At 29.3% G+C, this 72,089-nt stretch overlaps 2 protein-coding genes across 2 annotated transcripts in view; both read right to left on the bottom strand.

Annotated features, from left to right (window-relative positions):
• The window catches only part of LOC112597045, a 1,537-nt gene extending 590 nt beyond the window's left edge, over nt 1–947 (bottom strand). The window contains exons 1-3 of the mRNA XM_025342956.1: nt 800–947; nt 519–677; nt 222–389 (exon numbers count right to left, since the gene is read on the bottom strand). Coding sequence (XP_025198741.1) covers nt 222–389; nt 519–677; nt 800–889 — 417 coding nt within the window. The 5' untranslated portion in view covers nt 890–947. The remainder of the gene's footprint in view (nt 1–221; nt 390–518; nt 678–799) is intronic.
• A 55,039-nt stretch (nt 948–55,986) lies between these two features.
• On the bottom strand, nt 55,987–62,249 carry LOC112594697 (muscle segmentation homeobox-like). Its single transcript, XM_025339648.1, is given in 4 exon segments — nt 55,987–56,560; nt 57,405–57,592; nt 60,887–61,020; nt 61,022–62,249. Coding segments are annotated over 4 exon segments (1,563 nt in total). The 5' UTR covers nt 61,822–62,249; the 3' UTR covers nt 55,987–56,119.
• Between the last annotated feature and the right edge of the window lie 9,840 nt (nt 62,250–72,089).

The raw sequence follows: 72,089 nt of genomic DNA, 5'->3' as shown, positions 1-72,089 counted from the left end.
AAGTTTTGTGCTTGTACTTAATGAATATTTTATCAAAAAAAAAAACTCAAGTTAATGTAAAAATAATAACCACTAAAAAGTAAATCAGCGAGTCTCAACTATTAAGATTATTTTAAATATCAAAAAATTCTATAGAAAATAAAATATTCCTTCTACATAAACTACGATAAGACTAATTTAATATTTATACTATTAATTTTATTTATAGAACACTTCCATACCACAGCAAAAGGGCAAGTCGCATTGTAAGTTCCTGAAGATGCCATTACTGGAGTCCAAGCACGTCCCAAGAACTTTTTTAGTGACGAACAAGCCTTGGGTGTCTTATATACAAAAGCGTTTTCCTTCCAACCACCTATAGAATCTTTTACCGCCAAATTAAATTCCAGCTATAAAAAAAAAAAAATTTATTAATTTGACAAAAATTGGTTTATTCGTTAATTAAACGTTAGTTATAAACTATATGTATAGAATCACAGGATTAAAGTTTGCCCAATAGTTCTAATAACTAAACTTACATCAAGAGTATCATCAAATGGTACATAATTAGTTACGTTTCCTTTTATTTCTGTGGTATTGGCAGACTTTTTGCTTAGGTACAATTCATATTTTATTTTATTATTTGTTTGCACAATATCACAACGCGTTATTGCTAAGAAATTTAATCGGTATTTACCCTGAAGAAAAATATTAAATTTTTTTGATTAGTATTGTACAAAAGTATATTCGTTTCAATAATATGGTCATTGAAATGGAATAAATAAAACAATATTAACGTATTTAAAAATTAGTTACTTACAAATGGTAACTGTGGAAGAGATAAACGTTTACCTGTATCTGAATTAACAACAATTACAAAAACAATAAGATTGATTAAAAAACACTTCATTTTTGGTTTAAAATATTGTTATTATACGAGCATTAATGCAGTTTTCTGTTCTACTGTTATTCAGAGTCAAATCATTTCTGGTCTAATAATATCTAATTATTTATATTTATTATATCAGTAATGATTTGTACGTATATTATTATTAATTATTGACCTTGTTTTCAGTAGGATTGTAGTATTTTTTTAATGTCGATTACAAAATTTAGATATTATCTATTCAGGTAATGTGCAAATTTAATTTTAAATTAAATTTTGTAAAAAGTTACATTTGTTACTAAATATGATGAAAATTCAAGATAATTTATTTTATTTGCACTTAGTAATAACATTAGAATTTTATTCAAGAGTCTGGTAAATTGTATTTGGTTAGACTAAATGTAATTGTAGATAATCTTTTTGGTTATATTATTTAATTATGTAATATTATAGTACTCGTAGTTATCAAAGTTTTCATTTTATGATCTTTAGTTAAATCGTGAGATTTATTTTTTATATCTAATCTCTCATCAGAATTTTGTTCGTTGCTAGCGAATAACTTGTAAACAGATGAATCAATTAAGCTCTTATTGTTTTTAAATGTTCATAATTATCCGAAAAAAGTTTTTACAGGAAGCAAAATTGAAAAATTTGGGAAAAACAAAAAATACTTTTTTCGATGGAATTTTGTATGAATTTGCAACCATATACATGTATAACGTTCCCTGGATTAGCTATAAAAATATAAAAATATATATGACCAAAGTAACGTTTATTATTTTATTTATAATAGATATCTATATATTTATTGTAATTAATAAATTATAAATCTATACTTATGGAGACTAAAAAAATATAAAAAAAGTTTATAGCGTCTAACTTAAAAAATCAATATGTTGTTTATTTTCATACACTTTAAGCAACTTTTATATGTGACATGTGTGTGTGTGTGTAACAAGTGACGACTAAATACAGACTAAATAATCAAAATAAAAAAAATTAATAACCATAATTGATACTGATTAAGTAAGATATAAGAAAATAGTATATGATTTAAAAATAATACAAATCTATGGATATTATCAAATGATACAATCTGACTACAATAAAGTAAAACATGGCATAATTATTTGGAAATTAAGTTACAAGAAAATAGAATAAGGAAAATATAATAGCCTACCAACCTGTTACTTTATTGTTTGGTTCAAATTTCATTTTATTAAATAATTTTTTTAAACTATTACTAATTAGGTGATCATTATTCTTCATCTGCTTGTTATTTACATAAGATATATACAGTGCAATGCGTATAAATTTTAATTACATCAATAAGAATAATGATTCGTTAAAAATATATGCACGAACTTAAGGGAATTTAAAGCGGTAATTTTCTGTTTTTGCATCTTGCCTTGCACAGATAGAATACAAAAATCTACACATATTTTCATTCTAACTTACCGATTAATTTAGTAAAGTAAAAATATTCTAAAAAACAGATTTGAATTCGTCGTAAAGTCTACTTGAGATCGATTTTTCCACATTTTTGATTTTATCTTCCTAAATCCTTAAAGTTGTAATAAAAAATTTTAACTAAAAAAATGGAATATTAAACTTTTAGAGAAGTTAAAAACAAAAATCTCGGAAAATACGATCTTAAGTATATTTGACGAAAATTTTAAATCTGTTTTTATAATTTTATCGCTTTACTAGATCAATTGGTACGTTAGATTGAAAAACACGTTCAATTTTCTTTAGTTCTCATATAATAAACAAAGATAAAGAATTAATGTTTCAAATCCCCTTAAAAAAAAAAATTAATTTAATAATAGTATATTATATAACAAATTACTATCGTACGAATTATAATATCATTTGTAATGACAACGGTTATAATACTTATAACTTAAAAACACCAGGTAACGCAGAATTACCCGATATTATATTATATTATATATTATATATCATATTCATGATCAAGTCCCAGGTGAATGGTGTTTTCAATATGATATGACGATATTTACGGTTTACGCGTATAATAAAACTCGAGAACGCGACTCATAAACACTATTTTTAAATATTTTGAGATTTAGACGGTGAAAAAATCTGTATACAACGTAACACGTGTTTGACGAGCGTTTTGAGTGTCTCAAGTGACATTATGTCTCGGCACACGATGAGTCAAAGGATTTTATCATAATATACGAGTGTACATGTATTATTTGAGGATTTTAATGTGGCGTCGGCTTCACACAAAAGATTGGAGTAAGGACATAAATACAAATAATTTTTTAATAATATATTATGCTACTAAGTAGCAACATCGAAATACGGAATGTGGCAAATAAACTCAACGATATGCAGGCGGACAATAATATTCTTCCGTCTGGTGATGAGTTGTGCTGTGAGCTGCGGAAGTATTATAATTTATAATTATCTCGGCTTATTAACCGTAGTGAAATACGAAAAATAAAAATAAAAATATCTTAGTAAAATATAAAATCACTGTCATACTTCGTGACATGACATCAAGCTTGTTTAGTAAATACCTATATATATATTTATAAATAGAACATAGGTATTATATAGATATCATCACTCTTGTTACATTCCGGTTATAATAAACACGATAATCACGATAATTTTTTTTTGATCATATTATACAAAATAATTATTATTTCAACGTATAATAAATGTGTATTTTATTGTCTACAAAAAAAAAAAATCCATATCACAATAAATTATCATGAATAATTGTAATCATAGAGAAGTTAAGATATTTATCATAAATAAAAAAGAATAATAGTAAATAATATCAGTGCATAAATATTTAATTTTCATAAATTTAAAAAATTTAAAAGATAATTTAGATAAATTATCTTCTACAACAAAACTGAAATCAAGGTCAATAAATAAACATAAAATATAACATACCAAACTATTATACTAAAAATTAAAAAAATATATATTATTATTGAATCAAAAAATAAATTATTATTTCTTAAATTACATGAAACGAGTAATATTCTATACGTTATTCTTCCATAAAGATGTTATAGGTGATTAACATTTAATAATAAGTTGAAAAAATATAATAATATTTAATTTATGAATAACGAATAAGATACTAAATAATTTAAATAAAAGTAACGTCTAATGTTTGAGAATAAAATCAAGTGCCGTTTTCTATATCGGGAAGGTTTATATAGACAATGATGGGTAAGTAATTTTAATGGTATTTCATTAGTTAAACATAATTTAAGATAATATAATATCATACAATTTAATTTTAACCTATGACCAGGCATATAATATATACATATTATATGCCCGTTATTCGAGTATAATTTTGAATTATACTGGTATTATATACTATAATATCAATTACCCGTAAGATATATCTTTGTATTGTCATTATATTTTGTATTGTGTGATAGGGACGGCACAGCGAGACCACAATAAAAATTAACTTATCGGTGTTGTAAAATATAATCAATATCCTTATAAATGTGTTTAATGTAAAATGTTCTATTTAATTAATATTCTTAAATCTAAATATTTTATATTATGATTATATACATATAACGTATAAAGCATATTATACAAACTCGCGGTATAACCAATTTCAAGGACCGAGCAAAAAGTTCATTACATCGAAATTCATTATATCAAAACTCAAAACAAAATTCGTTTAACATGATTTAAAAGAAAATCAAAATTTATATTTTATTAAGTTGTTACAAAAACATACATATTAGATATAATTATTTTATTATATAAATACATACTTACATAAATAATTATTTATTAATAAATATATATTTTATATTTGTTATGTATATATATATATATATATTTATTTATTTCAAAAATTTTTTTTTTTTTTGTATGTAGTCACTTTTGCTTACCTGGTCAATAGTGTTGTTCAAATTTAAAATGTTACAAAACACACTGAGGTCGATATCATATCTCTATTTATCTTTATCTAAGGGTGATCGCAGAGATCTGGTTTGCTTCTTTCGAGGATACAGAGGAATCTTTAAGATATTCTTCTTCGGAATCAGAATTGATTAAAATCTTATCGTCATTATGAGAATCAAAGTCTGAAAGTCTGCCAACTCGTAGTCATTATACACCAACAGGCGTGTTTAATGTTTGATGTGTGTGATATGCAATAGTTTTTATATCATTACAAACCTATAAGCAAACTACTACCTAAAATAACATGGTTGAAGTTAATATAGATTAACTTATCCGTGAACACTTAACATAATAATATACATAATATAGAAAAAGAAATTATATAGATATTGTCATTCGTGTTACTATTCTTGCTACTAATAAACACGGCAGCCGTCCTAACTATACTACGATTTAATGTATTTTCTACGACTACGATATTTATACAACAGCTAACTGATTTTAACGAAATTGAATGTAGTAATAACTAATATGATAGTCGTTAATTCATAAGTGTATGTTATTTTATTGGATGATAGGTAAACCTCATAATTTAATAATTTGACTGCAATTTTCTACGTTATAAGAATTTAAAATTTTTTGAAATACTACGACTATTTAGTCACGCAAAAACATAGTACCTATAAACTTTTGAGCAATATTTACATACGTAGATACATAATTTGCGCTTATATTAAGTTATAAAAATAAACTATGTACCGTGTTTACATAAATTAATTTGTTACATAATATATTTATTATTTATAGAAAAGATATTATATTAAATTAAAAAAAATTATATTAACAGCAATTGTCTACATTCCCTGTGTCTAGGCCCATAATTTTTATCGGATTTTTATCAAACATCCGGTGACCAACGCAACAACGGACTTGGTATGTATATACATATACTATATAGGTACCAATTATATGTTTATTACGACTATTGGAACGGATGTTGATGCGTAAAACGTTAGTAGGTACCTATGCGGAAAACGAATGAAGGAAAATAATAAAAATATGTTTATCATTCGTTTTTTATCCGATTTTTATCGGCACTATACAGGTATTATACATATCGTGTATATTATGTGATATTTAAAAAAAAAATGTTTACGCAATAAATCAATAAATACGCTTGGTATGCAGTATAATAAGTAATAACTATAATATATGGAACAAATGTGATAATCGATTCGTTGATCATACATACACATTACATATGCGTGCAACTTAAAAATGGACGATACGTTTTATCGTACAAAATCTTTACAAATGTGAACGATGTGGACCACTCTGTATAAAATATTATTTTTTTTTCCAGCAAAGCGACCGACTATGTGTGTACCTACGATAAGACGATATAATATTATATATATATATAGACACTATAAATTTGGAAACTGATACCAAGACGTATCAATTATAATTTTTAACAATTTTACTTCACGGTAGACCGTAACTAGTGAGTCTGAATATTTTAATATTATCGAACAGCTGGATTAACACATCAGTAATGCGTTGCATATGACCCACCGATTATATTATGTTATTTATTAACTCTTACTATTTAATATATTATATTACCGTAATTATTTAAACTAAAATTGTTTGTGTAATATAGTTCAAATCAGCAAATAGTAATCATCACAGAGTTTTTTATGTTGGATCTTATAGGTTTTTTATATATTTATATACACCTTTATATGCCGAAAAATTGTCTAAACTGTATCGTAAAAAGATATTTTATGTTCAACTACCTATATCAGCAACCGTCTCAAATACTAACATGTCTCAAACACAATATGTTTGATATTAAATAAAAAATTGTTTTTAATATTTTATACGTACTTTTTTAATGAATAAAAACAATTCTATGTCTACTTCTTGAGTATTACATTAAAATGAAAAGAACAATATAACAAAACTATAAATAAATCAAGTTGATCATTGTATCAAATGTAAATAACGACATAGTAAATTTAAAATAACAAATATTTGAACATTTATAATATAATTGAACATGAATAATGTTAAAAACAATGTTATAACCGTTTTAGTGTAATATACTGCTTAAATAATTTACCATAGAACTGCATCGATGTTTTTAAGTATAAATACTAATGTGAATCATTAAAATAAAAAAAAAATCATCATATTAAACTATATTATCATATTATTTATCATATTAAACTTTTAAAGATAATTAAATATATTATCTTATTTTATTTTATGTGATGAAATATATATGACAGTAAAAATAAGAATTTTACGGATGTAAAGTAATTTATTAATGTTTAATTAGTTAGTTATGGCCGCTTTATCTCTATTATATGAAAAAGCCATAGATTTCATTGTTTTTGGTAAAATAAAAACGAAATCAATATGTTCCATAAAATTGGAAATATTGAAAAGAACTCTAGTATCCATAGCAGTTGCAATATAAAATCTCTAGAAATAAAAACCATATTTTTTGTTCTTTAAATTAAAAAAAAAATCTTCTTACATTATGCATAGTATTAAAATAACAATAAGAGAAAACTTTATAAATATTAGTATAACTTTAATAAAAAATATATTTTCAATACAATGTATAAAGGTATTTTTACCATGAAAACATTTAAGACAAGAAAATAGTGATAGCCAATAGATAAATCAAATACCTTAAAAATCCATCACTCAGGCTCATATTTATATGTACAATATACATATGATTTTTATCTTGATTAATGAAAGGTATTAGTGTTAGAATTAAGTATATTAACTATTATACAATAAGACATGTGCATCAAAGTTAACAACTCGACTATCTATTTTAATAGTTATACCATTTTTCAATTTATATAAAACACCCATACACCATATTATTATGTTTATGGAACATGTGGCATTGTGAATTCCTATACCATTCATTATTGGAGTCTAAATCATCCCCGAGGAATTATTGATTGTAATGCACGCTTTTGATGACTTATGAGTAAAAACGTTCTCTTTTCAATCTCCAACAGAATTTTTTACTACCATATTGAATTCCAACTAAAAAAAAAAACAATTTATTTTATTTTAAATTGATGTAAATCTAAATAATAATCGAACAATAAATTTACTTGGTGTATATACGTATGTATAGTTATATTATTTTAGACTGAACATGGGAGTGTTTCCTAGTAAACCTTATTATTTTGTAATTGTTTTGAAATCAAATAAAAGTAAATGCTTGTTTTTCCGCATCTAATAAAAATGAAAAATGAAATATAATATGAAGATTAAGCACTTGAAGAATGAATATTATTCACAAACAATTTAAATTGATCTACCTAATTATCACATTATATATTAAAGTGAGATCAATCAATAATAATTTACATATAAATTAGCAAATTACGAACTAAAAAATGTTAGTTACTATATTTAATAAAAATTATTTGACTCTGAATAACAGTAAAACAATGTTGATGGTTTTCATGTCATAATTAATAGATATAATATACAAGACCAAAGATAAAGTGTTTAATAATCAATTATGTTGTTCTTGTAACTGTTGTTAATTTAGATACAAGTAAAACCTTGTTTTTAACACGATTATCTACCGGTTGTAAGTACCTACTTAATTTTATATTTTATAGTATGTTAGTTGTCATATATATTCTATTGGCAACCATTGAATTTTGCAAAATAATGTTCTCAATAATTGTATTATTGAATATTGTACTAAATCGTATCTAGAAGCTTAGCGTAGATACTGCTTTGATTGTGTTTTATTAGTGCCCGAAGAAGTCTTTGTGTCGACGACTACGGATATGAAGGATATCAGCTCTGTATTATTTTCAGGCTCGGATGTCACTGGAAATTAAAATATATGCGTGTAATACAAGGATAGATAATTCAAACATGATTAATATCGATTAACCACTTAAATCTAAAAATCAATTATTTAATATTAATAAGATATTAGAATGAAATAAAATAATTTTAGATTCGGGAATAATATCACTAAGCAAGCATATAAAGTAATGAATGTTAATGATAGCTTGCATACTCGTATATCTAAAAATTATATCATGTATAAAAAAAAAAAAAAAAAAAAAACAATAAAATATGTATAATGGATTATCTGTCCGATTTATCTACTGTAACAGTACTAAAACCAAGGCCAATAAATAATAATATATATACAAATTATAAAAGATCAGGTAAGTATCATTGCACCAAAAATGACGTAATTCTGAAAAGCAGTAGAGCAGTACACTGTGTTATAGATTGTTTAATTAAAATATTTTAGACCAAAAATTACAAAAATGTACAAGTGTTTAATAATCAGTTTTATCGTTTCTTTAATTATTGTAAATTCAGATAAAAATAAACATTTGTTTTTACCACATTTACCGTGTGTAAGTACCTATCTAATTAAATGTTTCTAAATCTATTATCTTATTTTTTCTATTAGCGACCATCAAATTGTTAAAAAGAAAATGATTTAAATAGGTACTATGTTATAATACTCATAAAAACGATTTTGTATTTTTCTTCAGGGTAAATACCAAATAATGAAATTTTATTTGATTTGTTTCTAAGTAAGAAGTCTACTAATACCACAGAAATCAAAGAAAGTACAACAATTTGCATTCAATTTGATGATTCTCTTAATATAAGTATATTACTATTTTAACTTCTGAGTGAAGCGATAAAAATACATTTTTCTAGGATACGTGTTTTATTTTGTATAAATTTATAAATACTTGAAAAACTATTTTGATTTTCAATTTTGAGATTTATTTAAAAAATTTAATTTAGATTTTAGATTATATTTTAAATAAATCAAAATTAAAGATTCACAGTATTTTTCAAAATATATGAGAAAAAAAATAAGGAAAACCGTGACTTTTTAAGAAAACTAGTATTCAAAAAAATAGATTTGGTTTTATTAGTGTAACTCAAAAAAGAATAACTGTAATCACTCACCAAAAATTATCAACTAATATTTGTGTTAACATTCCCTACATATAATAAAATTTAAATAATATTTTTACTTTTTTTGAGCTATTTATAAATATTTAAAATTTTCAATATTTTAGTTTTTTTTTTTTTTTATACAAATGCTAATGGATTTGCTATTCATTGGATAAAAATGCTTGAAAATTTAATACAAGGTTTCTAATAATTTTTTTCTTCCTATAATATATAAAATTTAATTTTTATAACATATATTATAAGATAATATAGAGGCAGTGTAGTGAAAATATGCAATGGCCTGACAATGTTTATAAGTTTATGACGTGCGCAGTCATCGATTCGAACTTCAGCACCATGGTCTTAGAAGATAAAATACAATGACTATCATCTTCCTAACTATTAAGCGGTATTCACTTGGTGAAATAGTTTTAGTTCATATTTAACACACATGCGCTACAAGTTATATTCATTTGAGGTAATTTAATTATTTAAATCATGATCATTCGGATTCGGCTTGTGATAGCTCGAGTGCAGTATAATAAGTGATTAAAAGCATTTAAATAACGTTAACATTTGAAAACATCAATATTTAAAACAATAAAACATGCCACTTATTAATAATTCAATAGTTCCTTATTATATCTATAATATATATATATATATATATACAGTAGAGCCTTGATAGTCCGGACCCCCAATAATCCAGTGAATGCAGTAATTTGAACGACATAAGTAAATACATTTGTATTTTGTTCGGAATTAAAAGTATTATGCAGAAAAAAATTACTGATTACTATACTTAAGTTCTATGATTATACACATTTTTTTTTTTTCAAATTCATTATTTTAAAGTTATTTATTATTTTTATAATTTAAAATACAATAAATATATAGATGGTGGAATTATAAATAAAAATCTTAGTTTTCATTTTGAAAATCCTCTGGTAATCCAGACGATTCTGGTCTGAATTTGTCCGGACTATCAAGACTCTACTGTACACACACACACACACACACACACACATATTTATATTCCCGCACTGGGTGTTTAGTCTAATGTAGCCTAAGAACACCCTTGTGCTTTTCAAATTTATTTGTTGGTTTGATAATCATTTCATAAAAATATAGCTCCCGGATGATTGACCACTCAGGATCATAGTGGTTAAAAACCTTATCACACATACACGTGTTTGCTATCAACCGTAACAATCGTAAAATACAACTTACCGTACCAACCTTACCCCTACCATAGTTCATAACCCCTACAAACAGCTAATGGACCTAGTTGCCAGGCTTAAGTTCAATAACAAAAAAAAAATCAAAGTGATTTTGTGTACGTGTGAATGCATGTGTGCTGACAACTATTAACGATGAAATCACAATACTGAGTGCAGCAAATGAAGGGAACGCTGACACTAGGTGAAAAAGCGTTATGCATTGACACCACCTTCACACGAAATAACAAACACGCGTTTACTTAAAATACATTAAATCACTGGAAATTTTGACCACCTTATAAGGAAAAATAATAAATATAAAATATGAACAAATGCAGTATGTGAAACGAAATTTACCAGACGACGAAGACTCACAAACACAAACTTACAACCTTGACTATAGGTACGCGAAGTATCAAAAAACGTTGCTGATTTGGCAGACGAAATAAGAGTGGCGTATAGAAACAGAAACTAAAAGACAACTCGAGGTTCAACTGTACCTTAAATTAACGGACAATACTTGAACATCTATTTTAACCCCATTTATAGGAAATAATTTTGTTTAAAATATTTCAATAATAGATACAATAAACAAATAATTATCATATAATTTCAATACATAAAATTAGTAAAGTTATCATTAAAAAATTTGACAAAATTGGAAGTAATCTATCTTAATTTAATTGGACCAGTCCAATATTATGAAATTGTTGTTTCATCTTCTTTCTTCTTATAAAATGATGAATACAAAATGTACATAAATGTACATCATTTTATAATCTAACATATTTTATTTTTTTGTAAATATCAAGTTGATTAGTTAACTTTAACTAGTTAAATATAAAAAAAAAAATAATAATGAGAATAAAATTCAAATTATTTATAAATATAATTAAATTTAAAATTTAAAAAATGTTTAACGTAGGTATTTAATTTGTTTTATAGCTGACTTAACAATCAAAGCACATTACGAAAATAAAACAAAAATGTTGTTATACTTTTGTATAATATTTTGCAAATTATTATTCGAGGTAACAAATTTAAATCTAATCTTAAAAATACGCAGAATTTTAATATAGGTATACAAAATAATTTTTAATAGGAAATATTAAAATAATTTATTTTAATAAATTCTTTTAAGATACATGTTAGGTGTTTGCAAAAAATTGTAATCTAATGTCATTTGAATTTAAGATTATGTTATTTTTTAATGTGTAACAAAACATTTACATTTATTTTATTTTATCCAAAACCAAATTTTCTTTAAAATTATCAATCAACGATAATCCTTTTACAGACCATTGTTTTTTTTCTATCTAAATCACTATGTGTAAATATCACCATTTTTCCGTGTCATGTCAGATAATTTGAGTATGATGTATGTGATGTTAGTAATTTCTTTTTCAATTAATAAAAAATATTTAAACTTCTAGAAAAAAAATTTGCAACATTGTGTAGTGCATCCTGGAGTATATGAAAATGATGCTTACATTTGTTACAAAAAAGCACAATCATCTGATCTTAAACCTATTGGCCATTTTTTATATAGCTGTATGAGAACCAAATCGAATATTAATATGATGTTAAGCAACATTTATCTAGAACCAATTCGTACACTTTATTTTAACCCATAAACCAATTCCATATTTCTTTAGTAAGTATTTGTAATACTAACTACTAACTAAATACAGAAGTTTTAATTCCTGATCTTGACAAACTAAAAATACTATAACATCTCTAAAAAACCTTGCTTTAAAGATCTATATTTCATTAATTAATTATTTAAAATAAAAATTCTTAATTTAAAATTCATATTCAAACATTAACACATACAAAATGTAGTCATATTTTTTACTACAAAACATAAAGAACGGTGTCACACATATTGAATAGTTTTCCGATGAGATATTTACTTACATATTTTTTTATATACGCATAAATAATAACAATCAGGGATAATAAACTGGTCTCGCGATGTCGCAACACAAAAGAACTGATATACGATTTTCTGAATGACTCGGATGACGAAGTGATGTATCTCTCTATACGTACCTACCCATTTGTATATTATACGGAGAATGGGGGCGTATGTATATTATATATTATTGCCTTTATACAGTTCAAAATTGTCAGCGGGTTATTATTATTATTTTTTTTTTCTTCATAATATTCAATATAATAAACGATTGGAATGCGCGTTACCCTAAATTCAGGTAGGTACAACCCCATTTGTCAAAATCGAATAGCGTGTATTGCATATATATATATATATATATATATATTATATTTAAACCACGCAAATCATATACGTAAGCATGCACTACCATGGTATAGACGACCTAACGAAAATTCTTAAAAATTGTAACAAACCTTCATAAAGAAACACGTTTTTGATATTGTATTATTATTTGCTACACTTATATATATATATATTATATTATATTATATACACATATATATATTTCACCAGTCGTATATTATTATTTCGTGTTTATGTAGCGCGGCAACAATATTGATTTGACCACTGCACGGCGTGTGTCCGTTTGCCATACTCAAAGAAACCTATATAAATAACTCACCCCTATAACCTGCATGCACACGACAATGATAATTACAAAGTATGTATGGCAGGTATATATATGCGTTACTATAATACTATTATATATATATATATAAATATATAATATATTAGATTTATGTGCTCGTGCGGGTGTTCTCGTATATCGGAGAGAAGATCACCTCCTAATATTGTCTGTCATATTATGTACTAAAACCTATAGAATATAAACACAAACATAATGTGAATCACGAGTAACGAACATATTATGTGTATGAGCGATGTGCAAAGAGGTTGTGTGATGGAAAGAGTGGAGAGAATTTTAAAGGTAGGTTTAATTCCAGAAATCCGGGAGGATGGTTCAGCTGTGTATACATAAAAATACTATGAATAACAAAAAAATACCAAGGTAAAAAAGGTAGATAAGTGAGTACTGCTCTATTATAAATTAGGTGTCGTGTGGGTCACTAATATAAATGTGTTAAAATTGAATTCAATGATATCTTTGTATATAAAAAATGATTTTGAGCGGAAATGGTCCGTCAATTGTTATCACTTTGTGATGATATTTTTTTCATATAACTATTAAAGTTATTTATAATACATTTAGCATTATAGTAGGCTAAAATAATTTGTTTCGAGAATACAGTCGGATTTGATTATTATGATGCCATTTACAACGATATTCCGGGTAAAACGACTCCATGCAATGTATTTGGTTGGTTTAATATCTTATGTGTTGTTACATTTTATAATCCGGATATAACGAAGTTCGGTTACAACGATCAGATTAACTTGGTCCCTTGAAGATTGTTATAAGAAAATTTGACTGTATTGTATTATTATTTACGGTTATATTAATTGTTTTAATATTATATCAACTTATATAACTCAAAATGTAATAATATCTTTTATAAATACCATAAAACAATAAAAATAGACTTATGGTATTTATATAAATAGATAATATTTTAAAATAATTCGAAAATGTTATTGTATATAGTAAAATACATAATAATATGAAATATATAAAAGTTTAAGTTTCTATGAATAATGCTTTAAATTATAATAATAAAATAACTAACTTAATATTATTTATTTTATCGTTTAAATAAGTATTTTTGTCCAAATTAAAACTTAAAATATGTATAAAAATGTTTTCTTTGTACAATTTTTAGATTTTATAGTTTCAGATTTCAGTATGAACTATTTATGAAAAATCTTGTATTAAATTCTCAAAATTTAAATATAAAAAGAGAAGTTATATATTTTTTACTACAAAAAATTTTGTAATTTGACGAATTTTGTCAAAATTCTAATTTCAAATGCATATAAAAAGAAATGTTCAAATACATTTTAATATTTTTATACAGGTATAAGAATAACTTTTGTGGAATCTTATATTGAATTTTAAAGAATTTTGACCCAATAAAAAATTTTTAATCAACATTTAAAGAAAAATAAAAAAATTTAGAAAATTTTACTGTAGAATGAAAATAATAACATAAATATTTATTGTGTAGTTTTTTTTTAATTTTTGAAACACAATAAAACATCAAAAACCGTTTAAGGAGAAATAATTATTTCAGGGTGAATATCGAATACCGTAAACATTTGAACTTGAAAGTTGAAATATTCATAGAAAATTTATTTGACTTTCCAATAAATTTTTTTTTGTATTTAAATTGAAAAACTGATAAAAAACTTACATTACATTTTTAAACTTAAAAAAAAAAAAACTGTAATTTTAACTACAAGATAATTTTATAATTTTATACATTTTGTCAAAATTCTATCTTTAAATACTTATAAAAAGATATCATAAAAATAAATTTTTGATAATTTAAATTGAAAAATTAACAGCATAATATGAGAATTGGTATTTAATTACCAATCATTTAGACCCATCAAATAATTTTTATTCAACATTAATTTAAAAAAAAAAAAAATTGAAAGTTTCTTTCAATTTAAAACTATCAGCTTTCAGCTTAAAACTATCTGAAATATTTTCTAATTTTATTAAAAAAAAAACAGATAATAATATAAATTTTGAAGAGAATTTCAAATGTATACTGTTATTTGTTTTTGAGTTAAATCAAAAAACAAAATCAATTTTGTCAAAAATAGAATTTGCGTGAAAATTCCCGTGTTTCTTTAATTTTTTGTTTTATTATTACCGATTATAAAAATAAGTATTAGATTTTTTTAAGTTTGACCTATCTAAAGAACAAACTAAATCCAATTTTAACCACCTTCATTTTTGAAGGTCCAATCATCTTATCTGTAGACTAAACTAATCGAGTACTCATACAAAAGAAAAAAAAATTCATGATAAAATCAATATACTTCTTGCTCCGCTCAAAATCCAAAATAATAAAATGTATACAGTTTGTTTATAAATGACAGCATTTAAAAATAATAATATTATTTCAGATTACACGAAACTTTATTTTTTTTAACTGATTATAATCAGTTCTATATAATTTGTGATAATATTCTCTCTGTAATATAGATTAAACAGATACCTATACAATTATCATTTTGAGAGATGCATTATATTAAAAAGATGAAAAGATGAGATACCTAAGTTGTTTGTAAGTTATATTTAAATAAATAAATGTATACATAAACATAAGTACCTATGTATTATTCGTGGAAATTTAAAATATTCATAATAATACGATTAGTAACATATTATTTGTTCGGTAGGTAATTAATAAAACACAATTATTATTTTAAAAGTACAATAATATAGAATACTAATCAAGGCTTGAGAAAAATATTTTTTGATAATAATTAAAACTATAGAATAGATATTTTTGATGAAGAATCAGAATATAGGTATGCTCCATTTGTTATTCTCCACTACTTGCCATACTGTTAGTTGAATATCTGTTATTAGTATATTATATTTTTTACTAATTGAGAATAAATTACTGTATAAAAAAAGTAAAGATTGTAAATAGGTGACTTATATCTTTCAAAATGTATGATTATTTTAAAACACAACAAAAATGTTACATTTTTTAAAAAACACGATAGTCTGAGACGCTTTTATTTTTTTAGTTTTTATAATCCCTTCAGTGATTTTTTAACCATTGTGCATAAGTAGATAATGTTAAAAATATTCTGCTGCTTTTTAACATATATTTATAAACAATTCGTACTCACAGGTATACATTTAGGGAGGAGGGGGTTCACCATTGCTCAGGCTGGACAAATTTTAAAGGTATTATTTATTCACTTTTTAATTATTTTTCATTGAAACCGCTTTATAGTATTTAGTAAGCGCATAATTACTGTTTTCTCCAAGAAGATAAATTTCACGCGTGTGAACATCAGTCCCAGTGGAGTGAGCCCGGTGGGAAAAGGGTAGAGTAATCTGAACGACGGTAGAGTAGTATAAAATAGTATTTATTGCACTATACCAAGGTTCAAACCAACGATTGCGCTTGTCATGGCCGTCTGTGTGACTATTGTACCCACCATTCAAAGGTATTATGAGTGAAAATATTTATGATATTATTTAATTTGTACAACAATTTCATACCAAGCGTGGAAACAGGACAGGTAAAGTTACATATTCGTAGACTATATCCATTATTGGAGTCCGAAAAAACTCCCGACAACGTTTTAAATGATGAACAAGCTTTGGATTTCTGAAATTAAAAATCGTCATACTTTAAATCATCAATAGAATTGTGTACCGTTATATTAAAATTAAATTATGGAGAAAATCATTTTTTATTTTGACTAAAATCGGTTCGACTGACACATCAGAATTTAATAATTTCAGTAACCGACATGTTAGTCAAATTATGTTTGTGAACTGTATACAATTTCAAATTCGTGCAATAATTAATTGTATATTATATTAAGTATAATTTAATTATAATAATTAGTTATGACTAAAATTACATTAAGAGAAAATAAACGATTTAATAATAAAAGTACCTATACTTAATAAAAAATATCGCCCAATTGGACAAAATTGGTTGGTTTTTCTTTCTTTCTATGGGGTAGAATTTATTGTTGTGTACAAATTGAACTGAATTTGGCTATCGACAATATAGAAACAATAGGCATCATCATTCCTAAGAAATTTAGTCAGTATTCACTTCAAAGAAATATATAAAATTGTTTTGATCAATATCATATTATGAATAATATTCTATTGTTATAATGTGACAGTTGCTATATATAGTCATATTGACTTACATAATTAGGTACTAACAATCAGCAATTGTGAAAAATAAAATAAAAATCTACTCTTGTATCTGAATTAACAATAATTATTACAAAGACAATAATATTGATTAGCAATTACTTCATCTTTGGTTTAAAATATTATAAATACACAAGTACCAGCTATCAACATAGCATATAATATGTTTTTTACGTGTATGTGTGGCAAAGTTTTTAACCACTATGATCCCGGATGGGTGACCCATCCGGGAGCTAGTAGCTGTAGCCGTTACTTACTCTTAATCGCATTCCGCGACTGGTAGCAGCCAACGCGCCACGCCAAGCCACATAAATTGTTTTATTATTATATTCAGGGTTAAATGTTTTGTTTTTTTTTATTGTATTATACGAGTATAATTACTCTTGTTTATTTTTATTTATTTATCTTGTTTTCAGTATTGCTGCAGTATATTATAGTTATCAGATATAAGGTAATAAATATTTCACATTATTGTGATGATTACGAATACAAATTTTCAATTTTGTATACAATCATATTTATTTTTAAATACTATTAAAATTTATGACAATTATTCAAGTGCATGTTTACTAATATCTTTATTAAATAAATAAATAAATAAATAAATAATTGAATATTAAAAAATATTACTACTAAATTTCGTGGTTTATGGTCATGCCTAATTACCTAAGCACCTAAAGGTCAAATATTTTAATTTTCTGTTTTAGTTCAACCAATAATCGTTACGTTTAATTTCAAAAGTCTGACTAACTTTCAACCTCAACCTTCTCTCAGAACCATATCGTAACTACTATTGATTGTTGTGTTTAAATTTAAACTTTTTTTTAGATAATTTATATTTAAGAGTACGATTAAAATATTATATATTTGAAATTTGTGCTACGTATGCTGAGCAATGTACATAGATTTTTATTAGTCAGACGATATAGATTATTATATAGTGACTAACGCCTGTACTGAAAAAATTAAATTAATATTTAATAAAGTAATAGAAAACTTGTACGATACATCTTTGTGATAATAACTGTAGATATTATACGTATAAATATAACAAAAACCTAATGGCTGTGCAAAATTGTAAAATTGTTAACCTTTAATAAATAGTAATGTTCAAGGGTTGCTGATATTATAAGAACAATGCACCTACGTTCTAACTTATACTATTATTATTTTATTAAAAAAAAGTGCTATTTTCAGTGTTCATTATTTTTCAATGACCCAAATATTAATTAGGTATAATACATAGTATATAGGTACTCGTATTATACAATCTTCCCCTGTGTAATATATGTATATAATAGCTGAACCAAAAACAATATTAATTTTTATCACATAAATACATAATATAACCGTCGAATTCAAAAATAAATTAACTCTTTATATTATATTAACGATAGTACATATAATTCCGTATAATATTTTATTAAGCTTCGAATAAGAAGTTTAATAATCATGCTTATCGCCTGATTCGTTTACTGTAATTTATCGTGAGAAACTTCCGCGTTAAATATTCAAGTAGATTTTTCCTCTGGTGGAACTGCACTTGTTAGATGATCGATAGACCACGTAATTTCTATACCTATATTGTAGAAGATAGTATTATAGCGTCAACAAATGTATTATTTCGTACGTTGCATGTAATCTTACAATCACATATCCTAATCAAAAATACTAACTTGTAGGAAGTATACACTTACAATGCGTTAAATAATAATTATAAATTTTGTATGATTATAATATATTATTTGTCAATTCAGAAATTCACATAGGTATATCATGAAATTCTTATAAATAAGTTTCGATAAGGCTGTCTTAAATTTCATTTGTTTTGTACATAAATTATAGGAAAATCCGATCAAGCATAATATCATAATTCAAGGTCGTATTTATTTTAATCTCACTTGTCCATGAAGGACTACTTTCATTCAAATTTTTATCATTCTTACGTTCAGCCATGTTTCAATACTCAAGTAAGATAAATTCTACGTTTTACGAAATAAATAAGTTATGAAAAAAACTACATACATAATATTTTCATTCACTATGACTTAAATTTTTTAGTAATTTACCACGCTTATCTTCTCAAAGTAGAAAATGTTCAAAAAAAAAAAAAAGTAACATAAAAACTTTTAAGAATAATTAAAAATTTAAACCGTCGAAATAAAGCAAAAAAAAGTGTTAGGTGTTACTATTAATTATACGTATAAATTTCTAAAAGTCTAAAACTACCATGAGTATATCGTATATTTTTATTTATGAAGGATAAAACTAAGTGTTAAATATTTTCAAATTTTATAAAAATACTAATAAAATATATACGAGCTTTCCTTTCGATGACAATTTATCTACGTCTACTAAGTATAAATACTTTAAATTTGCGTCTTTTCAAAACTATTATGTCGAACAATAATTTTTTTAGCATAATATTATCGTTAGTGTATTTTTTTCAACGTGTTATCTAGATGTAATATTTAACTTTTTTTCATTAAAAAATAGAAATATTTCTATAAAGTAAATTATTGTTATTTTTACTGCACTAACTACATTTGACCCAATCTCAATTTATTGATTTGAGTATATACCATAAATCTATAAGTACAACATAAAAAAATAAAAATATCATTATTTTATCGACTGATTACTTACGAAACAACTCTAGTAAGTATATTATGCGTTTTATAAACTTATATATATATATATATAATACACTTAGATACTATACAATATTGTATAATAAAGGCGGTTTACGATGTATATAACGTTATAATATTATAAAATCGTATCGAACGGACGGGTGTATATCAAGCGAATAAACGGCAATAACAACACGACGCGAGCTGTGTACCTATAAGTTTATTATATATAATAATAATAGTAGTATGATATACCTATACCTATACGATAATAACACACGGTACCTATATAATAATGGTATAATAATTGTGTGGATTCGGTGCAGCCGGGTGTTGTGTCCTGCGCCGTCGTGTGGCGGTCGGTGGGAGGGTTGTGCGCCGTGCTGGAGTGGCGCGATGTTATAATGTCGCGTTTTCGAGTGAGAAAAACGTATGTGTAACACTCGCATTGTTATTATGATAATAACACGCGAGAGACTCACTTTTGAACCGTATAATGACATTATGTGTACATTATATGAGGTTGTATTATAGGCACCTTTACGCCGAAAATCGGAATGACTCGACAGCAGTCTTTCTCCGCCCGGCAACAGCAGCAGCTTCAACGGTGGCGGCGACGGCAGACGTTATTTTCTTTATATACCTACATCATAATATATAATATGTGACAATAATAATAATATTCATTTTCGTATACACAATATATTTATAAATATATATATATAATAGGCGTATTATATACGGAATATATATGTATATTAGTAAGGTATTCTCCCGAGACGGATTCGGTGCGGCCTGCCCGCGGGACTTCACGATTCCGCGATAATATCGATCACTGGCCGCCGCTGTATATAAAATAATATGCCTATAATATAATGTATAAAGTAATCTGAATGTCGATGGACCGGAACGATACCCGCCCCAGACACAATGTACGCTCCTCCGAATCGATCTACCGCTCGTATTTCGTTTTATATACACACATATATATATATATATATATATATATATACATACAATAATCGTCGATTAAACTGTATTATATCTGCATTATATTATTGTTATTATTGTCGTTATTGTTACTGTTATTATAGTCGATGGCCATCATTGTATCGGCCAAGTCCGCGCACGTCGCACGAAGAAGTCATTTTTTTTACTCTTCATCTACGGCCGTGCAATCCGCGCGCTTATAGCTTCTGCGACTCGTCTTGGGTGCACGTCCCGAACGTGGTTTTAGTGTATTATTGCTGTCACGTGATCGTATGGTATTTCTGTTGAGAATATTTCCTAATTGTCGTTTTTATATTTAAATAGCTCTAGAAATATTATATACCGTTAAAACAAAAATAATTTTCTCTGTATGTAATATATTTGTGTATAATTTCGGCTTTTTTTGAGCTATTCATAGGCATTTGAACTTTTCAATCGTTTTAAGTTTTATTTGTTTTTTTTTCAGACATAACTGATCCAGAAAAATGCAGGAAAAAGAAATAGAAAACTATCGATCAGTTGAAATTATTGTTAGTATAGGTAGCCAAGTGATGCATGGGTATCTATTTAGTTATGAATCATGATCAAAGCTATGAAAATATATTTAAAAGAAAATCTGAAAACAAAATGAAATAGTCGCGTGATCGAACTTAGAGATTTTATGTGAAAGAAAATAAACAATTAGTTACTTCAAAAATAAATATTGGTAGACATTTTGTTAATACTGTATTGCATAACAGTTCGTAAAGCATTATCTATTTTTAAAGATAATTAAATTAAAAGTAAAACACAAAAAAATATTTTTAAATTATTTTATTTGTTATTAAAAAAAATTATAGTAAATTAAATTATTTAATAATTATTTAATAAGTAAAATACAACAAATAATTTTGTATTACAAGTAAATCTTATCAAATTCTTAAACAAAGTAATATTTGCTATAAAAAAAAAAAAACCAAATTTCATAAAAATTAAATTCTGGTTAATAATATATTAAAATTGGAATGAAAAAATTTGCGTATGTGTGTGTGTGTGTGTGTGTGTGTGTGTGTGTGTGTGTGTGTGTGTGTGCACTGTGCACGTAATAGGTACGTTATGGTAAGGTTCAGTTCGATATTGGAATTGGGCCACAACCAGTACGCTATTATACATTGTTGGAAAAGGACGAATTCCAGAGATTCAAGAAAACTGCAGGGTTAAGGTTATCGTATTATACACTTTGCATTCAGTATCTAATCCCTGTGAACTCTACAATAGGCTAATGGCATATACTGTAACATATAGGCCTATCAATAACACGTTGGAGGATAATAGTAACGAACAAAGTCAATATATACTCACCATTATTTTCTTCAACACAATAATAATCATTGATTTATTCAACTAATGATTTACTCAATAAAGAAATTCAGTCAAATCTATATAATAATGGTTTTTACAGCAATATATTAGGTACTACTGCAGCATATTGACTTGTGTTGTCCGAACAAAATGACCTATGAATACAAAATAATATATATGTAATATAATATTATAATGTTTCACTAAAGATTATCATTTTACCCATTTGTATCTACTTTCAAAACAATCGAAATAGCAACAAATATATGCTCTAGTCTTACTGACATTTTAATGTTGATCTGGTTTATGTGCCTGATAATTTGAACGCACATTGCACAAATATTATAATCATATGGAAGGTAGAAATATTGAGATGTGTATAACCTTTTTGGAATAACCTCATTCAATATTATCCGGTCTGAATTCATTACTAATTCATTTTTTCAGGTCTAATAAAATATGATACATAAAAATAAAATAAAATAAATTTATTAACTGGGTATCGTTTTATTGTAAATTTTATTATTAAGTCACTAAGGATACGTTAAGTATGAATTCAATGATATGCATATAAATATCATTTTAAATGGTTTTTAGCGGAAATAGTAGGTATATGTCAGCCTATATCACCAAGTTTATTTAATTTTTATTTTCAAGTTACGAATTTAGTTTTGGCAGGTAATTTTTTTTTAACAAAATAATATCAAAATTTGAACGAGTTTTTTTCGAAATATTTAACTTTGTGTAGATAATAAGGATAATAGGATCATGATATTGCATTTTGAAAGACATGGGTGCGATAATACAGACTTAACATTTTGATAATTAATATTAATATACATATTTAAATTTTTAATTATTTGTGAAACTGTTCTAAGCATAATAAATACCAGATTCCGAAAATCAGAATGTGAATTATTATAGGAAAATATATAAATGAACATTATTCTTTGTAAATTATTATCCTGTATTTTATTGATTTGTATGATCATAAAATTAAAGGTATAGAATTTAATGTATTCATTAAGATATGAACTGTGGATTAAAGCATTTTTTTAATACTACTCTACAATGAATGTTTTTTATCGGAATTATATATTATTTATACATAACGGTTATATTTTTTGTTCACACTTAGTATACACAATATATGTATAACGTTTTTTGCTCGTTATTAGTACCTAATATATTATCTTGTATAGTCTACAAAAAAAAAAAAATAAATAAATAAATAAATAAATACACAAATAAAAAAAAATACCCTAGAATACAAGGAAATCTATAAATCAATATGTTTATGGTGTGTTAAACTCTTGAATAAACAACTATATAGTAGTTGGAATTTACACAATATGAAAAAACCACTATTTGACAAGCCAACTACTTTTACATTTGAATCATAATACAGAGTGATTCACCAAGCATGTAAATCCCTATATTTTCCTGAAGAAATTAATTTATACAAATATTAATTTTTAAAATTAAAAAAAAAAAAAAAAAATGATCGACTTTTAAAAATGTACACGAAAAAAGTGATATTTATTTTATAAAAGTAAGTAGTGTTTCATAGCAAATGCTAGTTGAATCACCCTGTATCAATATTATTTCGTTAATTTTTCAAAAATATACGATAGCTATTGTAATCAGTATTGTATACATAATGACTCAGTTGGAGACTTATTAACAGAACAATGTCTTTAGCAACAGATAAACATTTTTAATTTAAATTTGAGTGCATTAAAATATTTGTCTAAATAAACTCATTGTATGATTATGAGAATCGACACGAAATCTTTTAAGAAAAAACATTATATTTATTCCTATTTTAGATTTCACACAAAAACTAGAAACTATCGATGATTGATTTTTCCTCTCTTTTTGTATTCCAGAACACTGTTGAGCCTCGTGGTTGATCACTATTTTATCGATCTATATGCGGTTAACGATGGTTTAAAATTTAAGTTTTCTTTTTTTATTTATATATCGTCTTTTTTCAGAGAAAAAAATCGTAGAACTGAAAAAATGGTGTCGTTATACTTTTTGTTTTGTTACGTTGCAGTTTTTCGTTTGTTCGTTTTGCGTTCGAAAGCGTCTCTATATAATATAAATCGATTTTATGTCAATTATTCGACCTGCACCAATTTAATCTGATCCCGCCGAATTCGGATGTGCGCGGACACGAAAAAACGTTATATAGAATTAATGTGCGTTACGATAAGAATAAAAAAAACTCTCCCAATACAGGGCAGGCGCTGATTTAAAAAAAAAATAAATAAAAGGATTTATCGCGAGTTGAAAAAAGAGCATTTTATAAAATGATTTTGTCAATTCGCCGAACCGAACACGATTTATGCACACACATTTCGTTCCGGTTTAATAAATATATACGAGAACACAACAGTACCTATATATTTATTTAGATCACATTATTACACTGTATATACCATACATGCAAATATAATAATATTTTATGTGACCACATTTAAAGGTCTGATAGATGTGATTTATTTTTTTATTAGTAGAATTTAAAAAAATAATAATTGAAAAATGTCAGCGTATCGATATTTTCTAAACATATAGTAAAAAGATTCTATTGAGAGCATTTGTTATATTTGTAATGTTACATGTCTATAACATATTAATTAATTTTTATGTTTAAAAATATTGCTGCTGTTTTTAAATATTTCAGATCCGCTTCTTAAAAGTAAAAAGTAGAAACGATAATATTATTTATGCTCTCTCGTCGGTATTACTTGATATTAAAAAACTAGTATTAATATTATTTATTACAGAAAATATAAATTTATAGTACACATTATACTACTTGCTATAAAATTAAAAAATAACATTTTTAAACGAATAGATCTAAAATGTTATACTTAAATTTGAAAATAGGTATAAATACCAAATTTTAAATGTTAAAAAATGGGGTTGATGGGGGTTAAACATGTTAGTTAATCATCTAGTATGTTATAAAGTTCACCAAGAGTGCGATAGGTGAAAATAAAATTAAGTATAATGTACAGAAAATCAAAATATAAGTAAAAATACACTATAGTAAAATAATATACTTCGGTTTAAGACTGATGGTTTATTGTTGGATTAAAAAATCAAATGAGCTTAGATTATTACGTTTAATAAATATTTCATTTAGCAGTGTGTAATCAATATGGGTAAGATTAAGAAAAACTTGGGGCACAAGTGTAAGAAATATAAGGGACAAGGATTGAAACAAGACATAACATAATATAATGTATATTTAATCAACAGAGGGACGGTTCTTCGTGGAAGACTGTTGTGAACCGCGACACGATGCTCGTCTTTTCTTCCCAACGTCTGTTTGATGTACACAATACACATTAAATTTATATGTATCTACATATAATATAATGAACTGCCACCGTAGAGTTGACGTTCGCCAAACATCTGTTTGACTGTCTAATATATATTTTAAATTCTTGTGCAGGTAGGCAGGTACCTACGTATATCTGAATGATGCGTCCTCTCGCGATGACTGCAATACCTACGTGCATGCACATGTACACGTTATTATGATGATATACAATGATACACCCGAAATATGGTTTACACGAACGGCAATAATGATCTTAGTGTATATTTCAATATATTATTATTATGTTGTGCGGTAGTCGGCAATATATTGTGCGGTCGGCCCCCCGTGCCGAGAGACGGACGGGAATCGCGGATTTTGACAGCCGGGTTATGATCGAACGATGGACGACGGTGACGGAGGTGCTCTTTTCGCGCACGGCACGCACAGTGTCACACGAAATCGCATACATTATTATTATAATATCAGTTGAGGTACATAGGTACTATACTCTTACATTATACGAGTATATATACCCATTGTGTGTGAACAAATACAGCGCGAGACAACGACCACTAAAATTATTATAATACTCTCGTGTATACAGCTTCCAGTGTGATTTCGTACACATAATATTGTTATGTATCGAGGGAGAACCGCATATGAGCACTGACAGGGTGCGAGTCAATCAGATATAATATATATATATATATGAGATCGACAAAATCCGATTATCAATGGCGTCCTACCCATCACCTTAGAAATGTAATAAACATTTTACAGTAATCCAAAGATAGTGATATTTTTAAAAATAATTTTGACTCTTCCCCTCACAAAATGTTTTCCTGCGTTCGTCTCCACTATACACCGTAATATAATATACAGTGTGTTAACGCTAACCGAGAACACTCAATAAATTTGCGTAGAGTCCTGAGATTTGAATTCTGTGTTTTGGTCGGTTATTATAACATAAAAATACACATTTTTATGGTCTTTGAATATTTTTAACTTAATTAGATATGCGCAAGTGCAGTAAATTTTTTTTTTTTAAATGGTAACTACCTATTTTAACCACCAATTATTTTTTGCCTAATTTTTTAATGCATTTTGGTAGTTAAACTAACTTTTTAAATTCAAAATTGACCAAGTTATAGCAATTTAACCAAAAAACTACAAAATACACATGATTTACAGTTTTTTTGATTTGTAACTCTAAAAATAATTATTCCGGGATTGTTAAGGTTTGACATTTTCATCCCTAATTATTAAGTTGATAGTCGCACATAATTATAATCTTAATTGCTTTATAATTTTCACAGTAATTTGTGTATAAGTTATAACTTGAAGCAGAAAAAACGTCCCAGTAACGGTTATTTTGTTTATTAATAACACCATTATTTGTGAACTTAGATTCATCTGTCCATAATATCGAGTTTAAAATTAATAAATTTTCGTCTAAACCGGTCATCGACTACGCAACAAAAGTAAATCACCAATCTGTATCACTCTAAAGTAAATTCTGAACTAAATCTTGAAAAGATAAAATAACAGCAGCATGCAATCAACTGACCGATGAACAAATTACAGCTACAATAAATAAAGAATTTATACGACGCGCTGAATAATGTTTTGTTTACGGAGAACAACAATTTGAAAAATGTATACGTTCAATTAATTAGTTACTAAATAAATTTATAACTTAAATAAGAATTGAATTGAATTTGCGTTTAGTAGATCCAATTTTTTGTTGTTAGCTTTTGTAATAATTTAACCTCTTATTAAATGTCAAGTTACAATATTATTATTTCATGAGTTTTTATCAATATTTTCATTTTATAGCAATATTTGTAATATTATAAATTTGTAAATTTTTCTGAAGTAAAAACATTTTAAAATTATAATATTTTACATTATTATAACTTACTTAAAAATTAAATTATGAGTATTTATTACCATTTCATAAAATATTCTTTCCTTTAAGTTTAGTAATAACCACAACACAAAATTAGTTCTGTTGAGTGCAAATTTACTTGTTATATATATTTACAAGATGGAGCCAACACATCCGGGTTAGGTAATGCACTTGTTCTGTCTATGATATTCCATAAACCATCCTATAAGTAAAATCTAATCTATAATAAACTGATGTAATAAGTGTACCTAATAATTATTAAGTAATATTAATCATTAAAAATAAACTATGCTATTTATTAACTTAATATAATTTATATAGTTTTAAAATTATAATTATGTATTACATATATAATTAAATCAAAAAAGAAACTAATATTATTTTCACCGGATCTCTGCCCCTATACCTTATCCCCTCTACCAGCAAAGGTAAAGAACACGTATATATAGCCACATAAATATATTGTTGAACGGAGTCGGTAGCGAGGAAAAATATGACTTTTGATACGCGTTGTATTCTCAGTTGTATTATGCAGCGACGTGCGGCGTGAGCGACATCGATGTACAGAATAAGAACCTCATATAAATATGAATTATATTATGTGATATATCATATAAGTTGGTCTTCACCATACGAATGTATATATATTGTAGAACGCAGAGCATATTTACAATATAATATACAATAATAATATCGTCTCGATCCCTTTGCTCGATGACGTGTAACCATGTGTATATTTTATACCCGGGTTCAGTGTGTGTGTATTTCAGCGCTATATAAATCTATCACGCGCGGATGCGAATATAAACGACTTCTCTGCGTCGGCGGCGTCGTATTATATAGTATATTATTATAAATATTAAATTGTGTGTTTGCGGTGCAATGGGAAGAAAAAAGAGAACTGCATGCGTAAAAATCCGCGTGGGTAAAATGCATATGATTACCCTTTATACTTGTATGTTAGTGTGGGGGTGTGGGTGTGTGTATGCAATATTGTCAATCACGTGCATTTCGTATTCTATAAACCGTCGTCGACGACGACTACGACGACAACGTTCGTACATTGTGTGTACTGCATTAGATTTAACGATGCACTAAATTATGTGCACTCGAATGCGTTCTGTATACAATATACGTACATATTATGTACCGCTAATGTAGATTGTGTTTACTTATATGTTATGATATAATTTTACATACATAGGTATTACTATAATTGAATGCTCGCATGTATCGGTCCTCCACATACTTACAGGCGTATTAAATGCGAATAAAACTTTCTAGAAAAAAAAATCCTCAGAATTTAATAATATTATAATATTAGTAATGCCTAGACAGCGTTTTCACGTATTAGTGGTATAATAGTAAATATTTTATAATGTTTACGATATTATTAATAATTCACAATATATATATAAGTAGGTACCTACTTATGATGTGATGAATATATTATCAAATATCATATTTAAATATTATAGGTATAAGTTTATTAAATATTAAATTAAAATACAAAAGTATATTTAATGTTATCAACTTTTATTTTATTATTATTGAAAGAAAAGAAAATTAATAACAATAAAAATAAAATTTGACATATAAAAATTATTGATTGATTTACCCCCTTCACCAAAACTTGTGATGGGGTAAATAAGTTATAACTTATAACTTACGACAGAATTAAATGAAAATTCAAAAAAAAAATAATATTAATTCCTATACAATGTGATTTTTCTTAAATAACTGAAATTCACAATTTTTCATTAGGTAAGTATTTAAGCATAAATTTCTTATAACATATTAAATAACATAGTTTTTTTTTAATTATTAAAAGTTTTTTCAAGATGTAATGACATAGAAACAAACAATAGAATCAAATTTTTTCGGAGGACTTTTGTCCTGATTAGTGATTACTATTAAATGTATATACAAGTCAGAGATTGGTCAAATGATTGACCGACTACAATCTTAAATAGTGATACCTGAAAACTGTCGCGTTCATTATTAGACTTGTCGATAATAATTTTTCTTATGGCAACCTTTTCGAAACACATTCAATAATACGAATATATAATATCTATATAATTACCCGCAGTTTATGTTTAAAATTGAATTTCCTATTTCGTTATTTGTTTGTATACATGTATAAATGCATAACCCTCATTTTGTACCGACCTGCTGACGTGTATTAATCGATTTGCAGAGAAAGAAATATACATTCATTCTTAGAAGGTCATTAACAAAATAAATTCAACCAAAACTGATATATTATAGCTCGACGCTTTAATTTTAATAACAAACACGTCAGTTTATAAGCGCCACCGTCGTCACCGATTTAAAAATAATAATAATAAAGTAGAATGACAATAACATTGGTATGCTACGGGAACGCGATGGCCGTCGTCGTTCTGAATACATTTTCCTGTACAGTATTTCCGATAACATAATATACACGCGCACACAATATAATATGACGTGTCTATACAAACGAAGAAATCCGACGTGAAATGGGGCACATGAATAATTGAAACAGGTCTGTCGCAAACGGAGTTATAAAAATATGTACACAGTACAAGATACAGGTAAGCACATCATGTACCATAGTAGTACGTACTTTACGCACGTTTTCTATTTTCCGAAGCGTATAATAGCATTGTCATGTGTGCACGTATAATTAATGTGTATTTAATAATAGAGCGGAGAAACGTCCGCGTTTGTGCAATGTTGTATTGCCGGATATAGGTAGGTAAACGCTTACCTATATATAATATATATACTTATGATAGTATTATACTCATATTTTGTAAACGCATCGAGTGACGATAATATTCTTGCATGTGGTGTGAAGATTGTTAAAGTATCATACTAGTTAAAGTTATTATTTATTAGTACCTAACGAAGAAAAGTCATGAAATATTCAAAATAACGTTTATTCTACTCATCTACTTATTACTATCGTAACCTAAACCAAACATGGACATTGAAGAATTGAAACTATAATAACATTATTATATTGATTTAATCGAATTCAAAATATTGGAACGATTTATTTACATATCTATAAAGCAGTGTTTATAACTTAGTTGGACTCGCGATACGTTAAAACTATTTTTTGATAACCATGTTTAAAAAAATAAAATAAACTAATTGATATAAATACTGTTATCAATTATTGTGTGTTAAAAGTTTTAACTTAAAACAGACTAATTTTTAATTATTCATTAATTATTTTATTTAAGTACTTCAAAAAAATTTAATTAAATACATGTTTACTATATATAAATAATTATAAGTAGGAAAATTGGTAAGTATATATTCCAAATTTTGATGCTTATACGATCCAAAATGATTGGGTCGTGACTTTGACTCATGTTTCTACTAGTCAAAGACTACTGCTAATTAGATAGTGACCAAATAAAGTTGAAAAAATTAAAACTATAACATTTTTAAATATATTTATGAGTAAATCTAATCTTTCCCCAGGAGGGTACTATAAAAATTATCACGGGTTAGGCGAACCCGAGTTCCCTGAGTCCTAAACTAGCCTTCATTGGTAGGCTTAGCCTGATTTATCAGGGCTAACATCCTAGCCTCGAAAAAATACACTGGGTTATGAATCTAACAACCAAGCCTCGGGATAGTTACTCTGAAAAAACCTATGGAAAATGTAACAAGAACAAAAAAAAATTAAGGATTGGAACATGGAATATACGAACTCTATTTAAACCAGGCGCTTTGAAGATAGTAATCGATGAGATAAAAAGATATAACTGATAATTGTAACTTTGCAAAAACTAAGATGGCCTGGCAACGGTAATTTCGGGTCACGGAGTCACACTATTTTCTACAGTGGCTTGGAAGATGGAAGACACGAATGAGGAGTAGGATTCTTAATTGATAACTGAATTTTAACAAACATTAATATGTTCACCGCAATTAATGATCGATTGTGCTATATACGCATAAAATGACAAATCGGGGACATCATACTGATGAATTGTTACGCTTCAACGAAGGATAAAAATGATGATATAAAAAAAAGCTTACTATGAAGAACTAAAAATTATTTATGATACATTATCTAAGAAATCTGTAAAAATAACCATTGGAGATTTCAAAGCACAAGTCGGTCGAGAACCTATATATAGACCAACTATTGGACAGGAAAGTATATATGAGATATCTAACAACAATAAAATATGAATCATAAACTTTGCTGCATCAAAGGGTCTTATAATAAGTAGCACATACTTTCTGAGGAAGAACATACACAAACATACGTATATATCACCAAATACAAGAACTAAAAGTCAAATTGACCATGTCGTGATGAATAAAAAACACAATTTCTACATAAACAATTTATGAAGTTATAGGAGAGCAGATGGGGATACTGACCACTACTCGGTAGATATTGAATTCCACACAAAACTATCAGTAAATTGGAGATCAAAACAGGAAAATAAAATCACTAAGACAGTACGTATCGATGTGGAAAAAACAAAGAACCCAAAAGAACAACAAATTTATCAGTCGAAAATAGCCAATAGTCTTAGAGAAAACAAATCTAAAGTGGATGATATAGAGAAAAACTGGACAAAGATAAAAGATACAGTGTCAGAAGCATCGAAAACACTACAGGAAAATGACACAAAATACTGAAACCATTGGTTTGACAAGACATGTCAAGAGGCTATCAAGATCCGTAAACGATACAAAGTACAAATGATGCAGGATGCTACTCAAGTAAACATACAAATATATAAAGAAGCAAGAAAAATATCAAATAGTACAATAAGACGACAAAAAAGATTAATAGAGAAAAGAACGGTAAACAATATCGAAAAATATAAAAATAACCCCAGACTTTTTTTCAAACAAATAAAATCCATAAAGGAAGGTTACAAAATTACATTATAAATGATCATGATGCTAACTTAATAACGGAAACACAGTCTGTACTAAAGTTATTCCAGGAATATTTCAAACGAATATTAAATGACAAATACATGGTGGAAACAAGTAATAAACACCAACAAACAACATACAACACGATAGAACCAGATTTCAAAGAACCTGATCAGAATGAAGTTCAAGACATAATTAATTCATTAAAGAATAACATATCACTAGGAAGAATAAGGAAGCTTATTTACGAGGTTTTATTTCTAATACTGAAACCTGCGATCGACTAATCATAGTCATTTACAGTAAAATTAGTACCTATATAATTTTGTATTCACATTAATTTTATTGATTTTGTGAACACAGCAAGCAGGAAAATTCACAGTCCATTACCAATATGTAATTATTCTATAGAAATTGTATATTACATTGTGTTTTGCATTGAAACAATAATATAATAACTAAATAACATACATTTTTTTGAATACTTTTACAATAAAAATTAATTGTGTTAATAACTTACAATATTGATTAAAAGAGTCCTATATTATAACTCTATGTATAAGGGGAGGGAGTAAGACAACTTTTGAAAACAACTAATGTATATAGTAGAAAATCGCATAATTCTAAGCATAAGTATACACTACTTATGCATATTATATCGAAATTTATTACTATACAATAAAATAATATATTATTATTTATGTGTTTTACACGCATTACACCGGAGAACCATTAATATACATTAATAATTATAATTTATATAACAAATAACAAATAATATATCGTAATATTATTATCTCTCATATTCTGGTGCAATTTTGCAAGGTGAGCGGGTGAATAATGTGATATATATATATATATCGAAAGAGAGAGAGAGAGAGAAAGAGAAATCTCAGATAAAACGACGAAATATAACAACGCCCTCTCTCGTGGTCCAAAAACTACCCCTATCCGCTCGCACCTCCGCCACCGACGTGTTTGTCATAAATTATCGGCTAATAACATTTGGGTGGGTCATATCGGATGCTGGTCACAAACACACACTCCGGTCATTGGTCCGTTCATTAGGAACGCAATTAAATACACGCCACGTAAATTATATAGCGTAATAGCTACCGTCTCACGCGCGCGCGTGTGGTCATTATTACCGTTTTATCAGCTCCGCGGCAAATACACCCCCGACGACGACCGGAATGCCCCATCGCCCTTATATATACATATATATTATAGCCTTTCCTCCTTTTCGATTCCTCACCTCGCCCTCGCCCGTTGCCGATATTATATCATGCTTTTGGCCCGAATCGTTATTGTCCACACATAATCGCACGCGATAGGAGAAGAGCTGCAGCGCGTTGGTCGCCACCACACCGCGTCCGTCCTATTTAACAATTAAGTCGACATTTAGACGTAAGTAATATATATATATATATAAATCGACTAACGGAGGATATTATGTACGTGTTAAGAACGGGGGCGTGGAGACCGTTTAATAAAATAGATTACATCTCTATATATATCGAACTGGCTGGCGGGAAGGGATTGTATTCCCGAGCTCCCACAGATTCCACCACCCAAAGTTTATATACATATATAAGGTCAAGCCGGAGGTCGGAAACTGCGGCTGATACGCGACGATTTCTAGCTATAATAATACAACGTTCACTTTCGCTCTTTACGCCCCGTTTCGCGTTGCGTGTTGCCATATGCGTATAAATGTACAAATAACATCAATATATTACCATATCATGTACGTATCGTTTTTATATTATATATTACGCGTAGTCTAACGATAATATAGTAAGTCTCCACTATAAACGCACTAGGAAAAAGTATCACATAAGTAGGCGATTTTTCGTTGAAAACATCTCTCGCGGACAAACCGGGTCGATCGTCGGTGTGCATATAGTATTATGTTTATGTACCTATATATAGATATGATAGTCTTAGATCAATATTTCATGCGATCGCGCCCGTTCGCCATGACCATCATAATATGTTATATCATAATAATATTAGATGTTATAGATGTTTTTGCTATAATATACACGCCGTCGTACCTATATAAATATACAATATTATATGTATAATATTGCCCGAAACGACGACTAGATGTTATAGAAACGCGTGTAATGTCAATAACCAAGTAGCTATATATACAGATAAACGTACGATTTGCTGTCCGAGGTATGTACATACTATTATTATCATTGTACAGATTCCAAAAACATTTTTATATCTTTATATATAAGTACGTATACGCGATCTGTGTTGTACGGTCTTCGTCATAGCTATATTATATATACAACATATTATTATTGCACAGGTAATACACGTAGACGTCGTGTCTGGATAAATCGTTAATGTTGAGTACACTATTTTTTTTCTTGTATTTATTTAGGTAATAAAGTCCGAATAGAGTACTTATAATGAAAACGACTTCATATACAGTCTTGCACACGTATGAAAAAAATTACAAACCACTGACATGTGGGTAAAAATTACGATCGATTTGTTTTTATCGGTTCGTTTGTCGGTTTCCGCTGTCCATCCGACACAATCAAGTATAACGACGACTAGCAGTATATAGGAGATACTAGTAGATATTATATAGTTCACACACATACACACATACACACACGCGCGCGCGTTAACGATAATTATTACGTGTTTTTATTCCGGCTATATGGGCACATAGAACTCCGTTTTTTATTCATTATTATTATTTATTGCGTTTAAGTATAATAAACATATAATATAAACTTTGTAGAGTCCGACATTGTTGTGTGTCGTATAACCGATATATCTTTGTGGAAAAACTAAATGGAAATAAGAAAACCGTCCTTCGATGGTTACAATAGCAATAAACTAATAACATGAAAACATTTAGAACTGAAACCACCCAAAATGCAGCGAAAATTGACCTGATTAGACTTAAACATCACGTGTTTATTTGTGTAAATGATAACATTTAATTAGATAGTACGTAAAAACAAAAAAATATTTAATGATATTAAAATAGATAAAAATACTTAATAAAATCAAGTTATGGTGATCATATTTTGAAAATGAATAAATTGTCAGTTACGTGACGGATAGGATAATGAATAAATAAAGGCATTAAAAAAGACCAAAAGCCTCTTCGCTTAGACTATACATAATGTATCGAGATAACACGCCTCGGCCATTTCATTAAATAACTGCTATTATTGATATTTTTAAATTTGAAGTCAACAACTATACATACAAAACACTATTCTGAAAAATAGAAGCCAATGTTAGCCTTTTAACGCTTATTAAAAACTTTAACTTAACCATTGTTGGTTTCCTATGATTATTTATTATGTTTGAACTTTGAATAACGACATAAAAATGACATAGAAAACTGGCTTTGCCATTTTCCCACTACTTTTTGTTGACTTCTTCCAATTTATGTAGAAAGTAAAAGAAATGTCTTTTTACTTAACTTCCGATAGGTACACAAACTACAAATTTAAAAAAAATTAAGTACCAGAAATCAACCTCCATGTTGATTGATGCATTGATCACAAATCATGGTTAGGGGAATATTACTCTGCTCTTTCAAAACTTGATGACACGTATATAAAAATCGTCAAATAAAAATACACAACTAATACCTATGTATGGTTTCCAACTTTGCAGTGCAGTATTATATTATCTATATAATATCTTATAAATTTCTACGAGGCCGCGGTTTCACCATAGGCATATTATAATTTATAAACTTATAACTATTAAGAATATGACACAATATATTTTGTTTTAAACCTATAAAGGTTATTAGATTATTAAAATTGTAGACTCCTTTGCGCCGGCAAATTAATTGAATTATCGTGAATTCGATCTCAAATATGCTCTACAAAATTCGCGTCGTGAAAAACGACAAGATGAAACTGGTACCACGAGCTTATTGGAGGAACCACAACTGTCATTTGCGACCTCTCGAGAACAACGGCCGTTTTCGGTATTATTTATGTAAAAGATAATATATATAAATAGACGTATGACTTGTGTGTATACCTCTTATGCTCGTATTTTGCTCATCGTTTAAAATTGCAGGTTTTTTTGGTATTTTATATTTTACACGTGGTGGTTTTTACATATGTTTATTCCGTGTGTTATTTTTCGAGTAAAATAACGTCACAAAAATGCATCGTACTGTTGTTGTAATAATGATGACGAACGATATGCAATTTATAGTCAACGATCGTTTTATATATTAATATATTATAAATAGTACACAATCGAGTTGCTAAAAGAACATAAATTTAAAATTACAACTGGAGACGTATAATGGAAATAACTATCGTTTAGGATATACATTTTGAACGGAAAATAAATAAATAGGTCGTATTTAAATTTAATACCTTTAACGATACTCACGTCCCGATTGGTATATATATTATCTTTGCCATTCGTTATAAGATTTGTCAGTTTTACTCAGCACCATATCGGATTCAAAACTTTTAAATCTTTATTTACCTATCTACCTACCGCGTCGATGGAGATAACAAAAATAAAATATAAATACCGCATTTTTTCCTATACTAAACGACACTCTGCAGTTGAATGAATAAAAAATATGGTATTGCAGACGATGCAATACATGTCATGAACTGAAAATAAAAATGAAATAAAAACTGTCAGAAAACGAATTATTGCCAAATGTTTTTTTCCCAGTGCAATGACAATAAAATTTTAGTATAAAACGAAAAAGAACATAGTTTCTTTATATTTTTAATATCAATAAAAGATATGAAACGAGGCTTATCATATCATTATTATATAACGTGTTATATAAATAGGTGTACAATATAGATAATTATTTCGGTTCGAACAAATAAATAATAAAATATTGCAAATCAATTGACCTGCTAAAATAATTTGACTATAAAGCAATATTCTCCATACGACTCACTTTTAAGAATACCGTTCATCAAATGATATATTTTTTTCTCATTTAAAATAATTAGTCTCAATTTCTTGGACATAGGTGTCAATATTGTGTTTATTAAGAATTTATATTATTTGCAAGTTTCATTGGAAATTTAAAATTTACATTTTAAGTAATATGAATTGACTCATTTGAAAAAATTGTTTGATTTTTTTTTACTGTTTCTTCTTTATATGTAAATACCTTCTGAAGGTATTCTGGTACAAGGAGATTCATTTGGTTGTCTGAGTATATTTTCTAAAATCTGTTAGAATATATTTAACGGTTAATGTGCATTGAATATTTCACATAATATAATGAAACCAACTTCTTAATTTTCCATCAAATTTGTGGGTTTGCTAAAGTGTGTCCAATTCTGATCTGTTTGATTATTGTTAATTATTTTCGGTAAAATTATAGATTTTGTGTGACTATATTTTTTATAAATATGTATTAGATTTAATTTCTTCAAATAAAACTATTGTACTAATGACATGTTATAATAAATTATTTGTTAGGTACTAAATTGTGATACATTAATTGAATAATCAATTTATTTTTGTATTGTTTGTAGGCTAAAATATTATACTTTGGTCACAATATTACTAAGTATACAGCTGATTTACTTTTCAAAAGTGTTAAGGGAACTTTCTACAGCATGTAAAGTTAAGTCTTAATTCGTTTCTATATAACTTAATAGTAAATAAACATTCATATTTTATTGACAAAAATCATAAAACTGCTTAATTTTTGTAATGAAAAAAATAAACATTTAACTGGCGATACCATATCGGTCTCTATAATGTATTTACACTGGAGTCCTCCATGTCCCGTTATACCACAACAGTTAGGTGTGTTAGAACACTGAAACAAGACCCCGCTGGCTCATCCGTTTATTATATTATAAAACATTAATAAATTATTATACTGCAGTACCCGAAGACCCGTTATCTGCTATTTAACCGTATACTACGCGTGTCCTTAAGGGTTTCGCGACGGTAATATCATCACTATTATATTGATATAACTGTTGTTCGCGTAAAAATATATATCTGATAGATCCTTCTGTGTTTGCGACTTGCTAGTGTGACGTAAACCCGATACCGATGTATAGTTGCGGTATAACAATATAATGTGCTGCTTGCGGAGGAGAGAGCCGATTTGATGGTTTCTATTGTACTATATTATACCTACAGTAATTTTTAGAAAGTCGGGTACATGTAATGATAATAATGTACGCACTTGATATATTATGATTATTATTATTGTTATTATTATTACGAACGGGGTCCACTCGGATTTATGTTCATCTAAACGGCCCTAAATATAGCGGCTACCCGTCGCGCGCACATTACTACACTTCGTGTGTACCTAACCCGGGTGGGTATTATCGCACGAAACGCTATTTTTCCCACAGTCTCGGAGAAATTTTCGGTGAAAGGTCCTTCCCCGAAAATAATATTGCACACATTTACACGCGTCTCGTCGAATTCCGTAACGCGGACTCGCCGACACAATGGCGGCTCGGCCGATACATGCGATTTTCTTGACCCATACGAGTATACCCCATTATATTACGTAATACATGACGTAACCTTTTGACATGTGTACCCGTCTGTCGCCTACCTAACTATTATTGTATACCGCCGCTACAAATATGGTTGATGTCCGTACTCCTTTTCTTTCTCCGGATTAATTTCTTCTTTGCGCGCGTTTTGACGGTTTTCTTCTCGTATATTATTTACAGTCCTCTTTTATCCCCCCCGAGTCTGGGACGCAAGTGTGTAACGGTAGTTTTGGCGACACGCTGCTTGTATATGTGATGACAATAATAATAATATATTATCATATCCGTATTATACACAATATGACGTTTAGTGTTCGGTGCGCGTATCATATATATATATATATATGCGTCATATGTGTAGGAGGCAGTCATGACACGATAATACAAAATATAATATTGATACGACCGCATCCGCACGAGAGAAACGAGCACTCACCATAGGGAGTAAATAATAAATATATATATATATCATATTAAATTTATATACACATGATATTATTATGTGTCGTAGGTATACCGCACGACGACGGACGGGAATCGATTTCCGTAAACAGCAAAATATTATATATACTTTGATACACTGCCGCAACGCGGTTATTATACGGCCGCACACGTTCTCCGTTATATATACAGGGCGGTGTTATTTCGTAGTCGATCAATAACTTTTATCATGTTTAACGGTTTTGAAATCCCATGTGTTAGTATGATATAACAGCGGCGAAGATCAAGAATAAATGATTTATACATTAAGATCTACTCGCGACTACGTAGAAAATCGTCCTAAATCGCAAACCTAACTCATCGCTCTTCTCGGACGCGCTGTAACTATCATCATATTGCAAGATTCTTCTGAATTGACAGTATTTACAATTAAATTGAATGGCAACATTAAAAGGCTGAGTAAAGCGCTTTGAAAACTAGTTTTTATCTGCGTAATGTTGCTAAATATTATATTATTATGATTCTTTATAAATCATTGGTTTGGTGTTCCTGTAATAAACACTAAAGGGCTGCGTGGGCAGTTTGTCCTGCTTGCAAGAATCTTTGATATTTACAAAACTCTGTACTTGAACACGTTAAAAATAGACTTACAAATTCTTCCAAATGATTTGCTAAAATTTGATATAATTCTTGAATGAAATCGAATAATCAACTCCTGCATGAACGTTGTAACTAAGTCACGACATTGAGAAGTAATAAAAAAAATCAAATACACTTTTATATCGTATAGGTATAAATACATATTATAATTTAACTTACAGAAATGTACGGTGTTATTTTGAAAAGTTTGTCGTGAATTGGATTATCTGTGAGCAACCAGAAAGTTATATCCACAAATAAACATTGAAACAAAGTTTTCTAAATAAACTGTGACTCGTAAAGAAAGATATCATGAATAATTTACCAAGTTGCATAATTCATATATTATTTATTTAACTAAATTTAATCTAATTTATCCAAGTTTCACTAATGAAGATTTTCTTGAAATGTTATGAACATAATTTATGGTAACCCGCGGTGTATAACATAGTTTTGTCGTTAAATTATACTTGATTAGAAATAATAAATAGCTTTAATTGTTCCAGTAAAATGTGATAATAACTATGTTAATAATGAACAAATAACAAAACTACAATATAACGTCATTATGTGACTAAATATTACGTTAAATGAACATTACAAATAATACCATTATCATAAAACCATAGGAGTCCAAACAGATTTAATTCGTCTTTTAAAAAAATAAATAAATTTTATCTTTTTTATGACGACAGTGTGCTCGTTGCACTAATGCGTACAAGGTAGATATTATTTTAATTCATAATAATATTATTTATATGCTGATTGCTTTTTACAACTTACGAAATATGGTAGTTTTTTGACTTTAAGCACATGACTATATTAAGTGACGAAACCCATATTGTTTTATAGTATTATAAAATATGTCTACCTACTACTTACACGTAAAACTATAACCATTTAATATTTTGATATGAAATTGATGTAAGTAACATGTGAGATTTAATATTATGTGCACTAGTTCATTCATTGTATTATATATTATTATCTTTTAATATTAGTATAGAATATAATGATGTACATTGTACATGTAAAAATATATTCATAATATATTATATAATACGATATTATTATTATTGTTATTTTATTAATTGTATGACACAGGCTTTTACGTAACAACCATATAAATTTAAAAAATTCAATGGCAATATGTAACATCATACTTAGTAGTACGTAAATTAAATTAAATAATAAATTTTTTTTGACCTATAAGAAATCGATAAAATCTATTCATAATCATAAAAAACTTGAGTATAAAATTGTTTAAATAGAGGTAAACTATACATTACTGATGAGCGATAAAAGGGTCATAGTTTTAATACGACATTACTGCTAAATAGTTATAACTAAAATAACTAAAAAATAATTTTTAATTAAAAATGCTGTCACTATTCCCAATCACAATTATAAACTCTATAATATAGATGCATATATTATACTATACATTTTGTATTTACTGAGAAATATGGTTAAGCAAATATAATATTATTCACCTTAGGTCTAACTTTAAAAAAGTTTTAAGTGATAAGAACATTTACATCTAACATGAATTATAGGTCTCAATACAGGGGCTAAATTGGAGGGGGATAGGAGTATTCGTTTGCCAACCGTAAATTTAAAAGCAGCCCAATGGGCCGATGCCTAATTGCTGTCGTTTAACCATTACTGTAAAAAGATACATATAAATATAGCTATTTTTATAATATTTTTAAAATTTTGTATACTAAGAATGAGAAATTAATGTCACAGTGATAAATTGGTTATTTATTTATTATTTATTAATAATTATAATAATTTCATGCATTTATATATATATGTATACACATACCGGTCTAACGAAAATCGGTTTTTTTGTGTATCCCCACACGATAGTTTATCATCGAGACCTGTTTACTGTGTCGGCAAATCTCGGGGAGATCTGCAAAATATCATGGCCCGTGTTCTCTTGCTGGACAAAGTATAGACGTATGGAGACGTGCATTTAAGTTGGTGTGTCTTATGTGAAAGAAAAATGACATTATATTATCGCATGTATAATAACAATAACAATAATAATATCAGTTGTATTAAAAAATATTAGTAATCATTAATATTCATATATTTATTTTGATCAGAAAAATAATTAAATTTAAATCAGTTTTGTGGTTCTGTACAGTAAATATGATTTCAAAAATGAAAACAAGAAGATATTTGCTAATAATTTAAAAATATTTTTTGTTATTTAATCACAAGTTAAGAGATTTTTAAATAAACAAAATTTAAAATATCATCAGGTGCTTTATACTTGTAAATTATGTAGTTAGTAAATAAAAACTTGTTCGTTGTAAAGAATAGAGAAAAATAATCTAAATTATAAAATATGCAATATGGAAAGAGTTATTTTGATAAAAGCATGATGAAAAAAATGACACCACTGGACTTAGTTTATCTCTACATAAATCCGGTCCTTCGTAGAAGATGGATCATACGGGAACATGACTTTGGGGCATTTTGACAACTCTACTAGAAATAAGCTATTTTATTATTCGTAAGATTCCTAGGTCTGGTTAAGTTAGTTGAGTTATAGGATTTTTTAGACGTTTTCGTATGCATAATATATTGATACATGTGTGATCCCACAGTCTATTTGCTAGGTACATTATATTAAAAGACGAATATACATTATGTATTTGGGCAGTTGTAACGACACAAATTTACATTACATGATAGATAGGTATATATACACAGAAATATATATATATATATATATATAATATAATATATATATTTACCTGGAAAGTAACTGTCGTACAATCGCATTTATTATACTTATTTTTCTTCATTCCTGTCGAATTCAAAAAACGTAGGTAAATCCTCAAAATTCGCACGGTAAAATAATAATATAATATCGTAAACGTGTGTATACCTACGTCGTGTGACCGTTTTTCGAGACCATATACGAAGGTGGTAAATACCTACCTATACATAATATTCCGGCACTCGAATTCTACGAACGCGTCTTTATAATAATGTTCGTTTCTGACGTTCTCGCCATATTATTATCACGATGATCTATATAAAATTATTATATGTTTTATTATACTATACATACGCGACTCGCGTCTTTTGATCGCACGGTCGATCGATCAATCAACTTCTGTCGTATATTTCAATATTGCTCTCTGACATCATCGGGACTATATTTATATATAATACCGATGCCGCATCTTGTCTGCAACATCACTATATACAGATGTATATACATCATTCGTCGCATTGACGTTTAATAATTCTGCACCGGCACAGCGCAGTCAATCAAAATCTATACACATACTACATACACCTCTATTATTAAACGAAACGAGAATATTATTATTATTATATTATTATATTGTACAGAGGCAAAAATATATGTTTTTGCAGTCTACGACGGGATGCACTACATTATGGTCTTGTTGGTATGTGCTACTGTGTGTTAGATGTTTTTATTTTTCATCAATCGCGTGCTCTACAACGAAACACTATATTTTTTCCCCGTCCCGGCCATCACCTCACATCTGAAAATTTCCCCTTCATTTTCGGTCAAAACCAATCACCCAAACAATGTATTTTAAGCCTAGTTTCACGCGAGTAAACAATAACAATATATATTATAATGTAATACATATAGTTATGCACTATATAATAAACTATTTATACATACGACTATACGAGTATATATATTTATATGAATTAAATATTATTTTTATCAAACTCTTTGATCGTTTTTTTCATCAAGTGAACAAGTTTTAAATTCTCAAATGTATACATAACATACCTACGCATAAACAACAGTAGCTATTAAATATCATATATTATGAATTATTTATGAATTATGATATATTAAATATCATATAAAAATATTCGATTAGCTCTAAATAATAGCATTTATAATATTATATTATTAATATGTTAAATTATAATAATAATATATCGCAGTATTCGATAAAGAAATTCAGTTGAATCAAACCAATCAGTAAAATAACTAAAACATTTTAACATCACTGCCATGCGTTTATGATTGACACATTAGTTCATATTAAAAAAAAAACATACTTATATAAATATAACAACATATAATTTACCGTTGATTTCTTACTGCCAAAAATAGACTTTATCTTAATTCTCAAGCTGTTGGCAAAATGTAGCTTACATGTAATTTTCAAAGATTACATGTTAATACCTATCATAACATAAAAATGTGTTTATCATAATATGCAATAAGCAGCTAACCACTAAAACATAGTAAACAAAATACATGTTTTTAAAAAATCGAATTGATATTGTGTATATGAATACAAATTAAAAATATAATATAATAAACCTAACTATTCTCTCTATTTGTATATGTAGCCGCAGAGAACCAAATTAATAATTTTATTACTGCTCAACGGGCAACGATAATAAAAACAGATACACCCTTTTACTTTGAAAATAGTACTAATTGGCTTGGGCTCAGCCGGGATAATGTTCAAAATTAAATCTTCTTAAATTGTATTTTTATTTTTATTCTGACATTTTTCAATATTGGTATACTGTTAATTATTTATTATATTTTAGTTTTTAAACTGATTATTCCCATTTAAATTGATGCAACAATTTGGTACATGTGATGTATGGAAATAATTGAAAGTAGGATTATGTACATATATATGTATATCTATTTTTATATTGTCTGATGAAATTTCAAAATGGCCTACTTGAAACTTCGCCCCCCCCCCCCCACAAAAAAAATAAACCGAAATTACGCCCCTGTATATAATACGAAATATTTTGAATTTTTGAAATGTATCATTTGTTTCAAACACGGAAAAAAAAGATTAATTTTATAGCACAATAAAGTTTTCCACGAGTGACTTTGTCACGTTGAAAAATATAACTTGTCATTTTATGTTACAACGCGTGGTAATAAAAAGTAATTCGTTAAGTTATACATTTAATAAGCATAGTGTTAAAAGTAAAGTTATAAATGAAAAAATAACTTTTTAATTAGTTAATTCCCTCGTGACGGAATTTATACCTGTCGCAAAAATGACAAAATAATAATCACGCACACATTAATTCCGTAGAATATTTTTAGAAAATGTTATGATTATTGTAAGCATATTATCATTGTATAACATTACATTAAAGGACACCACAAAAATTGTGGTATTAAAAAAAAAATATTTGCTTTCTTTATATTGAAATATATTAATTAATATTTCAAACTCAACTTAAATTCCGTTTAAATCACAACAATTATTCGTAAAGTTTATTGCATACAAAACAAAAAAAAAAACAATCTCCTGCTTGAATATCATAGTGTATCGATAGCACCATCTCAATTTTTGGGTAAATAACTAATCAGAAAAATTGAAAATTAATCATGATTATAAATTATAATATATTGGAAGCTGTATTGATATAATATTCTGTAGTAAGATTAAACGGATATGACATAACGCATTTATAAAATTTTGAGTGTCACATCAAAAACCGGCAAGCCCTATAAATAAAAATTTACATTTTCATCTATTTTTAGAATTTTAATAGATATATTTCAAGTTATAAATGACTATTTAGTCATTGTATGTCAATATAATATTAAAAAATGTTATTTAACTAACCTTAATATATACATTTATATATATATATATATATATATGTAGAGAGAGTTTTGTTGATGTTCGTCGTACTTAATATGTGTATATTCGACATTTCATAAATTTCTTAAAGTAAGCCTCTATATATAGTTTATCTGACTGACTCTATCCAAAATTATATTGTTACATGGCATACAAATATATAGTATTACAATATTTATAAACAGAAGTTTAGAGCTCCTGTTTTTAAAGAAAGCTACATATTATAGTCCATCATACGAAAAACATGGATTTTTCTAAATTTAATCAGACAACGCGAAGTGACTGTTTTTAAACTTTTTATATTGTCATCGCAAAAGCAAAATATACAGAAAACTACAAAAGTCGTTTCAATGTGAAAAGCAAATCAGTGGGAATCATTGACATGCGCCTAATCAGCACGTGTTCTCCTTTCTTTATCTGCGCTAATAATAACTTTTAAATCATACGCTTTTGCATTTTCTATCGATGATTTTAAATCTCAAGCCTAACAGTCATTATTGTTCAATAATGCTCGTAATCCAGCGCAATAATTTTCCGATCTGTTTCTACACTAAATACGCGTCGACGATCTCTTCATCCATATTGCCTACAAAATAAATTTGTAAAAACCGTTGATTTCTTCGAGTATTAGAAAAAGAGAACCAATCTGATGATACATATTTATGTCCTTAAACTATATGAATGTTATTTAAAAGCACAAATTATATTTTCAAATGTACCGTTTAGATAGTGCTTGGAATCCCAATCAGATTCAGTCAAGTTTAAAGTATTTCCGGTGGGTCAATCAAAGGGGGGGGGGAATTTATTTTTCTATTGAAGTAACACATTTTTAGTGTTTCTTTTTGAAACTTCAAAGCGTCACGATGAAAATATATTGATATTATCGATGGACCAATGACAACATCACCATGTATTTTGTAATTATAATTTTTATCGTAATTGATGAATTCTATGTTTTTTTTTTTTTTAATAGATATATAAAAAAAAATTTTTTAGGAAGGAGAAAAGATTTTAAAGACTATAAACTTTTCCAGGACAACATTTGGTAAAAAACTGTGTAAAAATCGGTCATCTTATAGTTTTTGAGTCCATTAATCTGCAGGGACCAACATCTATTTATTTACATTTAATTTGACATATTGAGCTCTTGAGAAGTGAAAAAAAATCTGTGGTGATACATATATAGGTATATATGTCGCTGCGTGCTATATTTTATACCATTTATATAACGTTTATAATATACGTATAAAGCGATGTGTTTTTTTTTTTTTTTTATATAGATATGGTGATCATAATCGGCGCACTTAGCCCGCGCTCCTTTTATTTTTATATAATATTATGTTCGCTTGATTGATTGTTTTTAATATAGTTCGTATAAATTTATGTGTGTGTGTTGTACGTAAGTCATTTCGCAACAAACGTATGTGTCGTAATAATAATAATAACATTCGACAAGGCGGAATAAACTGTTTGGCGCATACACATATGTATTTATATAGTGTATATACACATATATGCATACACGTCGTCTATAATAATAATAATAATAATAATAATAATAATAATATACGTGTCGACGGGGCGCAAAAAACGGTTTTATAATAATACGATAATATAATATATATATGTATATATATACACACTGCAGCTCACTGAGTACAGTTATCGTATAAACATATATATATATATATGCACACGCACACGCACATACACTCACATGTATAATATGCAGTGTGTCGAACCACCGATGATGGTGGTTGAGAGAGTCGAGTCAGAGGGTGAGACTGCGCCGCAGATCCAAGACGGGATTTTATACGTATTTATATATACATACATATATGGGCGATAGGAGAGGACGATGGGCTGGAGGGTGAACAATAACGGTATATATGTACAATAATAATAATAATAATATCATCACATACACATACACACACACATATAAATATAATATTACACAGTATATACGCACCCTTTTGCGGCGTACCATGGCGATGGCGGCGTGTATACGAGAAAGGCGTGGGGTCGCCTAGCCGGCGAAGGATCGATGTGATTTTTACGACGTACCGCCCGTTGTCGACGTTTGTCGTGTCGACTTAACTACCGTTCTCGAGCGTATCTGTATGTGTGTGTGTGTGTGTGTGTGTATGCGCTAGTGATTTTTGTTTGATTAAATATAAACTTTACACGGGCGTTGCACCCTCGCGTGAGGGCGCGAAATCACGTCACTTTTCAGCGTTGTTATACAATATATATATCTACTATATATATATATATAGATGCTTGATAACATGTTGTTTGTGGTCAAACGCCCTCCGTGTACATAACGAATGCGTGTATAAACACTGTGCCGTTTATAAAACAATAACCATCTAATGATACAATTATAATTTCCAAATTTATAAGCATAAATATCTATATATATGTAATAGGTTCGTATTTAGATACATAATACTAATATATATTATCAAACAATATAATTTCACACTATATGATTTAAATTAAATGGTTTTGTGTATACCTGATTACGTCTTCATATCCGTATTTACAGTAAGTACCTATTTATGTATTACCTATACGAACGCATGAACAGAATATCTAAGCGATTGTTATTATTATAAAATATAAAGAAATAATAAAGGATCCCAGTATCCACAGCATCCATGCACTTTAGTCTTTTTTACCTACCTATATCTATAAAAAAATTGCTAATTTTGAAGCGATCTCTGTGATGGTACGTCATCTGTGGTGATGGTGACAGTATTGTAAACATATCATCAGCACCGGATTTAGGGGAGGGGGAGAAATACGAGACACGTGCCCCGGTTGCTAGTCATAAAGGGGCGCAAATTTCTAATTATATAATAAGTAAAAAAAAAAAAGAAAATGATTATTGATATTAAAGGGCACCAATTTCATATTTTATCCAAGTTAAAAAAAAATATTTGATTCGAAACTGCATACCATAATTAATAGACAAAAATGTGTTAACGGTGATGACTCACCTATCACGTAAAACATCTTAATGACTTGTCAGAATTATAAATTATCCCGTTCATTACAATTCAAGTCGCTACATGAATCAATAGCAAACCCTCATTTTTTATATCAACAATTAATTCTAATTTTTGAAATTTTTATGTATTCACATACAAATTATATAGTATAGGACCTATACTAATAGAAACTGATACTTACAGACATTTTCAATTAATTTTATTCTCCATAGGTACTATTTTAAGAGTGTCTTACGCCACCAACGGTGATACAAATATATTTTTTTTCCAATTGAGCCAAACCAACGATTTTTTAATGTAAATTGACAAACCGGTACAAGTAATACAATACCATATTTACTATTATCGATTAAAAAAAGAGTATATTATTTTAATTATTATTTGAGTGGCATATTGTCAATAAAATACATATTACATTTATAAAATAGAAAAGTGAAATATCTGTTTATTTTTAAACATCTCATAGCTAAGTACAGTACAACGATACGCTGTGATAAAAAGTTTTAATTTCCTGTTCGTTCAACGGTTTCTGCGTATTTACGGAAATTTAGGTGTATCAAAATTTAAGTATTACATTGTGTATACCTATCTATAATACACGTTTTAAACTCTTAGTTTATTAAATCCATTAACATTGTATACCAGCTGTATATGCATAGTTATAAAACATATATTTATAAATTATAATAAAGTATTATAAGATACGCTCATAAAATTTCGTCTGTAAAACTGTACTCGTATACATACTTGTGTAAATATATTATGTCCAATGTCATTATTTCAACTCGATTTAACGAACGCCTACGCGTTTACGCAATTAATGCTGCTGTCTAACTTTTTACAATGATAATATAATATAAAAAAAAAAAATCGCTTAATCACATCTAACCATATTATTACAATATATTAACTGTTTTGTTTATTTTTCTATTAATGAGATATTAAGGTGTTCATTTTATGTACGTACGTTATTTTAATTGAGATGTACGTATATAATATACATTGTGGTAGATTTTGTGACGAATATATAGGTACTTTGTATATGCCTCTCTCTCTCTCTCTATATATATATATATATAAACATGTGTACATAATTTTATCGTTTGTCAATTCTGTTCTTGACTTATTTTTTTTCTCAAGAAATTACATCCATGGACTTAAAGCGATCGCGTTACGTGAACAATCACGAATTGCAGGTTATGTAAAATATATTATATTGATTTTTACCGGCATTGTTGTACATATACCTATAAAACGTATACAGGTAGTTAAGTACAGCTGCATGCTATAAAGAAACTTAGAATTTTTTATCTCTTTAATGTAAAATTTACACGAACTCATAAATAGTTATTTCGGAGTCCCGCACACTTGTCTGCCGACTTGTTTATTAAAATATAATAAATAGTAAATACTATATATATATACTTAAATATTAAAGAAAAATGACTGCGTGTTTATACATTATGATGTTTACAGTTATACAGAGTTACAACAGGCTTATTAAATAATATTATAAATTAGGTATATCTTTACCTATACTTACTAAATTAATGTGGTTTAATCAAAGTTTTCATAATTGGGTATAAACAGATCAAATTATAAAAAAATAGTAAACACTATACATGTATAAATAAATACCTAAATATTAAAGAGAGATGACTGAGTGTTTACGCATAATTTATATAGTTTTATATACAAAAGGCATACTAAATATTATAGATTAGGTGTATCTTTACCTATATTTTGTATGTCGACATACATAATAATCATTATGTATAATAAATTAACGCGGTTTAATCAAGTATTTTCATAATTGGGTATATACACCGACGATTTGCAATCGATTGGATATAATATGTTGTAAATTATAGGTACATACATAATAATGATATAATGTTCAAGATACACGTATCGAGTGGCTTTTTAGCATTCTCCATATCAAAGCTGCAATAAAAGTAGATAAACGAAATAAAACTACAATGGTATAATAATTATTTCTAGTAAATAGGTCAACCACGATAAAAATTTCAAACATTTAATTTGACGCAACAAAACTCAAAACAGGTTTCGTCTGGTTTTATGTCCGGACACGCGTATATAACCGATGCTCGTATAACGTGTATTACCAAATTATATATTTTTTCACTCGTTGCACTCAACGCACGACTATATAGGTGTAAACAGTTTTATAGATTTGCGAATGTCACGTCAGCTTGTAACATATTATTCAATGTACCTATACATTTATATTAAAATAACTATGTAGTACAATGCGAATATTTCATACGTATTATATACACCTAACCTATGTTTGCATTGCTTGTATTATACAGCTGCGTATCTGCAGACGGCTGTTGACTCAGAAGTCGGAAGGAATAACAACAAAAAAAATTCAACTTATATCGACTTAAACATATTGTTTTTATTAAGTGAATCGTGTGGCACAGTATATTTCGTTTCAGTTTTTTTTTTTTTTTTAAATGTGCAGCGAAGCCGCACAGTAATTTATACCTTTGCTCGTAACGCTTAAAATTAGGCATGATATGTTGAGTATATATAAAAACATATCATGTGGTGTATAAGGCGACTTGAATTTAAACTGTACCTAACCTAAATAATAATACGTATTACGCTATGTACCTACATAACTTGCAATCGTATTAATATTAAATTGCAATCATAATGTCGTAATTTAGGTATGATACTTAATATTATTCGTAGATAATATATACAAATATATCATACAATACGCGGGTTTATTATACGTATATTTTATAATATTGTGCACAATATAATATATGATATCACAGTACAGGCGCATCGCTAGAGTTGAACAGAGTTACTATCATTATTATGATTTAATTATGACTATTATTATATTATGATACAGAGTACCTATCGTTTCGAATATCTTACCAAAATCCTTTTCAGCTTCTCAAAAACCATTTAGCACATAACATATTATATCAGTATAATATGCGGCGTACTCGTAATACTACATAATATACCTACACATTGTAATAGAGGTGCTATCGACTATCGTGTTCAATTCGTACGATATATAATATATAATAACGCTGAAACGTAATTATACCACGCGTACATTATGAAGACGGCAGCCGTAGTCGTTCAACCCGATAATCGTAATTCAAAGTATAAATATAATAATATGTACGTATTATATTTCATACAGTCAGTTGCACGCGTTATTCATTATTATTCTCGATTTCGTTTATTATTGCTAATACAAATCGTATTACGATGTCAAATCTAACGCTATGTCGCAGCACAGTAAGTATATGATGCTAAAAATAATCGTCTGTATAGTATGTAGGTACCGCAAAATTATAATACACAAATACCAGACATTATATTATGCGTATATAAAATATAATGAGCGTCAAATAACCATAAACTTTTAGACGAATTAGACGCACTATATATATATATATATATATTAATATAATAATATTATGGTCTTCCGATACACCGGTGGAGTGTATACCGTGTGCAGGCCCGCCCCACACGACACTCGTATAATACACACACACACGCGCGCGCGTTTACGTCGTTTGCATTTGCGTCCTTCCGTCCTTTTTTGCCCGCGACGTGTGCGACGTCCAGCCACCCGTCGTTTTTTCCGCTGCCGTGTTACCCGTCACGTCGCGCTCAAAAAAAAAAAAACCCTTAACCCCCCCCCCCCCCCCCACCGCTTCAAAAGCGCAGTGCCCGCTCGCAGCAGGCCGACGACTGCAACGTTATGTCGGTGTAATAATATATTGTTTTTCGGGCTTTACCGTCTCGCCCCGCGGGCGGGTGCGGTGTGAAAATTAAAACGCAATATCGCGACAACAATAACAATATTATCTCCGTGCGACGATTACGCGCGTGTTGAGCGGGCGCACGCGCGCTGTCGCTCTCTTCGGGAGACCGAATGGCGCGGACCCGTCGGCGGCGCGGTTCGCGGGCGCGGGGGGGCGCCTGGGGTGAACGACGGCGCGCGGCGGACGGGTATACGACGATATTGACGCACGGCCGATCGCGGCGCAGAAGAATGGGCGGCCCGCCGTAATTGGTCCCCCGCGACCGCGGCCATATTGAACGTAGCGCGCGGACGTCCCCCCGCCGCGCGGTGACGACGACGCCGGCCGAGAACGCCACCGCCGACATTCAAGACCGCTCGTCGGCCACCGAACGCCACCGCCGCCGCCGCCGCCGGACGACGACCCGTAACCCCCCCGTGGGTACAGCTGGACGTCCGGACGGGCGAGATGTTTATTTTTATTCCCGCGGCCACGACGTATATAATATATATTTTATTCTTTGATAATTAGGTATATTATTATTTTTGTATTCCCGTCGTCCCGCGCACGGTCGATATTCAGTCTCTCTCCGAAACGATTAGTTTCACTCCAGCCCCCCCCCCCCCCCCCCCCCCCCCCCCCCCCCCCCCGCCTGGTTTTTTTTGTTTTTTTTTTTTTTTTGTTTTTTTTTTTTTTTTTTTGTTTTCAATATCCAGATAAACCGACGTTACATAAATAGATTAGCTGCAGGCCTGCAAACAAACCACAAGTTTCAAAGTCTGCAGGCGCAGAGTAGTCATTTCAAGTTTGTCGTTTTTACGATAAATACGGCACGTGTACAATAATAATATAATACGCAATCGTACAACTCTTATTTGTTTAACCTTGCCAGCAGCAGTTGAAGTATGAAATAACGCTTGTGTAGTATATAGTCTCCCCCGGATCCGGTCACTCGACGTCTCCACTCAAAGCATCCATACACTCTGCAGATGACCGACTTCAAACGACTAAATGGTAATACTTAAAACTAATAACGATTAATTAAGAAAATTCTTTAGGGCCCCTTCATTTTTAAACGTCGATTTAGGTACTTACTGACTTGTAGATTTCGAAAAAATATTTGCGAAAATCATGTGCTGATTAAAATGCAGTTGTATAGATTTGTCCATTTTGCTTTTTTCGTTGCGGCGATGACAATATAGAAATAATAACATCATTAACATTACCTATACGTACTACAGTAGGTACATTATATTGTGATCACATGTTTGCTTTATACCTATATGGCTACATAACGTGAAGACGTGTACACCAATATTAATCGGTTGCAGTATAAGATATGTGAACAGTAAACATGATGTCTGCGAAGTAACGAACCCGACCACGATATTATATGATGTAGTATAGATGTATTATGTATGCATTCGTCTACTAAACTACATTGGTTAATCGATCATCCTTTGAATGAGTTGTTTACTTTAAAAATAACTTTCCAATAATATTTATTAATAATATATGCGTACCTACGTCTGCACTCTGCCGTCATCGAAAACTAAAACTCTCCAGCATTATAAATAAATCATAGATTTATAATAAACTGTCCATATGAATACACGAGTAACTAGTATATATGGTACTATTACTGCAGTAATCAGTAATTAATAACTATATTATACGATAGGTAATATAAAACCACAATACTTGTTTCATTTCAAAACCAATCGATTTCAATACAATAGGTAGATTATCTACCTCTATATAGCAAATTTCAATCTTGACGACGAAGAGGATATTATTGACCTATATTTATGTGCATCAACTCGTATATATAATTAATTAATATTGTTGTTATATATATAATATTAATTGATAAGCGTATATAATATATACACATATGTATAGCTATGTATAGGAAATAAGAATTAATAAGGTTATACATGAGGTATATAAAATATCATACCACCGTATAAAATTTATGAATAATAATGAACGAAATGTTATATAATGTACTTGTGTCAACAACGAGTTTTATTAATGATTTTTTTTCATTTTATCTCAATATTATTGCTATTTATAATAATATTCGAGTTTATATTATATTATGTACATAAAAAAAAACATTCATATAAGGGGTATATATAAATAGGATTGGCACTTGTACACAAATTTTACCCTATCTTAAAAATTAGTCTACTGTCATATATAGATACATACATATTGTAAATATGTTTAGTTTACAAACGGCTTTATTTACATATATGAATATACACGCGATCTGCAATACCATTTATTATACTTATAAATATATATTTTTATATATATTTACGTTATGCGAAAAATATAAGAATTTGTTCGACAAATAAAATTAATAATATGCGTAAAGCACGGTTTCCATCGGACAAAATATACATTGCAATTTATAAATGTCCGACGATACAGAAAAAAAGTCTTATCACAATAAACAACACGTAAATAATAATAATAATAATAATAATAATATTATAAATACCTACATTTAAACATAATATTATAGCCGACAAAAAAAATATAACGATCTCTCGGCACATCGCGACAGTGAACTCGCCGCGTCGATTCGGATCTGGGCGTATATATAAATATATAATATGTAGCATAAATATATACCGGATATCTATATATTTATATATACCAACAGCGGGGTGGAGTGTGGATGGCGTTACGTTTTGTATGTATGCATATAGAGGAACTCGTTAAGACAATATTGATTCACAATAAACAATAATATCATGATATATCATTAATATCGCGAGATTCGATGGTATAGTATCGTTAATATATAGTGCGGTGGCTGTACCTATATAGTCGGTTATCAAAAATTAAACGTTCTTCCGCCCTCTGACGACGGTTCATTATTATTTTTTTTTTCTTTTGCGGGTGACTAGTTTCCGTGTACAACGATAGTAGTAATAGTAATAGTAGTAGTAGTAGTAATAGTACATATTATAATAATTATAATAATAATATAATATTAATAATAATTGTAAAAGAGAATGTTATTTTATACATAATAACAAATATCATTATAATATCATATTGTAGGTATATAATAATAAAATAGAACGAAATAGATACGCGGCGCGTATAGTCTTTAAATACCGTTTTGCCGTGCGCGAGGTTAGGTTACCTAACCACTAGACGCTCGTGGTGGACCCTGGGCCCCCGCCGCCCATCGACGGGGTGGGCGACACGGGGGTGACGGACCGCCTACCGGCGGGCGACATCGACGAGCGCGCGGGCGGCGTATGAGTTTGCTGTACCTGTCCGCCGGCGGGCTGGTGAGTGGGCGGCGGGCCCTGTTGCTGTTGCTGTTGCTGCTGCTGCTGCTGCTGCTGCTGCTGCAGGCCTTGGGCGATGAGGTGGGCCATGGTGGGCCGGTGCGACAGGAGCGATTGCAGTTGATGCGGGTGACCGAACAGCTCGGACGGGTGCTGGAAGTAGTGCGGCAGGTGTGGGTTGCCGTACAGCGGGTGGTGCGGCCTGGCCGCGGCCACAGCGGCCATCTTCAACTTTTCGATCTCGGCCTCTTGCAGCCGTTTGGCTTTGGCTCTCCGGTTTTGGAACCATATTTTCACCTGTTAATTCGTACATACGTCGCAGAGATTAGTAATGCGAAAAACAACAATGTAATCATATCAATATTAGACTTGGCCAGTTTATACCGATAACTGCATAGTTTTAAAACTATGTTAGGGTTAGTTAACTGATATACGATAATAAATTATGGTAAAGTGTTAAATTTAGTTTTAAAAAAAGTTAGACATCTTATCGAGATTTTAGTTTTGTCTTATAAATGTATTATGTTTTTTTTCTTTGTTATATAATTACACATTTGTCTCGTATTATTATTTTTAAATACTAATCATTTCCCTTACAAGCATTCCTTAAATGAGGTGAGTAAACTCAAATAAAAAAAAAAAAATAAATAACACCTCATGTACTTTTATTTTAGCTTGTGAAATAAATAAATATACAATAACGATGATGCAACTCTTTTATCGTGGGTAAAAGTAGTTATTTTATTTTTACTATCTATTCAATAGTGCCAGAATTTACTAGTCAAATAATATATGCACATTTTACCGCCCACCAAAAGATACCAGACCTGTGGGGAGAGGCTATTCCAACAAAACTAATTGCAAACGGATCTTAAACAAACAATTATAAAACTTTATACTTAACGTTTCTTAACGTTCTTTACAAATTTTGTGAAGATGAACACAATATTTCGACAGGCATTTTGTTATTCAGAACATTGTGATGTGCTCAATAAGGTGCATATACCTTAGAGCTAGTATACTCCACGCCACTAATTAAATTATATAGTCATACATGCGATGCATAAAAAAACCCGAAACCCATAACTTATCGCTAAAGTCGCATGTACATAAATAAATAAATACAAAACGATTGCGTTACCTGTGTTTCAGTCAAGTGTAACGAATTGGAAAACTCGGCTCGTTCGGCGATGCTTAAGTACTGCTTTTCCCGGAATTTTTTCTCCAGGTTCAACAATTGTTGCGTAGTGAACGGCGTTCGGGGTTTCCTGTTGGGTTTGTGCTTCCGCAGGTTACACTTGAGTTTGGGCGGTTCGCCGTTGTTGGAATCTGAAAGAGAAAACGGAAATGAGCACACTCGATAAACAGTACACACATAGATAACGATATTATAATATATTGTGAACGAATAGTAATAATAATGATTAATAATTACACGATAAAAGCCAAAAGGTTTAATAGACGTAATTTATGATAATAATAATAATTAATACGATATCGTTTCGCAGGCGGAACACCACACACTCATAAAAAAAACTTAGGATACGAGCTCATAGAGCACGCGCACGAGCGCGTATATGTGTATCGTCCGTCTATAAATACGCTGTGTGTCTGAATTTATATATATATACATAATAGAAATCGACGATTAACGACGATAAACGGTGACAGCGGGCGCGCTCGCGTGTGTGTGTTTAAAAATTTGTGGCAAATAATTTAAACGCGTGAAAACCGAGGCCAAAAAATGTAAAACCTACAGACTTATATGCGCGACGGCGGCGATATCGACTATACAGTAATATATTGTTCGCGTTTAGGCCAGTTTTTTTTTCTTAGTTTCCTCTTTCTTGGCACGACCCTCGCGCGTTTGTCCGCGTCTGCGTTTGTCATCGTTACATGATGTCGTTGTGTGTGTGTGTGCACTCCGCGCTGCCGGGTCGGGCCTCGCGCCGATTAACACATTTTACGTTCGTTTTAACGTGCATTTGTCTCGGTCGCCCGAGAGAGCAATTAGACGCCGCTAAAAATAATAATAAAACGGCCGCCGAGAGGAACTATGTAATATACCGGCAGCGCATATTATGGTGAACGGAATAAAAAAAAATCGCCCAATTAGAGAGAGATACGACGGCGGAATGCCGCAGACGGCGACGGCGGCGTTATAGGTTATACCGCTGCAGCCGGCTAGACCGAGATCGAAAAAAAAAAGAAGTGCGCTGCCAAACAATAGCTGATTTGTATATAACCGTGGCAATTATTATTATTGTAATCATACGATTGTACACTATAACATGCAGGCACCTACCGTGTTGCAGCGTCCATTGTCGGGCGTGTAACAATATAGCGCATTAATATATTGTCGTCGGAGCGCGATAATCGTTATGATAAAAATACGTAGAAGTGTCCTACAGTAGGTAGGTACCCGTGTATACCAAGTATATACCTATCGTAAACGGTTTAAGTGATGAAATAATAATTTGAGCGCTCCAGTTCAGGCCGGCGGCGACGTATCAAAACTTATAATATGTTGTTTTTTTTTCCATTTATAATCGCCGCGGTCTCTAATCATATTATTAAATAAACGATATGCACATCATAAACATAACGTTTTTTATTCATTGTTTGTTCCCTGAGCAGACAAATTGACAACAGAACGATCTACGAGATATCAATAATTAGTGTTATATACGGTGATAAGCACCTAAATATTATATTATATTTGTCCGATACGAACGTGTAATCACTGCGGAGATAATGTTGGCATGAACGTTGTTGGTACACTATTTGTTAGCGGTTTTGATTATTTAGGTAGCTATGCATATATAATATACTATATAGGCATTAGTTATTTTCGAGCAAACTATTACTATGCTATCTTTACCTTTGTTGCATTTACGTTTTATAATTAAACATTTAATTGATACATCGGATAGTGTAATATTATGATATAATAGTTGTTCGTTAATCATAATTTATAATAATCCTATATTTATCTAAATACGAACCTATGCTTAAATATTGGATGTAAAATATTAAGTAGGTAACCAAAGTATCAATATTAACATTCAACTTAAACGAATTAAAAAAAAAAGAAATACTTTTATTATAGTTTATATACTGCAAATATATTCTGTAATACGGCTTGTGATTATATGTTTATTGAGAAACTTAAAATGTGTTTCGAAACCGGTACATCAATAATTGTTTATTCAGTCTTTATAGACATTATTTCGTGTATAAGGTATGTAAAGTTCACCTTAGTTTATCATAAAAAATATTAATTATATATATTATACATAATAAACAATAATAGTAATAAGTTAGCTACAAATATTGACTTAAAATGTTATAACGACGGTATGTAAGACGAAAAGCGGTGTGCTTATAAAAAACGCATATCATAAAAATGAAAAATGACAAATTCTATACTATATTATTATTATAAAAAGCCAGAAATGAGATAAACGCATCAAATATTATACTTCGAACGATGAGTTTCCTAAATTATAAGGTCATATTATAATTAAGTTGAGCAACTACACCTATTTCAATTCATTAAATACTTTTTACAGTTGTTAATAATATGAATAGGCACTTCGGCGATATTAAATTAAGCGAACAATTTAATGAAAATCTAAAACTGTATAGGTATGTATATTGGTAGATACACACAATAATAAAAGTTTTTTAAATAATTAATTGTATAAGTTTATATTTGTACGGATAATGTATATACAGGTAATTATTAATAATGGAAATAATAAAGAAATTATTAATGTCGGAATAAATCGATACGTTCTCTCGTATATGAAATTATGGAACAATGCAAATTCGCATTTATAATAAAACGAGTGTTATTATTGTTTGAATATTAACGACTAACGAGCAATTTTAACATATTAGTGCAAATGCAAATCATATAATCATATACAAAACATATAGGTAGATCACATGGTGATATAGAGTAAATTAAAAATATACAAAACAGCTCTAAATTAATAACAAATTAACGAGATTAGAGGGACAATATAAGAACTATAAAAATTAAAACTCATACCTATAGAATTAGCGTACCTAATGTATAGAATTCGCCATAAATTATTATGACATTTTGACTCTTAATCGAATTATTGATATAGCACTTAGAACGATAATAGGCACAGTTGGAGTGCCGAACATCGACCGTTGAACTTTTGGTCCCCGAAAACATTATGATAATAAAACGATAATATACGATAATGAACTGCCGATAGCAGCGAATTATTATAATTCATAACAATATCATCCCGAGTCGCATCATCAATTAATATTCGGCTAATTGCCAGCAGCTATTGGTTTCGTATTATGGAACGGTACAAAAACAGAGAAGTCTTCTGTGTGGAAATCATGTAGAGGGATAAAAATAAATGCCGACAATTACCTGACTGTTATGCCAACAATAGACGTTCTAAAAACAGTGTTGTCAAGCATACGTCGCGGGGGGAAAAAAAAAAGGTTTTTGACACCGATTTAATAAACACACGCGGGGGCCCGCCACCGTAGGTACCACAGTCGAACTTTTAATTATTATAATACATTAGGACGATTAGAGAGCTATACAAAGTGTTGACTTGAAAAACTTACCAGGCGATCCGGAGTTGAGACCGGTGGAACCGAAGCCGGGAAACGCACCGGCGTAATGCGGGTGCCAGGCCCCGGGGGCGGCGGGGTGCTGCATGCCGGCGGCCGAGTAGGCGGCTGCCGCGGCGGCACGAGCACGTGAACGGTGTAGGCCGGACGGGCGCGACGGGATGGTGATGGTGTCCACCACCGCCGGGGACGGACGCACCACCGCCGGACATCATGAACGCGGCGCGGGCGGCCATGGAGCCGCCGGGTTGCTGGAACAGGTGGGCGCCGTGGTGCTGGTGGTGCGACAGCGGCGGAGACGCGGACGCGTGAAGCGGCATCGGCGACCGACCGCGGTCCGGCGTGCTGGACGAACACCGCCGGCCGGCCGCGACGCCACCGTCGGTCGTCTCCACGTCCACGCTGTTCCGGTCGTCCTCGTCGTCGTCGGGCGTGTCCATGTCGTCGTCGTAAACGGAACCGGGCGTTGGCGACCGGACGGGCCTGGTGTCGGCCAACAGAGCGGCCACGCTGAACTTGATATGGCCGGACGGCCGGGCGGCCGCGACGACGGACGATCGCGGGCTGCTGGCCGTGTCGTCGTTATTGTTGTTGTTGTTGTTGTTGTGCAATTGATTGTGGTGGCTGTGGTGGTGATGGTGGTGATGGTGGTGGCCCACGCCGGTCGGCGGAACGCCGCCCATCATCATCGCCGTCGTCATGTTGGTGGCCGCGGCCGCGACAGTCATCATGCGCGACGGTTTGCCGTTTTGCTGCACGTCGTCGGCGCCGTTGCTGTCAGCTCCGACGGCCGAGCGTTGCTGTTGCTGCTGCTGCTGTTGCTGTTGCTGTTGTGGGCCACCGTTGTTGACGGACGGCGTCGGCGGCGGCGGCAACAGATGGTTGAGCGCTAACACTGTCATATTTGCTGCTCCGGTCGGTTCTAGCATGTGTGTCCGCACGAACCGTTTGTAAAGCGCATTCAACGCGCGCGGCTTACCACCGGCAGACCGCAGCGGACGACGCGCGCGAATTCATAAAACGAATATTTTCGATATCGATCTGCGGCGATAAACGGCGACCGTGGTAATATTGAAATTATCGTTTCTATCGAATAAAACGATAAAGCGAAAAATTAAAAAATATCAAACCGAAAAATAAAAAAATTAAAATGTGATCGATTATTATATTGCAAGCGTTAAAGCGCACACGCGATCGGTTACGGCACCGGCGTTAATGATATTCGCGGTGGTGTGCACACTGCGATCGGCGAAACGGCGAACGACAGTAATATATTTTATTGCAACAATAATATTATCATCACGTAATGCGCGGCGGAACACGGACAGTAGCGATGTCGTCGGTCGACTGAACGTCCAAACGTTTAGCGCGGCGGCTAGCTGCGACCTCGCGACGGCGGCGGCCGCGACCAGAGCGCGCCCGGTAGTGGCCGCCGGTACCGCCCACCGCGCGGGTCACGCCCATGCCGGCCCCCGGGACACCGACGACGGTGCTGCTGCCGCTGAGTGGCGGCGGCGGCAGTGGGTGGTTCAGTTTGAGTTGGGGCGAGGGGGTACGCCGTTTCGTCAATACGACGACGTCGCATCCGTCGTCGTCATCGCACGCCGCCGCCACTGACATTAAATTATTTATTGTTTTTGCCGTCCGTTCGCTACCCCTCGACAGATCGTTAACCGCCTGCAGTGGCGTATTATATCATAATATATTATAATATTATAGAAGTGGACCCCTTACGTAAATACTCGCGATAAGTGTTCCTGACCACTGCGACATTGGTGCGTTTACGAATTTATCTAACATCCCTTCTCTGTGCATATATCATAACTATTATTATACCTATAAAGAGAGAGAGAGAATGAGTGAGAGACAAGACGAAAACGCGCGACTAACTTTGTAAGGTAGGCAGGTATACGATTTCTGTACAAAATTGCCCCGTACATTATATGTAACCTGATTATAAAACATAAAATGACTATAAAATGTGAGTATAGTGTTCTGCGACAAATGACTTTCTATACACACGCCTTTATGGGTTTTTAAAAATTAGCGTTTTACTTTGATAATTACCTATATATCTACGGGTGTACCCATTATCGAATGCTCTGACAATTAAAAATAAATTAAACGTTCGTTCAAATATTTATACTAAAACAAGTTGATATATTATTATACCAATCTCTACGAAATGACCTCGATTATATTATTGTTGTTATATTATTGTTTAAGTTATAATATTATTATGGGGCTGCACGTTGGATTATAATTATTTGTTTAACAATAAAAATATTTTCAACAAATCGTCAATAAAAATTATTGATATACCACTTATTACTATATAATATACTCTAAATGACTACATAATATAGGTATATGTAAATATTTAATAATATTTAAACATTAAATGTATTATACATAGTGTAGAATTGTCAATTTTATTTGTGCCTATCACTAAAATAAATCATATAAAAAACAAATAGGTTTATCTAAATTGAATACGTCGATGTATATAGGTGTATAAGTATTAATAGGTGTGTACCTACACGTTTAATATATAATGGATATTATGAAATGAACAATAGATAGAAGTAATCGATTTAGTTCATAATCATAATATATTTGTATTTGGTACATAATATAATTATAATATTATTTTGAATAATTTATTGTATACAATAGTTGTATTTAATATATTATATACCTACTTAGTATATCATTTTATGTTATATAAATTATATAAATAAGAGTATATCTAAAAACATTTGAATTGTTTTATTTCCAAATCATTAGTTTAAATATAATTATGCGCTTATTACAATTTATAATGCATTTCGTAAAATCAAATATTATACCTTCTTTTAAATAAATCCTAGAGATTCCTAACTTATTTATCGTTACATTTTTTATGATCACAACTATATATTATTTATAAGATTAAACCATTAAATACTATCCCTTCTAATAGTTCTAATAATAATAGTAATAATAATAATAATGTATAGAACCTATTATAGCAATACAGACTATAATATATACCTACAACATAAAAAATAATAATATAGGTAACTAGATCAACGAATTATTTGGTCCAAATAAAGTAGGAGTAAAGCTATATCAAAAAGGCTGGGAAACAATTTAGAACTCATATAAGTCATAACTAAAGACATAGATATAAAGTTAGATATAAGTTATAAGTAATAATTCCAATGACTATTATGACTATATAATACTATAAAATATAGACCGTCTGCAGATAATAAATTACAAATTATGTAAAGAATTCCATTTATATACCTAAATATTGTTACACGCTGCAATTTGCAATAATAAACGTCTTTTAGTTGAATCTAAATTATTTCATGTATATACATTAATGGTATCAATGAATATTGTGAGTATATTTACGTATAATGGGTATATACTCGTAGGTATATATAGGTTTAGTTATAGGTACACACATTTAATATAACCCATTTTTTTCTTTACCGTACATATCTACATATAAGTTATAATATGTTGCAGTGCACTTAAATTATATGGATTTTTGTGCGATGAGTTTCAATCTTTGTACTTTTTTATTAGCTTATTCCGTGTCTTTATAAAAAAATATAAAAAATCATAACGATAAATAACGTTTTCGATTGAACCGTAAAAATATATATTCTGATATCAAATAATTATACATAAAAATTGAAAATAATGATAAGCACGATGGTTTATTCAAATTGTTAATTTAAACCGTATATATCTACTTTTAATATGTAAATGTATATATAAATAATACTTTTCTATATAAAAGCTGATAGGTATTCGCTGAGTGCAGGTTTACGCATCTATATAATAATATATTAGTTAAATATTTACATATATATTATTATTGCAAACCGTTTTGAAAACAAATCACTGCACTACACTGTGTATACAGTCAAAAAGGTAGGTATATATAATATGTTAATAATGATAATTGTTTGTGTATAATTTAACGTGGTTGTGGTTTTGCATTAATTTTAGATAAAGTAAAATCGCATGGGATATTTATGGTACCTAATTTATTATACCTATGTTTAGAGGTTACCTATCGCTATACTAAATAGTTGATATTTCATATCTCATCCGATTATATTTAATTCATTAACCACACTATATATAATAATATTTTATATGGCCGTTGAAAATTTATATTTTATACTAAAATAAAAACTTATAAAATCATGCGATATATTATTATTATATTGATATTAGCAATCATTATTAATATACCTACCTATACTAATTCCACCACGTCGACGACCTATTAAATATGATAATTGATATAAGTGCGTCTTAATTTGGTACAATATACTATTTAAACTATATATAATATCATATTATACATATTATCATATTATGTAGACATTTTTACGACCGTTAATTCCGATTAAATATATACCTCTATAAGTAATAATTATTATTTTATAAATACAACTCGTCATATTGTTATATACAAGCTATCATTAAAATCAATGCATTTTAATTAGGTAAGTAGACCGTTGATGAATTTGTTTTAAGAAATTATAGATGTACATAGGTACACTGATTTAATAATTTTTGTACAAGAATTATAATCAATTGCCATAGGTATATATATATACTAAGTAAAACCATTATGGCAGTGATCTCCATTAATTAATAATAATAAAAAATAGGCACTAATGAAACGGAATAGTGAAAATGTGTTAACAATAATACACTTAAATGGCATAATAATCGACAAAAGCGTAATCAATAGACTACCTGTACATTACAATAATATTAATAATTATTAAATATTTAAAGTTAAAGACGAAAAATAAAAACAAGGAGTAAAAGAACAAAATCGATACTTTTAATATTATTAAATATTTTTTTTTTTTAGAGAGTGTTTTAATAAAAATGATTTTATAATATTATTATTGAAGTGTTTGTAGTTTTATTATAAATTATGGTATATGCTATAATATCTTAATATTAATGGATTATAGAAATATGTGATGATGGAGTCGGTGATGTGCAGTTGATAGTGGTACTACAATCAGGCATACAACACGAAATCTTAACAATTACATTATACTTTATTTTGTTTCAATAATCGACTAAAATTCGTTTCACTCATACCTCCTAATTCCAACTATCATATTTTAACGTTATATTTACAAAAATAAATTATTATTATATTAAATGCGAATGACGATGAGCTTTTTATAAACTATTACGTTACAAGTGAGAGTGGAACGGTCACTGCAGCTATCACGTCGAGTTATACATATACTTATATAGTTATATTTATATATAAATAATGCGCTGTGGCAAAAGCGACGATTTGAAAATAATACACGCAGCCAAGATGAAAAAAAAAAAAAACGAAATAATTAAACAATTCCGAGATATTATCGCGTTTACACGAAGCAAATACTAATTATTGTACTCGTGGAGAACATAATGTAATATAATATATATTACCTATATATACCTGCGTAATTTAAAAATACATGTACGATGTATATAAACTTGTGTGTGTGCACAGTAGGTATATAAGGTAATATGTATATTATTATACTCATGTATATATTATATACCAATATACTTATGTGTGTAAGACTCTCACGTATACGCACGCGCGTGTATAATATATATTGTAGGTATATGTATCTATTCAGCAGCCCATTTTCTGTTTAATAATATACGCTTATTAGGTATATAGTAGGTATATTATAGAGTAATATTTTTTTTTTTTTTTTTAATTACATGAAACTTGTTTCGTTGTAAATAATAATAAAAAAAAAAAAAAAAAAACATTAAATTTTTATTTTCATCAAGTCGTTTACGCCGTCGCGGCCCAGACGATATATATCATTATACGTGTATAAACTATATACCTATATACAATAATATTATGAAGCGTTTAGCCATTGTTTAGCGTCGTTTATACATACAAAGTACTATATATATATATATGTAGTATTTACAATCTGGGTACGAAGTACTTCGCATGTGTATATATATTATCGATCAAATAGACGATAATAATTATTATGTTCTCGTGTCGCGCACTAATTGTTTAAATTAAAGCCACCATTACAGTAGGTACTTTATATACAGGCACATGGAAAATAATATTTATGCGTATAACAAATATTGTGTACTTATGCATACACACACACACACACACACACACGCGCGCGCGCGCCTTGCGCGTTGTCCGTCATAGACTCGAGCTCTACAACAAAAGACGGTTTTACATAATAATACGTAACATCATTATTGTTTATATATATGTATATATATATATATATATCTAATGACCGAAATATTTTCTTTACCACTGTATTATCACGCCGCGACTAGGTACTTTTTCTATGTATATGTATTATAGCCTACAGCTGTTTAGTTAAGTATCTATAGAATTTTATATATAAAATATTATATTGTTTCTCATCACCCAAGTATATATATTATTGTTTTCACACACACCATAGTACCATACACACATAGAAATATGTGACGATTGGCCGACCGTAACATTTATGCGAATCTAACTACAATAACGTAATAGCTATAAGCATATATTATGCCGGAAACATATTATATACCTACCGGCTACCAGCTATATGCTTTTCGTCAATGCGTATAATGCAGCGTTTCTCAAACTGTGGGTCGCGACCCCCTGGGGGGTTGCGAGAAGTTTTTTTAATTATACAGATTGTAAGAAATTTATGTTTTTATAAATTGTATAGAATTATAGAGTATATACTTAGACTATAGAACTATAATAAAAGTATAAAGTAACATAAGAATTATTACAACTATTATTATTATAAAGTAGTAAATAAGTAATAAAACAGTTTGTTTTTTTAAATTACTTTTTTGATTCTAAAAATGTAAAACTATGGGGATCGCGATAGATTTTTGGAAAAAAATTTGGGCCACGGCCCTAAAAAGATTGAGAACCACTGGTATAATGGATATTACTGGTATTAAAGACAAATAATAGAGACGAATAAGAGTATACGATTCATAATAATAAGTAATGGTGTATATTAATACAATATATTTAAGTAAATAATGCAGGTATTAATGTTGTTACTAAAATTGTCCTTCATGTTTCAAATTTAAAAATAGTATTATTTAAATTTTAAAAATCTTAAAAAAATAATCTATTTTATATTGAATTATTAATACTTGATTGTTTAATAACACAACACAATTATTGTTTTAAATTTTTGAAAATATTTTTTCGAATAATTTAAAGATATAAGAAAACAACATTTTTGAAAAATGTTTTTTATGATATTTTTATTATAATTTTTATTTATATTTATTTTTTTAAACAATAGAATAGACGTTTTATTTTATATTCTAATAAAATATATCTATGAAAACCTTCTTTTAAAAAATTTGGAACTATTTTAGTATTAGGATATATAAGTTACAATTTAATATAATACTTTCATTAACTTTATTAGTAGCTATTTGTGGTGAATCAACATTTGCAGGGTGCTCCTGTGTCACTCTGTTACATTATTCAAAACCATTTTAAATTAAATACTCATACTAAATCTTTATTCATAACAAATCAACTATTCATTGAAAATTCAATTCAAGTTTGGAAAAACTATTACTATATATAATTATATATTATCATAATATTATTCACCTCATAATACGTAGCAGATCTGTTATAAACTTACAATGGTATATTATAGTATGCGCCTAAGGACAATGCATTATTTGAATATAAGTGATATTTATCGTAGTATGTTCGGGTAGAAAATAAAAATATATAGTTACTTTTATCCATAAAAACAATATTGTTCTAAAAACACCATCAACTACACTGCAGCAGTACTTATTAAGTAATATTGTAATTGCGCTTATTTTCATTCTATATCGCAGTTATATAATAGTAGTACCTTAATAATATTTAAACATATTATGACGCTAGTGTTTGGAAATAATAATTAAACAATAATATTGTGTGTGTTATCCGAGAAAACAAATAGTATCCATAATAATATAATACTTATTAGGTATTTGAATAGGTATATTTCGTGTCGTTCGTAATTAGAATATTATTTTTCACTAATTTGTATATAAGTATAAATAATAGGTATCATAACGATTTTAACGACCATACGCGATACGCCAGATTAATCAATACTGGATCATTACATAATACGCGCATTATAGGTATTAAATAATAACCAATATGAGAAATTTATAAAATACTTTTGTGTTTTTAATTGGTTCGAAAAATTAATTGTTATTATTTATTAACAACAAATATTCAAGTGTTATATAATAATATAAATTATTAAAATATGTAATAATAATAGTGTAATATACTCCTATCGATATCAAAGTTATAAAAAAAATAATTTATAATAAATAAGGGTATAAATTGTATATATAAACACGTTGATTTACCAAGTATACATAAAAGGAGGGGCATTTTATTCTTTGAATCTAATTTTATTAAGTTCTGATATTTTAAAATTTTTAAAAACACTGATAGGCCATATTTTTAAATACTTGAATTTATGATACAAATATCTTTTTTTTACACAAAAACTGCATTTTTTATTGTTAACTGTTAATATTGACTGCAACTATACAAGATAATCCTTTTATCAAACAACACAAGTATTTAAAGCTTTGATGAGAGAAGTGGTGAGGTATGGTGATATCCTAAAAAATTATGTTCTACTGATTACTATTCCGTTTACCTAAACTTTAAATATTTATTACTCGTACACTGCTATTCAAAAAGGTAAAAAAAAAAAACTTAAAAATGATAACAATAAAAGAAATATTTAAAAAATGAAATAAAAGAAATTTTGAATGGAAATTATGTAAAAAAAAATATTTTTAAATACGTTCATAGATTTTGGGATAATGAATGTGGTTTGATTAAATAATCACTCAGTTCAATTTTAAAACCATCGTGGACACCGTAAAATCTTCCAATCCTGTGCCATCCTTGGTATACAAAGTAAAATATGTAATATTTCAAAAAAAAATTGTTCATATTTTGATTTAAATACATTATTGGTTCATAAAAATGTTTAGCTTAAAAATGTATAGTAAAAAATAATGGTTATCATTAAAAACAGAAGTTTGGCCTCAAAGTACGTTTTCTTAATAGAATATAAAATCTAAGATATGTATTTTAAGTATACAAAAATTTTCATAACTCAAAATTTAAATAAAATATACATTAATGAAATAAAAATGGAAAAGAGCATGTTAAGCGAATCACTCTGTGAACTATGTTTAATATTTATGTTACAAATCATGCGTATACGATATAAATTCGACATTAATAATAAATTATTAAAGTGAACCGCTGAGAGAAATCAACGAACGAAATAGTTATAATATTATGTGTGTTCTATAGAGTATCTATACCTAAAAAAGATCAGAAATAATAGTGGTAAACATAATGATTGCTCATTCTCATTATAGTTTAGTATGATATCGATAAATGTATTCGTATAATAATGAAATGTTAAAAACTATGAAGTGTTGTCAAAAAAGTTCTAGCCAATGTCCACAAATTGTTACTTTAACATTGATTCATCACCTTTAAACTACAACATGGCATATATTATTAATTAATTATTTATATGTTTATATGTACATATATTCCGATAAACCCGCAGTATGATAAACGTATAGATTTTTACTGGATTTTATTCGAGATGAAAAAAGGTACACGTTGGAAGCTGAAAAATGGTTAAGAATTTCATTTCCCCTTCCCCTTCTACAAATGTGACCAAATATCCGTCGACGACACTATTATATTATTATATATAAATGCAGTCGAAACGATACGATTGTAATAATAATAACGGTCGACGATGGATGACGCTAGATGAATGTACAGTGTAAATATATATTATGTATGTATTATTACATTGTATATACAATAATATATAGCCCACAGCAGTGTTATCTCGTTCACATTCAATTAAGTCGAAACGCGAAAGACGTTTCGAGAAACTTATACAATTAGAGAAGTCGTGGAGGAGCCGACCGGTCTCTCTTGTCCGTGCTCATCATTTATAAAGACACATAATATATAGATAGTAGATACATATACGCACACACACACACACACACACACACATATATATATTCCTATATAAGCTGCGTAAGTGTAAGTACACATGAGATTATATTGTAGTTGTAAACTTTGGACACAAACTCGTATTATTATAATATTGCGGTTGTACATTATACATTTATGGGTACATTATTTTTGGGTCGCACTACCGTATTGTGTGTTTATTGCGCGCAATCGTATAATATTCCTCTATAAATAATCGATGTGCGCTACATATGCGATTCGACGTCGAACGATATTCTTCACGATTAAATTTCAATTAGAAAGTTTCGTGCGCCAGCGATGCCCATTGTATTGTAATCAATTCGCGTATGTATCTATACGTATAGTGTACATATATACGATTTGTTCACGAACAATATAATAGTATATAATTGCATTGGGCGATGCGAAAACTTTATAAATGCTATTTATACTGTTATAGGTACAAACCATAGCGCGAAACTGCAGTAGAAGTTGCTTATTATGCTAATATAAAAATATTTTAGCCACGATGCACTTGAAGGTTGTAGGTTAAAAAATCATTTTTTTTCCATTTAAAACTGACGACAAAGGAGTGAAGCTCTGTTTTATCATAACTATTCTAAGGTAATGCAACTTATTATCCTAACCTAACTCAGACGGCCTACGATAACAACTACAATATTCAATTTTTAGGTCATCTCCCTGCTGAGTTTTTATGATAATGATTGTTGAATCTTTTCAATCGGTTTGGTTTGAAATTCGTAAATAATATTCAGATCTTCAATATAGGTTCGTCAATTGCACGCTGTACATAGAAATGTATACAGCTATAGGCTATAAAAATGTTATTTATCTTTTGCGAGTTTTGTATAAAGTCGACCCACATAATCCAATTCATAATTTTATTGATGCCGCAGCGGTGGACAAACAAACACGATATCTGTGCACAGCCAATTCAGACTATTGTATTATATAGGTAGGGTGCCTATATAATAATATATAATACTATAATATAATGCATGACGTCGGAACGATATAGTGGAGACGAAAAAAGTGAAAAAAAAGACTAATTCCAAATCAGGTACGGTCATACTT

The sequence above is a fragment of the Melanaphis sacchari genome, unplaced genomic scaffold, assembly GCF_002803265.2.
Source record: "Melanaphis sacchari strain LSU unplaced genomic scaffold, SCAv2.0 Contig0_pilon_pilon, whole genome shotgun sequence".
NCBI classification, from domain to species: domain Eukaryota; kingdom Metazoa; phylum Arthropoda; class Insecta; order Hemiptera; family Aphididae; genus Melanaphis; species Melanaphis sacchari.
This window is presented reverse-complemented; position numbering and strand designations above follow the sequence as displayed.